The 68,530-nt window shown below is 43.7% G+C and overlaps 2 protein-coding genes across 2 annotated transcripts; both read right to left on the bottom strand.

Moving 5' to 3' along the window:
• Positions 1–23,298: 23,298 nt before the first annotated feature.
• On the bottom strand, positions 23,299–52,859 carry trim71 (tripartite motif containing 71, E3 ubiquitin protein ligase). The gene is made up of 7 exons (XM_069721511.1): positions 51,163–52,859; positions 37,559–37,726; positions 33,266–33,400; positions 28,903–29,145; positions 28,283–28,780; positions 27,436–27,576; positions 23,299–27,195 (listed from the first exon to the last, which is right to left on the bottom strand). The coding sequence occupies exons 1-7, from the start codon at positions 51,922–51,924 to the stop codon at positions 26,623–26,625; spliced, it is 2,520 nt and encodes an 839-aa protein (XP_069577612.1). The 5' UTR covers positions 51,925–52,859; the 3' UTR covers positions 23,299–26,622.
• Positions 52,860–57,787: 4,928 nt separating this feature from the next.
• topaz1 (testis and ovary specific TOPAZ 1) lies at positions 57,788–66,422 on the bottom strand. The gene is made up of 19 exons (XM_069721487.1): positions 65,839–66,422; positions 65,700–65,749; positions 65,318–65,403; positions 64,858–64,904; positions 64,700–64,764; positions 64,475–64,533; positions 63,814–63,900; positions 63,375–63,432; positions 62,947–63,098; positions 62,695–62,787; positions 62,502–62,617; positions 62,364–62,415; positions 62,106–62,277; positions 61,891–61,991; positions 61,599–61,764; positions 60,309–60,461; positions 59,611–59,814; positions 58,600–58,786; positions 57,788–58,522 (listed from the first exon to the last, which is right to left on the bottom strand). Exons 1-19 carry the CDS (start codon positions 66,420–66,422, stop codon positions 58,324–58,326), a joined length of 2,631 nt encoding a protein of 876 aa, XP_069577588.1. The 3' UTR covers positions 57,788–58,323.
• Between the last annotated feature and the right edge of the window lie 2,108 nt (positions 66,423–68,530).

Below are 68,530 nucleotides of genomic sequence, written 5' to 3'. Positions count from 1 at the left end.
GTGGTCCACAAAAATGGATTTACAATTACCAGACACACGAGCAAACAATTTTTTTTTTTTAAAGAAAAAGTAGGAGATATGATTGAAAGCTTGTAAAGAGCTACGAGATAAATGTTGCATCGGAGAAAAGACACATCATCCTGCTGAGTACTGTTTGACTGACAGATTATCAAGAGGGAGGCGCACAAACAGGAAACTAGACAGTACCAAGGATGGGAACAAAAAGGGATGGTTAGTAAATTAGGTAATATTACACGAGATGGTGTACTTTGACGTGATTATTGGCACGAAATTGATGCAGTCAGGACCAAGGCGCTTGCACATCGCTGAAGAGATGAGAATCTAGCCAGTTTTTTGCTTTCTAGAGATCTCAAACTGAATAAATACAGCACATACAAACACTAAACTGCTTAGCTCGCTCAATCTCGTTGTAAGTAAGATATCCGCTGAGAAATGATTATCAACGGAGTTATGCATTTTTACGATTTTAGCACCGTGTGAAGTGTTAAAACATTATTGGTGAAGCGAGCCTCCACTAGGAGTTTTAGTATCTGTGGTGTAACGGTACGGGTGGTCGGAGCGATAAATAAGGACCAAAAGAGACCCGATTTCAACAAATGGGTCACAATTAGTAGGCCTATAACAAGTAAATACAACATTTTATTGCACATTATATGAAATTCAATTCCAATCAAATATTCTCATTGAGAAGGCGGCGTGATATTTCTGGTGATGAGCAGGGTGTGATGCTTTATGCTGATTTGAGCACGTTGTAAATGTACCGTTGACCAATCAGATCGCTGGGTCGGAACTACCAGTTGTGTAATAAACTAGAAAGTAGAATAAACCGAGAATCGAATTCAGTGATGATCCAGTCAGAGGACATGGATCTGTCTAGCACGCTGACCAGATGGGGACCTCTATTGTGTTTCTTTCTGCTTTCTGTTGCTGTTTTTGAAGCTCTCAATGTAAAAGGAACATTGCTACATTTTTTTGCCAACTAGTCACAATGAGGCAGTTAGCCATGTGAGACATACCCTTTAATAATTTCTCTCAGCATCAGCTAATTACAGTGAACAGAAACTTTTTTTTCTAGGTCAGTCATTTTCTACTAATATTGTGTTGAATTTGTAGGAGGTTTCCTGGAAGGTACAGAGTACTCTGGTAGTAAGTATAGCATTTATAGAGACATGGTTCTCAAAGATAAGATTTATTTGGATACGTTTCTACACCTAATTGAACTGTTATCAGACTATTGAATAGGCGGTTATCATTACAAATCTGTCCCTATTAAACCTACTAGTAGGTTCAGGAGGCTATTTTTTTCAACAACTGGAAAGGATTCAGTATGAAGGGAGGGTGCAGATACAAACATTAACACAGTGAATTTGGGTCTGGAAACACCAGCCTGTATTCAGACAAGCAAACTGCATCTAGACAACATTTGCTTAGGGAGGAGGTCTGGGTGGTTTATTCTCAGGACTTTCACCAATAAGACCGCTTTTGATGCCCCATGTGAAAACAAAAGTCCATTTTGTTACGTAGCCTAAATAAGTTAACTTGCGTGACATATTCAACTTTCATAACACGTAAATTCATGTGTTATGTGACGTACGTAACTGTTAGAAAAATTACTCAGAGGCTGGATTCAAAATCAAACACATCGGACATTTATTCTTGCAAGAAGGAGCAAATACATGTACACTCAAAGAAAGGTGTCCAGTATTGCTCGAAGTCTCTTCTCCTTTAGTTCAGCTTTTATACAGTGTGACAAACAGTTGACAGTCATCCCCACTTCCTCTGTATATCTGATTTTGTAGATAGTACTGAGTGAGGTCGTAGGTCACAAGATAAAGGTACAGAGACGTTGTAACTGAGACTATAGAACCATGTTGTGCAACAGATAGACCAATATTTGACAAGTATGATGAGTTCATTATTTTTTCCATCAGTAACATTCTCATTTTAACCCAAACCATGATTTTTCTGACACCTAACAACGTAGTGTGCGTGCTTAAAGCTAACTGAACTGTGAACGTATGGCAACATTAACCACGTGTTTTTTACCGTTATCATGACAGCAAATGTCCAGTATGCCTGTCGCTTATACCATCCAATTGTCATACAGTATATGACCTATTCAATAGTCTGATGAAAGTCATACCAGGTACTTCAAAAGGAATATCCTTAAATTAACTTTATTTAGCTTTGTAACTACTTATTTTTGTTGAGTATTGGAAACTTTTTCGTAATAAATTGTTATACCGATGACTATGAATGGTGGGACACTTCTTCTTCCCAGGTTTAACACCATCACACTGTAGGACTGGCAGTGAAACACTAAATGATCCTAACCAGAGCTGACATGAAGGAATTAGTCACACAGCCACACTAAAATACAGACAGTAGTTTATGTGGGCACACATACAACCAGTCTCTCACACACGCATATTGACAGGTACATCCAGCTCCCAGCTTATTGCATATGGATGCTCACAGCCTCAGGCCCAACTGAAATACAGTATGCGTGGTAGGCTTGTGTGCTTCTATGAATCATAATGAATATTAGATATTTGGCATGCCATGTCTGGATAAACAGATGGTACCTCTTCTGCCTGTCTCCTGTACACCTGGACCCTCTTCACATATTAGCATTCAAGAATGTCAGGTCTCTCTCTCTCTCACTTTTCTCCGTCTATGGTATGTAGTCACTTTACAGGGAATGTCTGATTAGTTGGTCTCGACAACATGAGATCAGCTGCTCAATTGGTTATCGATTTCCGCCACATTTTCTTTAGCGTCAGTCTGAAATTAGAGCCGAACTTCCTTCAGCACATTGTCTCTTTGCAAACACCAGTTGAAGCCATTATTGTGTCCCTCCGAGCAACAAATGCTCTTTTTTTTGCACTTGAATTAGGTTTTTTTGGGTCATTAGTCCAAGTTGTGGTTTGATGATCAAAAAGACTACAATTTACAACAACAACAAAAAGAAGTGACAAAGCATTAAACAGTTAGCTCAGTAAGATGAGTGGATCTGACCAGGACCTTTCCTCTTTCTCGCCATAGAGAATCCTTTTGTAAAAAATAAGGTAAAAGCTTCATTTTATACATGTAAAATTATCTTCTTCACCTTTAAACAAAGTAAAGTAGAGCAAAGAAGAAAGAAATCCATAAAGCTTCTGTTTGTGTATTCATGCACAGTGGACACAGGGTGGCTGTTAACAGGCATATTCTAGTGCAGAGTCACCATTATCCATTCAGCAGGCAACCCATTAGTCAGCCATGTGGTATACAGGATGGCTGAGTAAAAAAAATAAATAAATAAAGAAGAAGAAGAGAAAAGCAACCTGAATCTACAGAGAATCCCACAGGCAGCGCTAAAGCTTGACAGATGATCTCAGAGGAGCCAAGACGCCCATCTCCCAGATGGCTCCATCGACAAGCAGTGAGGGGGGTGTACACTTCTAAATTCCTTGAAGAACTGACGAAGCTTCTGTTGCAGTGAGAAAAAAACCTATTTTCCACTTTTTACCACTAAAAGTGGTGATGTTCTGTGAGAGAGTACCAAAGAGCTGAATCTGACTGGAAGAGTGAACACGAAGATGCTCCTATAACCTCACTTTTTGTCATCAATTGAGTGATTTGATTATGTCATATGACCGCATATGCTTTCACGACTTGCCGATGTTAGGCTTTGTGAAGTTTCCAACTGAAATGATCAGTTGACAAACTGATTAATAGATGGACAGAAAATAAACCAGGTTTGCTAACTGATTATTGTCAGCTATTTATTTTACACAAATGTTGACCGTTTTCAGATTACAGCTCCTCAAACAAGAGGATGCTTTGATGCTTTCCTTATATATATTGTGTATATTCCTAAAACAGTTTTAGACTGTGGAACAGGCAACTGAAACACCTGACTCAGAAAGAAGGTTTAGGCTCTTTACTTAGAGTCTGTAGCATCAGAACAATGAGGCAGTGAGACAAGGACAGAGTCCCTGAACAGGCCGTGGTCAAAAGCAGGCAGACGGTAACAGGTACCAAATGGGCGAGACAAGAGGCTTAGAGTAAAAAAATACAGAACAAGGTCAAAAGCGGGAGAACTCACTGGAAAACACTGGGAACACCGGGAAGAGACCGATGGAACGAATACCACGATGGACAAGAATGAACTGATAGAAACATGCAGACTAAAGGGAGGACAATTTAACACAGGTGGTTGAAATGCACTTATTGTAAGTTGCTTTGGATAAAAGCGTCAGCTAAATGAAATGTAATGTAATGTAAAGATGGAAACAATCAAGGTGGAGACAGGTAAGTGAAGGCAGGAAGTCAAGACACCTGAAAGGAGAGGAGGGTAAGTTACCTAAATAAAACAAAAAGTAAAAAGAAACAGGAAAAACTTCCAACAAAATATCATCCAATAAATGTTTAAATATCTCAACCTGGGACAAACAGTGAACTGGACAGCCATCCTTAAAGCCACGCTCCTACCAAGGCTAAAAATCATAGATTCATAATCCACTTGTAATTCTTGATATTTTTTAAAGTTTCTTTACTGGTATTGAAATGAAGGAATCAGTTCATTCACCCAAAAATATTTTTTCTTCTTAACAAATCGTTTGTGAACAAAGAAACAAAAAAAACTAAATAAACACCTGTCAGTGACACCTTCTTTGTGAATATCCTCTAAATCAGAAAGGTTTTGTAGTTCCCCGAAATGTCGTATCTAAAAAATGAGAAGCCACCCACAGCATGCTCTCTCCTTGGACCCTTTCACCTTACTGTTATTACAGTAAAATGACTTACGCAGACAGTGGGTTGTATTGCTCAACTTCATGGTTATTAGATATAATTGTATCCTCAAAAATTTCTGAAATAAATTTTGCTCGAATCCCAATGGTTTCAGGGAACAGCTGGATCTTCCAGCATTAAGTGGATCATTAATTTTTCTGGGGCCAATAAAAACCTGCAAGTCGTCCCCAGATGTCCATGTAGTTTAATACTGGGCCCTATTTCTTAAGATTAAATGTATGTATCAACACTGACATGAATGTCCAATTCTGTTTTCATAGAGGACTACAAGTAAATACCTTCAATTCACGATCAAGTCCGCCAAATATGGAGACAATACAGTCAAGTTGTTATTTAATTGTAAGAAAATATATCAAACGTTTTGTGTTATTTGTGGGGAAATGCCAATCTTCATTAGAGTGGAAGCTTGTGCTTGAATGTTAAACCAGTGCTAATTATCAATCCATGTAAGACAAGGTGGAGGAAATTGACAAAGGAGCACTCAAAACCAAACGCAATCTGCACTGACGTCTGTCTGAGGCGCTGTTAATTAGAAAACGGGGACGATAACATCTCTGGCACGGCGTCCGTCCCTCCATGACAACCTGTTTTTTCTCCTCCTTTACTGTTTTTTAGAGGCAGCCTCTGCTATGCAGTTATTATTACTGCTGAGATGTGTTTTCTTTAAGTTTGTCCTATCTGTGACTTTACCAAAAGTATAACAAGAGGATCAACAACATCGTCCATCATATTGGTGTGTCTGGTATAAACTATTGAATCTAAAGGGCGGTGATGAATAAAACATGTTAAAGAGTTGGTTTGTTGACCACAGGAGGAGCTGTTAGTATGCTGTTTTTGCTCATATCTCACATTGTACAGACACAAACATCATTTTGCCATCTGCAGTGTGTAGTGATGCACAGCAACAGTTGGTGAAAGCAATGCACCAATACAGGTAGCAGTGCTGTAAACAATTTGATGTCTTTCTGTTATTAAAGCTGTACTGCTCCATAATTTTATATTTACATGTATGTAAAAAATTTGCAAACCCGCAAAAAATGACTCACTTAGTTCTATGGAGCTTTTTTTAGTTTCTTTCAGGTCCTTGTTTTGTTTTTTGGGCTCAGAGACTCTCCGCTCAGAAACACTGGCAACAGTTTTTAGCATGAAACCAGGTGTAGTGCTGCCGGAGCGTACCGTAACGACGCGCTGCCACTTAGATCAAATGTTCACAGTTCTGTTGATTGATTTACATTTTTTAAGATCCAATCTTCTCTTCAGCATTTGTCATGCAAGAGAGCCAATAAAAACAAATGGAATGATGAAAATTGTCATATTGACATTTGTATTGAATAATTCAGTCAACTCGAAGCCTAGTTTTGATCCGCTACCGTTTGCCCTGTTAAAGTTACTGCATTACGTGTCAGTACAAACTGAATACTTCCTGTGTCTGTTTCAAATTAAAATCCCTGTGTGGAATATTTATGTTTTAGTAAAGTTTGTCAAAAAAAACAAAATGTTGGTTTACTCTCCAAACTTTATGGGGTGCCTTTAAATTGAATGACAAAGATCATGCAAGAGTGGATCATACCTGTCTGTCATTTATTTTGATACCGAAACAATGTTAGTAGATTTCAAGGTATCAGGCGGGGTGTTGACAATAATGATTGTTAAAAAAAATTCAGCAGTTTTGACTGCGTAGGCCCTAAAACAAAGGCTAATACCAGTTTGGGATTATTAAATGTTTGTAATGAAAATATAGAAAATATACAACTACCACAAACTCTATGCTGTAAAACTCCCAAAGTCATTTACCAGTCAGAGGTACATCACTTGCTTTGCCACAAATAAACACAAGCTCAATGTTTACTTTCCATTAAGAATAAGTTAAGCGTCAACATCTTAAATTTTTAACTTTTGCCCCAGAGCATTTCAATCTAATGTTACCGTAGTGCCACTGATTATTCGTGTTGTGTTGGAGAATGCAAATAACGCACATAACCACCCATAACAGAATCTTTAAAAATGCACTAGAGCTCCCCCAGCCGCGTCACATCACTTTTCCGCGATGCTGACAGCGAGGACAACCGTACAGCTTGTAATCTCTCAATCCCCGTCCTGGTCGGGCTTGATGGACTCATCCGCCATCGCCACACGTCAAAACACAGCAGCCTTGAGACGAATCTCGACGGCATATGGCAGCGTGTCGTGAAAACTTATCACTCTGCTTCAGTTGCATTGTGGGCTCACGCAGTTATTTTACATCAAATAACATCAAATGTATTTCCAGCTCTGAAGAAGGTTGAATAATCATCATAATAATGAAGTTTATTCTGAGCTGGAAACCTCTCCCCGTCACTCTTGTCTTTACTTATGTATGCCTGCGGACTTTAATGGTGACGTACCATTATGAAGTCTGTCTGGTCTTCATCGGGCTTCTTATTCACAACTTTTGTTACAGAGGGAGGAAGAGAGAGAGAGGAAAGGGGAATAAAAGGAAATGAAATGGACTTGAGAGTGAAAACGACAGAGGTGGGGACGTGGGAGGACGGTTGAGATGAGAGGGACATTAAAAGCAAGACTTCATTTGTACTTCGAATGCTTTTCTGTCATTCTCCTCAACTATTATATACAGCAAGAGAGTATAGTGTTTATCTCTATTAAACTGCGGGCACATTTAATACAGAAAAATTGGAGCTCATGGTTAAATGCAATGGAGCGTAATGTCTAAATATGCAGAAAGCTAGTGGTGTGTAATTATATCTGCAGCTTGAGCTGATAATCACGGAGAAATGATCACAGCGACGGCTGGTTTGAAGATGTGGAGGAAAAGTTTTGAACACGAAGCGCTGCAGAAATATTCCTTCAATATTATGTCAACTATAATAAATGGTATAGATATAAAGATAGAGATATAAGCCGTTTTGTTTTCTGTTTGTCCTAAATCAGAGTTTTCCTTGAGAAATAAAATATAATGTAACGGGTGAAGCTGCACTGGACACCATTTCAATGTTGATGGATGTCCGTCTGTTCGTTCCGCCAGCGGCTGCTTGTCTGGGAGCTTTAAAGATGATCAGTCGTGGACGGATCAGAGGAACAACACAGTATTGTTAACCTCATGCATTTTTAATGCACATCACTTCAATATTTGATGGGCCGAGAGGCTTCGCAGATATTGTGGCGTCAACAAAAGATGTTGGCTTTGCAAATCTGAGGAAAATCTCTGGTCTTAAGCGGCCATATCTCAATTTCGGTGAAGTTTAGTTACATTTTTGTGGGTTTTGCTTGTTTTTTTCCTCTGCAAGAAGAAAAGATGGAGACTGAACGTTTAAAAGAGACAAATCAAGGCTCATGTTTCCTTTTGTATGTTCTTTGTTCTTGTTGTTTCTTGTAGTGCTGCCTTGATGTTTGACGCCACCTGTGGGCAACGCATCAAGCTTGAACTTTTTATTACTTTATAAAATTGCGACCAACGTCTGAGCAAACGGAGTCTTTTTACCCATCGAGCAGATAAAGACACCATCAACATGAATCAGCGGTGAGTCACTCTCCTATCAGCTTTGTTTTGGATTTCACTGAATATCAGGCATTTTAACCAGCTCGTCACAATTTGCTGTTCATGAAAGAATATTTGATTATCACCTGCTGCATATCAACGACCTGTTCTCATCCCAAGGCGTCACATACTGTCAGTTAGTCGCAGCTCGCTGCCGTCTCAGGGGAACTCACAAGATGGATGTCAGCGTTTGGGTCAAATGTGAAAATTTGTTTAATGTTACACACCAAAACCTTATGGTTAAAAAAAACAGATCATAGTTTGGGGTGAAATCAAGCAGCAACCAACAGTGACATCACTCAATGGTTTAGAAACTGCCGTTATGAAGCCTCGAGTTCGGCATTTCGCCTGTCGCCATGTTGTTATTTAGGAACTAACAGTGACCATATTTGGACGAGCTGTGGAGGAGCGAGCGGTGGACCTGACTCCATCTGATTGGAATCCCGAGGACACTACACCTGACTGCACCACAGATCTGTCAATCAAACACAAATTCAGCTGCTTGAGGCTTAGTATAAAATTAATTATGTAATTATTTTCAGATGGACCACCAGAAAACTAAGAAGGATTGACTTATGTCACCATAATAACTTGGGGAAAAAATACATTGACTTGGTATTTCATGCGAGTTGAATGGGAGTCTATGAAGCTAGAGGCTTTTTGGAGCCAAGCCCTAGTGGCCATCTGTGGTATTGCAACTCATGTCACTTCCGCATTGGCATCACTTGTCAGACCATGAGGCTACGTTCACTTTTCTACATCGTGTATGGTTGAAATAAGTAATTTTATATATGTAATCTTCCAAGTTATTTGACAAAAGAGCCGTATTTAATGAACTGGGAATGAGAGCGTCTGGAAACAAGCCTGGAACAGGACGAGGTGATAATCTTTTCTGATTTTGTTATTATGAACAAGCACTATTAAATGATAAATTATTAACTTGAATATTTACAAAACAATTTATAATCTAATTTACAATCTATTAAAGGATACACATCATCTAATACCTATTAATCCCACACCCTCTCTGACGTCCAGTGAGTGACTGGTGATGTGCCACTTTATCGATCAGTGATCTGTTATGCCAACAGCACTGTGTTTGCTGTACTCAATTGATATTGACAGAGTCATTAACCCAGCGGGAGCAACAACACCAGTCCAGCTCTTTATCTCACCATCAGATGACTTTTAAATGTTGAGCACATATCATTTAGCTCAACTTGCTGTTTGTCTGCGTCGTGAATGAAACTTTTCCGGCGTGTCCCCTGTGGATCATTAACACTGCTGTTCCATGCTGTCACTGCAGGGTTCTCATTTAATACGATGCGTTTATAAGTTTTAACTAATGGCTATATCATAATAAAACATTTACTAACGCTTTATGAATATTAATAATAATTTATTTTGGGCTGCCAGATTCTGAAAAATATTTTATTTTTGCTCCTCTAAACTATTTGATCTCAGACTAATCTGTTTATTAGTAACTTATTCATGGTTGTTTTTTTTTTTATTATTATTAATTATTGATTACTATTGCTATTATTTTTAACTGTTGACACATGGATTGTTGTTGGGTTCTCACTTTAAAATGCCATTGTATCTGTCTGCTGATCTAAATAGGTCCTGACTGGTTATTACAACAACAATCTGTCAAACCTGTGAAACATTAATAAATTGTTAATGAACAGATTCTGTTACAGATGTTCCCCAGCTATTTTTTTCTCACCAGGTCAGAGGTTGAAAGGGCCATTGCAGGGTCACGTATCAGTTAAATACCATAATTCAATCTTTTAAAAATGTGGTTTGAATTAAAAATCCTCATTCATAAACAAAGGCAGCTTTTCACGATTTAATTATATTTGCCCGCAGTCATTTAAATTCTGTTGCTCAAGTTTGAGCTTGAATGGATGCAGTTATCAAAACACTGATGACTGATGTGTGAGCTCTCATGACTTCAGAAGTAATTTATCTATAATGGGCCTGTTTCAACTACCCAGTGTATTCCTCTAAAGACTTCAGAATAAAAAAATAAAAAACTTGGCATTTGCGGCTCGACATGAAACGAACTTTGATGCACTTCATTGCTGAGGTTTTTTTTTTCCTGTCGTCAGAGAGGAAGAAATCTTTTCATTCAAACAGAAAGCTCGATGAATGAGTGGGAGATAAAGAGAAAGTTAGAAAAGAACACAATCAGAGACGCAGAGAAAATGTAGGTGTTGGTACAGTACAGATGTTTGATGTCGCTTCACGCCATGACGAATGTATGTGTGCGTGTGTTCACTGACCTTTTCACACTGTGGCAACAGGGAAATCTGTTTTCTGTCGCAAATCTGTCGCGCTAACGGAGGCTCATCTCCCTGTTTTCTCCATTTGCGACACACTTCTGGGAAACAAGAACAAAAGAGACAAAAAAGGCGCCTTGAATAAATAAATAAGTTTATGAAATTGACGGCTGCAAATGTTTATGCATGACTGACTTCGAGGAGGTTGATGTAACAAACAAGAGGAGTTAAGAAATGACAAATTGGCTGTGTGAGCCATAAAACAGCAGACACATGGTGAAATTAAAGAAACCTCAGAGAGACGGAGAGCTTTTCTTGAAGCAAGACAAATACCATAAACCAAATCAATAGACGGATATTTAAACTTTAAACAAAGATATTTTTCAGCGAGCCGGTCTTTTACTGTTGAGTTTTTCTCATCTGTTCCTTCAAACTTTTCATATAAAATAGTCAATGCATGAAATGTCAGTCATCTTATTGTACTGTAAACTGCGGTATAGCATCAGTTCTTATGCTGCCTTCAAATGGGGTCGTGTTTACTGTTTACTGTATTCTCCATGTAAAAGCTGCACTCTGGTGAATCTCACCACCTCAGAAAGTTCACGAGTTGTGACGTGTTTGCGGATGTTTTCAGAAACGGAAGCCATGAAAGTTCATTTTTGGTTGGTGAGATATTGTAATTTTAGCCGTACTTTGTGATTTAATATTATATGTAAGGAAAGCGGTGATGTCCCCGACGGCCTCCTTTTGTCCCTCTGTCATGATGCCTTTGTATTTCCTGCAATATGTTCCCCGCCTGCTAAATTGTTAGCTTCTGTGGCCCCTGGACGCCGACAGCAACGAGCCTTTTGGCGTCCATTTTGCCGTTGTCTCACGACTTGAACGCCCAGCGTGGCGCGCACGTGACGGCTCGCTTTGTAACCACGAGCTCCATTTGAACGCAGCTTTACATCCATTTCAACAAGCAAGCTGATGCTAACAAAGTTAGTTAACTCAGGTTACCGAGAAGATTTGAGCATGTTTAACATAATTAGGAAAGATAGCTGCATTAAATCACGCACAAAAGGACTTCCTGCTGCCAGACACGTCACTGAAATAATGAAATAATAGTGAAAGAAGCCATGTGTCTGTGAACTTCTAATTGGCATAAGCTGCTAACTTCTAATGTTCAAAGGGTCTAATTTAAATGAGGGGTTTGTGTGTGTGAAAGTGATTCCAGTTGTTCTAACACAACGATCGCAAAAGGAAAAGTAAGTCTGATCCCATTGAAATGAATAAATAATAATATAACAAGAACAAAACGCTGTAAAGGAGATTGGCAGCAAGAAGGTCAATGCCGTGGGAAAAACAAAAATATTAATAGATTAAAGAAGATGGCAAGATATGAGGTGGGAAAAAAAAACCCCGGCTTATATTAAAACGTTGGCAAATAAAAGAGGAGGGATGGTGGATGAGCGCCTCTAACAAACACCGATCAGCAGGTGCAAATCTTTCTGTGATGAGCAGGTGACTTTTCATTCAGTGTCTTGCGACTGCTCGGGGACATTATGTACCTGTGAATTCTGCGGGACACATTCAGGACCTGTGACAGCTCACCTGAATAACAGGACTGGGCAGGATGTCCAAGCAGCGATACGCTGCAATGACCCAGAGGCAGGAAAATGTAGTCGTAAGAAGTGTTTTTAATTGCTGGTATTTCATGGCTCCTCCTTGTTGTTGGCTGTCAATCATCATTCAGTTCATTCAATAACTCAGAAATGTCATCGCTGGACAGATGACATGACTGAATCATTTTTCCTCTGGCATCAAAAATGTTTCCACAGGTGTAAAATACGTTCTCTGTATTCTTTAATTTCTCTGCGTCTCCTTCTCACCACAATAAGAGCAGTCGTCTCTCCAGATTTGCGCACCTGATTAACGCGTTCCTTTCAGTCGTACTAAAATACACAACAATCACTTCTCCTGTTTCTACTGTCAGGTTTAGTAAATATCATTGTGGGTGCTAAATTGATCTATTTGCATGTTCCCTCCCAGTATTTTGCATGTTCAGGTAGACACGCCCAATATTACATGTGCATGCCGGCAAACACGCCAAATGGACGACGTGTTAAATTGCACATTTGAAAGAGGCAATCTTCACTGGACGTCGTTAGTAGATCAGCTTGGACATTTCTTTGTGGGTGATGTGAAGTTTGCACGTGATTTTACACACACAGACCTTTAGTAAATCAGGCCCGAAGAGTTTGAACAGTGATGCGACAGCAGAGGTGATTTAGGTAGAAAGTTAAAATGCTCAATGTTTACTTACAAGGGTTTTCAGTTATGCAACCTAACCATGGACTCCATTTAGCTACTTTTTTTAATATATATGCTAAAAGTTTGTGAATAAAATATCCCAGAGCAGCAAAAACCCTGAAGACTTTACGCTCACCCATACTTTGAGGTTATTTCTCTCAAACACACGCATGAAAAGGGGTCAGATTTCAGGATGGGAGTGGGCTACATCTGTGCAGGAGATGCGGTGATCCTCGGTCAGTCTCATTTTGCTGGGAGGATGCATGGGACGGATGGACGGGTAATTTGTGCCGGCGAACGCAGCGCCCAGAGCAGAGCAGAGGTCAATGAGCTCCTACATGTCTCCATCTCGCATCTGTCGCTTTGTATGGTTATCAGTCCACTGCCTGCTCTGATGGCTGGGTCAGGAGAGTGTGTGTGTGTGTGTGTGTGTGTGTGTGTGTGTGTGTGTGTGTGTGTGTGTGTGTGTGTGTGTGTGTGTGTGTGTGTGTGTGTGTGTGTGTGTGTGTGTGTGTGTGTGTGTGTGTGTCTGATGAGCGTCTGCGAGGCACGATGACGAGGTAGAGTGGTGGTCACCCTGGACAAAACCTGAGGTTACAAGAGGGCAGTGATCATTGGTCGACACCCCCCCCCCCATCCTCCGCCCCACCACCACCACCACACACACACACACACACACACACACACACACACACACACACACACACACACACACACACACATTATTCACATTCAATCACATTCTGCCTGACGACGCTGCTTTAGTGGGGTTGCTATGACTCCCTGACAGACAGGGAGGAAGATGAAGATGTCATGATCCAATTCATCTGTGGAAGAAATTAATCAGAGGATATCATACAGTACAATGGCTATAAGTAACCACATGTCGTGCAGCTGCTACGTCAACACTGTCATCCACAGTCATCTGCCCCATCTTCTCCAGAGGCCTTCATCAAAATAAATAAATACATAAATCGAAGGCACAGGCGCTGTCTGATGGAGGAAAATCAGCCAAAGTATGACTCAACGTGTCACCTCAATCTGCCTGAGGGCATCAGCTTTTGAGTTTGGCTTTCGTTTGCCGCCGATATGAGTGAATTTGACGAGTAGGAACCAAATAAAACTACACAACAGAGTACATCTGAACGGGACGGTGGCTGTACAGTAGATGAGGTAATTTGTTGGCCCGACAGCAATCAGTAAAGAAACACCATTCACTGCAAAACATAAGGATGATTTTAACAACTTATTTTTAGCTCCCTGCTGAGCTAAATCTGTCTGTATGTGTCTGTCCACAGCTCTGATTCGTAGTGCGACAAACGGCATGAAAGAGGCAACGGAAAATATTACACTACACATATTGCAGGACGAGATGGAGCCGCGCTGTGAGACAGGGAGAGCTCCAGCTGACAAACTGTGCGTGAGTGAAACGACAAAAGGCATCCAGTATCACATCCTGTGACAAGACGTTGTTTTCCATGTCTTCACTTTGTGCGTCTTGTTCTCTTTCTGAGCGAATCGCCTCATTATCTCACGAGCAGGACTGTTTTCTGGTGTGTCTCCGTGATGGGGCCGAGCCTAAACATTGCTCGGGCGTGAGTTGGAGTCAATCTGATTGAGGAGTCTTTGAAGAGTGTGAAATACGAGACGAAATCAATGTGTCTTCCTCTCTCTCCTTCTGGTTCCCTCCTTCTGCTGCTGCAACACATCTGCTGTCTGCCTGCTGACACGTCCTAAACTCTGAGCAGTGACTCTCCTCAGGACCAGGGGTGAATTGGATATGACGGCACCTCGGGGTTGGACGGGGTTGGACGGGGGGGGGGGTTTCTTCCGGAGTCTCGAACTACGTCACGCCCTCACCGTCACCTCACCGTAGCCTCAGCGTCAAGACGACGTCAGCTGCCAGCTCTGCTCTGTACCAGTGGGTTCAGTCAAATCCGCCCACGCCTCGGTGCTGGAGGTCAAGAGTTGGTGAGGTCCTACAAAAATTATGATCTACTGGAGCGCAGCGCTTTCACAAAGAACTATTAAAAAGCAGGTGATGAAGGAAAAAGGTGTTTTGTTGTTCCAAAAGACTTTTTTTTTTTTTTGGTAAGAGATGATTCTAATAATCACACCAACAAATTAACAGATAGTAATTTTAGAAATACTCCATAACACACACATAATAACATGTTATTTCATCCTTATTTTCTATTTTACTTGAGTTATTTCATATGAACCGTTATGTAATTATTTAATGAGATTGTTTTATTTCAAAATGTTCCTTTTTTTATTTTCTCCACCAAGGATGTTGTGTTTTTAGTGCAGTTTGCTCGTTCCAGAAAAACTACCCGGTCGATTTACTGAAAAAATGGTGGAAGGGTAAAACATGGCCCAAAGAGGAACTTATAAAATGTTGAAGTGGATCCAAATCACGGGGACGATCCACAAATTCTTCTTCTATTTCATAAATATTTTGTGATGGGATGTTTGGCCTATTATATGTCATACATGTTAATCCTGTGTGTCACGTGTGATGTTGCTGTAAGAACACTGTTTCACTTCCTGTTGCCAACACACTGCTGGGCTGCTCTTCACTAACTTATTTCAGCTCTTAAATCTTACAATAGGCCACAAAGTCGAGCACCAGTTTTGCAAAATTTCTCGCTAGTTTTACACTTAGCGTGCTATTTTAGCAGTTAGCAATTGCTTCTCTATATTTGTGATATTTTTTTTTTTGTTGAATCAATTTATGTGATGAAGTATAGATATTTTGGGGTTTTTAACCTCCCATGCAAACCTGCCAAAACCTCACTACACCAAGCATTAATTTCTAGACCCGATACTGCAGTACAGTAATGTAAAAATACTTGAGTGAAAGTGCTGCATGAAAAATCCTATTTAGGTAAAAGCACACAGGTATTAGCAGCAAATTAAAATATTGAAGTAAAAGCACTGGTTCGGTCCCACTGACTGATATATTATTATGACATCATTAGATTAATAATAGTGAATAATCAGTGTGTTAGCAGCATGTTACTGTTGTAACTGCTGCAGGTGGATCTAGTTGGAAATACTTTATATCCAGTTTTATAAACAGTGCATCCGGAAAGTATTCACAGCGCTTCACTAATTACACATTTTGTTATGTTACAGCCTTATTCCAAAATGGATTAAATTCATTTTTCTCCTCCAAATTCTACACACAATATCCCATAATGACAAAGTGAAAATAGTTTGTTCAAAATTTTTGCAAATCTATTAAAAATAAAGAACAAAAATATAACACGTACATAAGTATTCACAGCCTTTGCTCAATACTTTGTTGAAGCACCTTTGGCAGAAATTACAGCCTCAAGTCTTTTTGAGTATGATGCTACAAGCTTGGCACACCTGTTCTTGGGCAGTTTCTCCCGTTCTTCTTTGCAGGACCTCTCAAGCTCCATCAGGTTGGATGGGGAGCGTCGGTGCACAGACATTTTCAGATCCCTCCAGAGATGTTCAATCGGTTTCAAGTCTGGGCTCTGGCTGGGCCTCTCAAAGACATTCACAGAGTTGTCCCGAAGCCATTCCTTTGTTATCTTGGCTGTGTGCTTCGGGTCGTTGTCCTGTTGGAAGATGAACCTTCGCCCCAGTCTGAGGTCCAGAGCGCTCTGGAGCAGGTTTTCATCAAGGATGTCTCTGTACATTGCTGCATTCATCTTTCCCTCCATCCTGACTAGTCTCCCAGTTCCTGCTGCTGAAAACCATCCCCACAGCATGATGCTGCCACCACCATGCTTCACCGTAGAGATGGTATTGGCCAGGTGATGAGCGGTGCCTGGTTTCCTCCAAACATGACGCTTGCCATTCAGGCTGAAGAGTTCAATCTTTGTTTCATCAGACCAGAGAATTTAGTTTCTCATGGTCTGACAGTCCTTCAGGTGCCTTTTGGTAAACTCCAGGTGGGCTGTCATGAGCCTTTTACTGAGGAGTGGCTTCCGTCTGGCCACTCTACCATACAGGCCTGTTTGGTGGAGTGCTGCAGAGATGGTTGTCCTTCTGGAAGGTTCTCCTCTCTTCACAGAGCAATGTTGGAGCTCTGTCAGAGTGACCATCGGGTTCTTGGTCACCTCCCTGACTAAGGCCCTTCTCCCCCGATCACTCAGTTTGGCCGGGCGGCCGACTCTAGGAAGAGTCCTGGTGGTTCAAACTTCTTCCATTTACAGATGATGGAGGCCACTGTGCTCATTGGGACCTTCAATGCTGCAGAAATTCTTCTGTACCCTTCCCCAGATCTGTGCCTCGATACAATCCTGTCTCTGAGGTCTACAGACAATTCTTTGGACTTCATGGCTTGGTTTGTGCTCTGACATGCACTGTCAACTGTGGGACCTTATATAGACGGTGTATGTCTTTCCAAATTATGTCCAATCAACTGAATTTACCACATGAGGACTCCAATCAAGTTGTAGAAACATCTCAAGGATGATCAGTGGAAACAGGATGCACCTGAGCTCAATTTTGAGTGTAATGGCAAAGGCTGTGAATACTTATGTACATGTGATTTTTGCATTTTTTTTTATTTTGAATAGATTTGCAAAAATTTCAAAAAAAATGTATTTCACGTTGTCATTATGGGATATTGTGTGTAGAATTTTGAGGGGGGAAATGAATTTAATCCATTTTGGAATAAGGCTGTCACAAAACAAAATGTGGAAAAAGTGAAGCGCTGTGAATACTTTCCGCATGCACTGTAAATGTAGTTGAGTAGAAAGCACCTCAAATGGAAATACTCAAATAAAGTACAAGTACCTCAAATGTACTTAAGTTCAGTACTTGCGTAAATGTACCTATTTTACAGCTCTGTGAAAATGGACATTATGAAACAAAATATGACATTAAATGAAAATTTGAGTGAAAACATTTAGTGAAATTAATATTTGAGAGCAAACTCAAAACCCGCCTTTTTAGTCTGGCTTTCAATTGAATCGAATTTATTTTATGTATTTATTAAATTATCTATTTATACATTTTCCCTGTTATTCATGAAAACGTCTTTAAAAGTCTAATTGATTGATTGATTAATTTCATGACAAGAATTTTTGATTTATTTCAATATCTTAAATTATTTCATAATCTATTGCATCAGCCTTTTGAAAAGAGCACTTTGAATAGTCCTGAAATTATACTTCCTATTATTTGAGCCACTTTAATTACTTCCACATGTATTGGTCCAGTTCACTATTTATATCATGTCTTCTTAAAAGTACATCATATTGCACATTTTGGTGGTTTATATCTTCTCCGTCTTTATTCTGTTGTCCCCTCACAGCGCACATAAGTCAAATAAAAACTATGAGAATGAGATCCAGCTCTTCGCTGACTGAAGGTGACTGACGGTCTCTGCTGATTCTGGCAGAACAGTCGAGTTAGAGCCGCAACCAAAGTGAAACAGTCTGCATCCCGGTGCTCCGCGGAGCCGCCTCAGTCTGTTGCAGCTAATTGGCTCCTCTGAGAGACACGCACGCAAACACACGCACACACACACACACACACACACACACAGGCATTCACGCAAAAACACACACCAACCCGAGGACCTCCCAGCCATCTGTCGGGGGCTCACACATACAGGTGCTCCTGGTCCCACCAGCCTGCTGCCGCGTTTGATCACACACGTTGTGTCGTGTCATTGTAATTTTGTAAACCTGCAGTTCACGATTCATCGTTATCCAAACAGCCACTTCTTCTACTTCCTCCAACCTTCCCCTCCACCGCAACATCTCTCCAGGAGGCGGGCATCTCCATCGCATTTATACTTCACAGTACACCTCGCACATCAACCCGTCCTCCACTTAATCTGGTTCAAGTCACCACCCCACGTGAATAATGTACATCAAACCAAAAAACCTACTACAACATCATCATCAGCCCTCAGTGTTGCTGTCAGGGTGAAAATGTAGCGCTGCTGACATCAAGCGGCAGAAGGAGGGAACTGCAGCTCACTGAGTTACACCTGGTTAAGGTGGGACAATAGGGAAGGGAGGGAGGGAGGGAGAAAGGAAGGGAGGAAGGGAGGAAAGGAGGGAGGGCGAAAGGAAGGAAGGAGCTGCTACACATCTGAAATAAAAGAAACAAACAAAGAAAGAAAGATGATGTGAGGTATCACTGAGCAGCTACAACTTAACATCTTTCTATAGTTGTCTTCTTGAAACCAACAACAGTCAAATCCAGCATCAAACCGCACTTTTCTCACGAACAGCCAGAATAGAGCATCTGTGCACCTCTCACTGTTTTACAGTTGACCAAGCAGGCTAAGCAAACATATCCACCCATTCTGTCACTCCTCCACCTACATGCACACTCTTACTATTCTTCTGGGTTAAAGACTGAAGATACAGATACCAAGTACCAAGCTGACATAAAGTTGAGAAAGAAGCTGAATAGTTTCGGGCTCAGAGCTGACCTTTGACCTCTGTGATGGCCACCCAAGAGAAAACCCAAAATACCTTTCTTCCTTTTATTTCCACCAGGGGGCGCTAGACAGCAGCTCATGATGCACGTGTTCAATTTGTAGAGGTCACCTTGTTCAGTCCTACAGCAATGAAGGTTCAAATTAGAAGGCAGTTCTTGCTCTAAAATAAATAGTCAGATTTATGAAACCTTAAACAAATTTTTTTTTCTCAAACAATATTTCTAAAATAGATTTTTATTCACACTGAGATAAGAATGATTTATCTGAATGTTATTGAAATTCTTGGATGGGTTTTAATTGCAGTGTGTCTACTCTGGAAACGTTTCCATCCTTTGTGTGCTGTTTAAGTGATGAAGCCCAGAAAAGTTGGAAATATTATCCGAGTAAAACCTAAACCCGAGTATTTGCACGCAGTGTTTAATTCATCTTTTCTGCAGCATTCAGGAGAACAATTTGGTCCCGAACTGCTCCAGTAAGCTCTGCGCCAGTGTTGTGAATCAGCAGAGGATATTTACAGTAGCATTCGCGGCAAAGCCAAGTGTTACCGATGAAAAGGAAAGAGGTATTCACTTCCTTCCCCCAGTGAAAGCAGTGAATGTCCAACCCAGCTACGAGGAGCGTTTCTCAACCTCCTGCAGGTTTGGCTGTTCAGAGTCAATTCAGAGAACTCAAACTGTGCCAGAAAAAAACTAAAAGTGAGGCGCTAATTGGTTATTACAGAATATGTCAAGAATTGAGTTGAAATGTTTGCCTGTTTGTGTTTCTACATTTTTATAATATGAATATGAAAATGTGTCCTCCCTTAATGGTGCCCTGACTCTGTCATATTGTTTCCTCTACACCGGGAACAATTACAAGACTATTGTCTGATGTTACTGTTGTACAACAAACTGTAGAATAAATAGAGAGAGAGGACTTGTACATCTTTAAGTGAAGGTTCCTGCCCACGTTATTTGCGTGGCTGCATATATACAGTGTGTGAACAGCAGTGTTCAAAACCACAAAGTCATCGTGAAGTCAGCAGCGCTAATAATAAAGTGGTGTTTGTGAACGATTAGAGCAAAGAAAGAGTCGCAGGATTTGAAGTCAAAGAAATACAACTTTATTTAAGTGTAAACAAAAAAACAACCCCAAAAAAAACAGCACTGGAAATGTTTAAAGTCCGCAGAGTACAGAGCGAGCAGCAGGTGGCCAATATATTAGAGTCTCCTGTGTCTTATTTAGACTGAAGACCTGACATCTGCACTTCCATCCAGCACAATGTGAGAGTGTGTTAAAGAGGGTGGGAAGGTGTGCTGACAAACACACACACACACACACACACACACACACACACACACACACACACACACACACACACACACACACACACACACACACACACACACACACACACACACACAGACAGACACACACAGACACACACAAAGACAGACACACATAAAGACACACACACACAGACAGACAGACAGACACACACACACACACACACACACACACACACACACACACAGACAAACAGACAGACAGACACACAGATACAGACAGACACACACACACAGAGACAGACACACACAGACAGAGACATACATAAAGACACAGACCGACAGACACACACACACACACACACACAAAGAAACACACACACACACACACAGACAGACACACACACACACACACACAAAGACACACACAGACAGACACACACACACACACACAAAGACACACACACACACACACACACACACACACACACAGACAGACACACACACATACAGACAGACACACACACACAGACAGAGACATACATAAAGACACAGACAGACACACACACACACACACACACACACACACACAAAGACAGACACACAGACACACACAAAGACAGACACACACACACACACACACACACACACACACACACACACACACACACACACACACACACACACATACAGACAGACACACATACACAGAGACAGACACACACAGACAGAGACATACATAAAGACACAGACAGACAGACACACACACAACACACACACACACACACACACACACACACAGACACACACACAGACAGACAGACAGACACACACACACACATACAGAGACAGACACACACACACAGACACACACACACACTCTCACACAGGAGGTTTGACTGATAAACCACACACACACACATGGATGAAGAAGCACCATCAGCACCACCTAAACTCAGCCGGCTCGCCCGCCTCTCGGACTGTGAGGATACATTCAGTGGGTTTCTTCTCAGACTACACAGATGCAGCGCACAAACACAACGGCCGCTTCGCACACACACACAGCCGGCCGCCGGGAGAGCAGGACGCAACAGAAGAAACCCAACGGAGCTCGGGACAAGACGGCCGCCTCCCGTCCCGTCCCGGCTGATGTCGAAGCTGCTTTACAAACAAAACACGACGCCGAAGGCTCCGCCGCGGCCAACTCTCAAAGCGTTGCCGCTGCGCAGCGTTCAGCGTCGGCGGCTCCGAGGTTTCCTGCGGCCTCCGCTCCGTCTTGTGACGCCACCAGCAGCTGGCGGCGGCGAACGAGCATCAACAAGATCCCACTCAACCCTTTTCTTCACAAAATACATTCTAAAAGGGCCGACGGGCTTCAAGTGGTGTGAAGTATTTGTACTGTCTGTCAAAAGGAAAAACTAAACTTAGCACAAAAAAAAACAACTAAAAGGAAAAAAAAAAAAAGAGGAGGAATCAGGGAAACTAATCAAAAGCATGATTTTTTTTTCCTTTTTTTTTTCAGATTGAGAAATAATTTGTTTCATAATATATGTAAATGGGACACACGAAAGAATCAGACTAGTACTGAGAGGTCATAACGGGGAGGGAGAAGTCACTACATCATCACTATGGGACACGTTTCAATGAGACACCTGCAGCGGCGGCTGCAGAGAACTACCTGAGTTTTTTTTCCTTTCTAAATTTTCCAACCTTCTTTTAGTGTATACAATCATTTAAAAGGAGGTCTATGACCTTGCACGTCATCTTGTGCAGCTTTGCTTTTTTTCTCGCTCTCTCTCTCTCTCTTGTAAAGTTGTAAAATGGTGGACAAATGAAACCATTTAAAAAAACAACAACAACAACAACACAGGGCCCCGATTTTAAAAAATAAACTAAAAATGAAATAATATAAATTGACAAATCCCGCTGAGCAGGAGTGCAGTCAACCGATCACCACCACACTTCCTGGATGCGAGGAGATGATTTCTAGTTTGTGCTTTAGAAACCTAGCTGCCGAGTTCCCAATAGTAGGGCTGACACAAAATGGCCGCCTTGTGGTTTCATCATCGTTTGAAAAGGAAAATCTACGCTCAGCAGGAAGCTTACACAACTTCCTGCAGTTTACAGGACAGTATGTTAATAATCCTACGCTTATCATGGATATCAGAGGGAGCTAAAGAAAATGAAACACTAATCGCTGAGGGCCGCCTGCCTTTCACAGAAGACGCCGCCTCGGTTGTTTCTCAGGAAAAATAAAAAATAAAACGTAGCTGGCTGAACAGGTTTTGCGCTCCGCGGAGCCTCGAGAGAACAGGAAATACAATCGCAAAGGTCAAAGGTTAATTCCATCCAACGCAAATCCTAACACACACACACACACGTACACGTCTTTGGGAATACATTTTGGTAAAACCATCCCAATAATCAGCTACCCACCCCATCTGAGTTTTTCAACACCTATCTGGGAGACATCATTATAATACAAGGACTTTTCAAAGCATGCAAAAAAAATGAAAAGACAAATAAATGTTTAAAATACATTTCTTCCTCTTTAAGAGTGAAGACCTAAGGATCTTAAAGATAGAATTCTGCAATCTTAATTCAAACATTAAAAAAAAAAAAAATTTAAAAAGAAGAAGAAGAAGAAGGGGGGGGGGGAACAACCTGATGCAACATGAATGAACATTTCGTAGAGTAATACTGAAAAGCAAAAACAATGTTGTTGGTTGAAACTCTGCGTTGAGGTCGAAGCAGCAGGTGAGCGGACTGAAACCGGCCCACAGCTCCACTTCCATAACCAACCGGCCTGCTGCCGCACATTAAGAAGCGCGATCCTCTGACGTGTTTGTTTACACCGGTCAGAAAGGTAAGAGTTCAGACTGGTGTCGACCGTCCTCAGCAACCAGCGTCAAGCATCCTGAAATCCACTCTACAAAGACGAGGAAGTTTGTGCTGAAATTAGAGGGAACTCGTGTGAATTCAAAGGCGGACATGTGAAGTTCTTAACTCTTTATAAAGAGGCTGTTTTCCTCTTCCCCTCACCCCCGGGCGCACAGTAACAAAGTGGAATCTGCATGTACATCATCATCATCATCATCATCATGATGATGAGGTAAAGATAAATGGGGCCCAGCCCTCTTCAGTGCATCCAAATCAGAGGGGGAGGCCTTATCCTCGGGGCGCTCTGATTTCAACACGATACAATGGTCCAGTGACAGTTGTCAGTCTGCAGCAGCGCGGTCCGAATGCCAACCCCGTTTGGCACGAGACTCTCACAGATCATTTTGGCACGATGCTTTCCTCTGAAATATTTGGTTTCTTGGTTGATAAACAAAACAAACAACAAAAAAAACAAAAAAAAAGAAGGCATAATTTACCAGGCAAGTTACAGTCGGCCCAACAAACCAAGAGCCGTTTCAAGTCGAAGCAGTACTGTGATCTTTGGTCCAAGAGCAACGGGACATGAACTGTACTGTGACACGAGAAGAGTCAAAGAATGAGGTATATTTGTGAGGTATAAATATCCGATGAGGTAAACAAAAACAAAAACAAAAAAAGAGTAAAAATGAGGTATTCAGAATGAAGTTGAGGTATTTGAATGTTTAGATGTGCAGTAGCTGAGTGACATACTTGAGGTATTACGGAGATGAGGTAAGAAAGGAGGTTTGACAGAAAGAAAAAATAAAAAAAAATTAAATAAAATAAAAAGACAACCAAAATGAGCACTGAGGTTACTGGATATCTGAGATGTGAGGATGTAAAATTCCGTTCATGTGCAGACGACACTCGCCTCAGAAGTGAGAGCCAGTCGGTGAGGGTTTTCATCGGTCTCAAGGTTCTTCGCCGGGCTGAGGAAGTGGCTCGCAGAACCTTAATTGTCTAGTGCTTCCAGTGGGACACAGGTTGAACCAGATTGATTCAAAACCCCGCAGCGCTTTCACCACAAACAATTAGTATCTATCGCTTTCTACGGAAGTTAGTCGGGGATACAAGCGAGGCTAATCTGAGAAGCTACTTGGAGTCGACGGGCCGTCTGATATCGGTAAACGGTGGAGCGTCGTTCGATGAGCTGAGGCGATAAATGGCAATGGGGGGAGGGGGGTTTCTCTTTGGTGCAGGTATCCTCTGTTCTCTACACAAACGTCTCTACGAAAAGCATCGAAAATTCACTCGCACGGCCAAAAGTCCTTTAGCGGGCAGTGAAAGCACTCATGCACAACAAATGGGGACCCAACATCACTTATATTCCTAAAAGCCTAACACAGACAGCGCTATGACTTTTATGAACTTTAGACTTCACAATGATTATTCAGGAAAATGTCTTAAAAGGGATTTTTATCATCTTGAATTGCCAAATCTACAGTTGGCCGTTGTGCAGAAATTCTAACTTTGGTTGAATCTAGAAGTTGCTCTCGTAGACCTCCGTCTTTAGAGGGAATCGGTCTACTCGCGCTCAATCTGGAGGCGTCTCAACTCTGAGCATCAATAAATAGGGCGGGGCTTCTTGATGGCGCCCACTTATCATGAATCCTCGGGCCTCAGGAGCCAAAAGGGGAGTGGCTTTTAACCACAAGCTACGTCCAAAGGATTGTAATGTTAAGCCTTTAAACTGATGTCATTAAATGTCCCCTGCACGGCCAAATCAGGCGTCTATTGAGGCTTTTGTCACACAGCATGCCTCGTCAAAAAGGCGCGATTCGATTTGATGATTAAATCTCTACGTTAAAGATTACTAATAGATCCAGATATCCAGATCTTGGAAGATTTGACTCCAAAATCCTTTGGTGAGTCCTCTTGTTTGGAGAGGACACTGCTCTCCTTGCATATTGATCTGGAACTGACTGTATAGTAATGGCAGAAATTCTTTATCCAGTCTTATGAGACGCGATAGGTGGGTGATGGGGGTCGAGCACATAATTTGGATAGTTTCATTACTGGGCTCATCATTTCAGGGATCATTGCGGAACTGATATCCTGAACTTTTATATTTGTACTTCTCGATAATTTCCTCAAATCCGCATTACCCTAGAAAAGCTTGAGGAATAGGCTGAAAAGTAGTGAATCTGAGACCAGTCCTACTACGGTGACCTGAGCTAATTTTGATTCTATCAAGTTTGGCATCGCTTCACAGTCTTCTTTAGGCTATCATGACACGTCAAAGTCCACGGAGCCACAGAGACGAGGGTCGATGCGCTGGCGAAAAAAAAAACTAAAACAAAAAAAACAACAACTAACCAGCTTAAAAACATGAAAGGACACAACTGTACCCAAGTTTCCTCTCTGAGCGAAGCCTTCTAATGAGAATAAACCATGAGGCCTCTACAGCGGTCTGAGTTTTGTCAGCAACATTCAGGAGGTTCACTTTAACTCATATTTCAAAATGCACAGAAAGAATCCCATTAATTCTGTGCAAATATCAACTGAAGCGTCTATTCTTTTTTTCTTGTCTCTCTTAAATAACAAAGGATAGAGGTAGACTTTTCTTCTTTGTAAAACTTCACGGACTAAAACCTCTGCTCAGTGACTATGAGTACATTCATAAAGAGCTAAATGAGGTAGGTATGGAGCAGAGGGCACAAGATTTCAAGAGGTGAGAAATTCCCTGAGATGTAAGGAGAGCTGACAGAGAGGATGCAGAGCAGCTGAGACACAGGAAGGGAAATGTGGCTCTTTTTCTACTGATTATCAATTTGTAGAGGTCCCCTTTGTTGTGTATACCACAGATATCTGATTTGGAGAGTAGCGATGAAAGTGGGAAAAAAAAAAAAAAAAAAAAAATCTATAGTTTTAATTTCCCTTCATTTCAGCGTGCTCCTAATCGTCTCTGAGCTCTCCTCCTTTCTGCTGATTCATTCTCTCTCCTCCATTTCCTCCACTGGAAAAACTGCATCGAAGGCAAACGGAGGGAGAGAATGCAAAAATTAGACACTTTTTTTTTTCTTTTTTTTTTTTTTTTTTTTTTCATTCATTCTTGTTTTTTGTTTTTTTTTAGAACTTGAGGATGCGATTATTTCCAAAGTCAACGACCACAATGACTCCGTCGGGCATCACAGCCACACCGGAGGGCCGATCCATCTGTCCGAAGGCGCTCCCCTGTGTGCCAAATTTGCATAAGAAGTTTCCGTTGGGCTCGAACACTTGGACCCGGTGGTTGCGGGAGTCCGCCACGACGATGCGGTTCTCCTGGTCCACGGCGACGCCCTGCGGACGCAGGAACTGCCCGTTCCCCGTGCCCTCCGAGCCCAGGAAGCGAGCCGACTGGCAGTCCGGCTGGATGACCAGGAGCCGGTGGTTGTTGAAGTCGGTCACCACCAGGTGGTCTTCGTGGTTAAAGGCCACTCCTCTGGGAGAGTCAAAGTGTTTCCACAGGGACCCTTCGAAGCCGTACTTGTTGACGAAAGAACCATCGGGGTTGAAGAGCTGCACGCGGTGGTTCCTGGTGTCGGAGACCAGGATCTTACCCTCAGAGTTGACTGCCACATCCCAGGGATAGTTGAACTGTCCATTCTTGGTACCCTTTTCCCCAAACTTCAGCATGAACTGGCCCTCAAAAGTAAACACCTGTCAGACGAAGCAAACGTCTTAGAGCCCGACATGTTTACATGTGAAGCAGAAGGAGAGTAAAGCATTGAGGAGCGATGTGTTTACAAATGTGTAGCACTTTTCAGAAGCCAACGTTTGTCAGGTCCTCTAGCTTACATGGATTTTTCTAGGCAACTTTCTTGTGGCTTTTTTTTTTGGACTTTCTAATGGACATAATGGGAGTTTTAGCTGCCGTGTTGATGAGGTGGGTTTTCATACCTGCACACGGTGATTGTCCTTATCAGCCACAACGAGTCGTCTCTGACTGTCACATGCTATCCCAGCTGGACGATCGAACTGACCGGGCCGGGAACCCAGAGATCCAAACTTATGGTGGAAGGCACCGCTGGGCTTGAATATCTGAAGGAAAACATTTTTTTTTTTTTATCGTCTCTCCTTGACAACCTGGCTGCTAAATGCACGAGTCAAACTCAGCTGTATTTTTGTTTCGTGTTTTACACAATGCTCCAAACTGTTTATCTCGCTAGCTTCACACACGGAGATATAAACTGAGCTAACTGAGGATTACACGTTAAGTACCACTGAAGCACACGAGTTCCTGATATTGTAAACCTACTATTTATTGATTGTTCTTTTAAATTAAGACCTACTTTTAGTTTTTCCATTTTTTTTATTTGATCACAAAAAACCCCTCTTAAACTGATGAGGCATCAGTGTCTATGATAAGTAGGAAGACTTTAGTGCCGCATTAAGGTTTCGTCAACGTCATAAAGTTGCTGACTGATTAACTGACGGTTGTATAATAGGTGAACAATTAAAGGTCCTCTTAATGCAACTTAAGCAAAGTTTTCTTCAGTGGTCTTTGGTCTGTCTGAGGTGAGGCATCCTGAAGTTGAGGGCAGAACAAGAGACGGTGTTGTTCAATCTTGATTTCTGAAAATAAGGTCGCTTTCTTTGCACCTAATGGTTTATATTAATTATCCATGAAGTTGAACTAACTTCTGCCCCGTTAGAGAGAAGTATGGTTTGTATTGACTGACTCGGCGGCTGTACTATCTGCCACGGAGGGACTGCACAGAGACAAAGACTGAAGTTGGTGCTCTACCTGTACGCGGTTGTTGCTGCGATCAGCCACCACCACGTATCCCTCCTTGTCGACGCTGATGCCCCAGGGACGACACAGCTGACCGTCGCCCTCCCCCTCACACGCGAAGGACGACACCTGGGAGCCGAGCGAGCCGTAGCTCCGCCCCGACTTCACCATCACTTTGAAAGGGCTGCCCTGGATGTGCAGGTTACACACCAGCACGGACACCAGGTGCTCCCCCTCGCATTTGGGCAGGTAGGTGACGGTGTACGAGCCGTTCTGGTGGTCTGTGACCTCCGCTGCAGACATGTTACTATCTGTGACCGACATGAGTATTGCAGACACCGTGTCGCCCCCGGAGAGACGTGGCTCGCCGTCGTGATTGTATCCCATCACAGTGAAGGAGGCGGGCTTCCCACGAACAGCAGTTTTCAGACCATCTCCTTGGGCTTTGGTGACCGGGGCGAAGGCGCCGCTGCTGATCAGGCCCATAGACTGGATGCCGATGCACAGAGCCTGTGGGAACATACGATGGAACAAGTTCAGCTGCCTTGTCTTAAAGGCCATTTGTAAACTTAACACAGCAGTTAATGTCAACAAGCCAACTAGTTTACGATCTTCTCGGTTCCGGTGCCGACCTGGTCTGGAGGCGTGAACATGAAGCGGTCGTCCTCCTGCGGCTGCAGCAGGCCCCGCAGGGCCTTGAGTTCATGGATCTGGGTGAGCATTCGCTCCCTGGCCAGCAGCACGTCCAGGTGGTGGCCCTCATCCAGCACCTGGCTCACAGCAGCGATGGTGCTGTCCAGCTTGGTCAGACTCTGGTGCAGCTTCTCCACCTGGAGGTACAGAGACTTGGCTTTCATCTGACGGATCTTCTCCACCTGCAAGGAGACACAGAATATGACCTGAGTTGGAGGACAACCACAGTTTACTATCACTCGAGGGGATTTTGTTCAGCGGCTGGCAGAATCACCACGTGACGGTGAACTCTTTATTGATCTAGAATTAAAAATTAGGATATTCCAACGGCAAAGGCAAAGATGGAACCGAAAACACACACAGTTTTAGTACATTCTTTGTTTTGTGTCCACAATACTATAAAAAGCTTTACCATAAAATAAAGCTGAAAATGACTGAGCTTGAATCAACAGCAAGTTGTAATGGCTGCCCCAGTTTAGACTACAGTTAATATATTTGTGGTGTATGGTTGCCTGCATTTGCAACCTCCCTTCCCACTTTATTCAAAGTACAAATTGAGCTCACAATAACTCAGACATCAAGTCTCCTCCAGCCTGTTACCACAAACTGGACACAGCAAGTCTGCCCTGTAGATGGCAGCACTGTGCGGCCCACACCAAGTCTGGACGAGGGGAAAGAGTTGTCTTTGACATGCAGATAGTTGTAATGCCTTCACGCCAATTACGACTGTGTTTCAGTGTGTCACTAGTGATTAGTCTAGAAGAGGGTAAATGAAGAGAAGTTGAGTTGCAGTAACGGAAACACGAAACATCCACTAATATTATAAAATAGATTTAAAGGTGACACAAAGCCGATACCTTAGAGAGGAGTAGATTCACTCCTTTTATTACTTAAATCATACTTTCTTTGTGTAATAAACATTAGTAAGTGTTTCTGGAGAGTTTATTTTACAACTGGAAGACACTGATGAGTTTTGCTCTTGCTCCAGATTATTTGTGTCTTTCTTTGGGCAGAAATCAGATTATGACTTCAGTTAAAATAATCTTACATATTTACAAGTTTAACTGTAATGTAATGTTCATAAAATGTATTTATGCATATTTGATTTGTTTAAGCAACTTGGGTTGTTGTTTACGTTTCTTCTTATATTGTAAGTGACTTTGTTTCTCTCTTATTGCTTAAACAATACAAAAGAGACGAAGAAAGAAACAAAGCTCACGATTCAAAAAGTCACCAGGGTTGAGGCTAAATGACTGAAAAAAAAGACCAACTTCAGTGCCACGAAGTTGAATTATTCATCTAATAGTAAAAAAAAAAAAAAAAGATCAGTTAACCATAACACATTTGTGCTGTGAGAAGATCAGATCAAGTTTCTGTATAGTCAGTGAGTGTAGGGCGTTAAAGGAGGCGGTAGAACCTGAGAAGCAGAGATTGGGCTCTCACTAACAAAAAGACTAAAACACAATAGACAGACTGACTCTGTCGTCAAAGGGAGTTTTGATAGTAGGGTGGGACTCTGAAAGAAACAAAGACTCCTAAACAGAGGGATCTTTTGTTATTCCTTGGCACAAGTGAAACAGTGATTTGCATCTGTGAGACTAGAGTTACACTTTATAGTCAGTGAGGACAAAGACTGGAGTTAGGCTTGGACGGACAACTCGTTTTAGTTCCTCAGCTGAAGAACACAGTGAAAGGGAAAAGGGCTGAGTTGGCTTGTATTTCAGAGTTACAGAGCAAAAAACACTACTTCAAAGTTCTTACTGCTTATGAAAGCACAACTCCTGGCCTACATATTCACAAATTAGCATTTACAACAGACTCTCGCTAAGAAAAGTGTCACGATTTACCCGTTAGTCATGTTATAGAGCTTTTGCTGTCATCTCCGAGCCATGAATCCCTCTCTAGTACCCGATACAATGCTGAGTCACTGCGGGCACCTTCCTGGATTCAGTTTCTGCTTTCCTGACACTCTTGTCGCCACAGATGGCGGTCACCTGTGGCTAACAGTACAGGAAACGCTAGCCGAGTCATTTTCATTGTGGTATGACTCAGAAGTTGTTCAGCTCAGCATGCAAGCTTTCCTCAACTCAACAGCAGAGGAGCCGAAGCAAAGTGCAGAAGGCGGCAGGTCAAAAATGTGCAGTGTAATAGTGCAGCTCAACAATGTTATTGGGCTTAAATAACCAAACCTATATACCGGAGAACAGGCCTCATGAATTATACCGGTTTCTACAGATGCCTTAAAGGGCCTTAGATGTGGCCTTACACCTTTGCCTTCATTCAACACATGCAGATCCAACGTGGGAATAGCCTCCGCCTCTATCTCCACCCAGCGCTCCACCACTTCCTTGCTATGATATGGAAAGCTCCACCCTTCAGTTGATGGCTTGGTTCCTCAGGTACGTGATGGATGAAACCCTGGCTGTCTGAGTCTGTGTTTGTGAGACTGAAACTTTCCAAAACAGAAATGTTTGGCCATGATGCTGACTGCTTATTTCAAACACATAATAAATACCATACGGACAAGTTAACATGATTTAAAAACTGGAAGGGGATTTTAAATTAATACATCTTTCAATTGCAGGTCAGGGAAATAGAGACAAATGCAGCGAGCAATTCCCCCGAGCCCAACATGACATCTTGCTTCGAATGTAAAACGGAGAAAAACAGCAAATATCTGTTTGAGAGGATGGAAGTAATATATTTAGTAATATAATAACAACTACTTCTATTCTAACAAATAACAGAGCAGCCCTTCATCACCAAACAGACTGCCTCCTACCAGCTCTATGAAAACCATGACAATCTTATCAGTCACGTTAATAATCCTTAACGTTACTGCTCAAAGTAGTTATCAGACATGTAAACAGAACTTGGACCCAAAGAGAGCACTGCAACACATCCTCACTTCTAATCACATAGTTACATATAAGAGACAAAGCTTCTGCATTCATGAAACATGAGTGGCAGTCCGGCAGTCACAAAACATAGAAAACTGGTAGAAAATCGGTGTGTGTGTGTGTGTGTGTGTGTGTGTGTGTGTGTGTGTGTGTGTGTGTGTGTGTGTGTGTGTGTGTGTGTGTGTGTGTGTGTGTGTGTGTGTTATGGCCGACTGTAATGACTTTATCAGGATAGACATGAAGGGTTTTACCTTGTCGCAGTGTAAACAGGATTAAAGAGGGAACATGGTAAGTGGAAACCTTCTTTGGGAACCTTTGACCTGCACCTGTGCACGCACACGCACACGCACACACTCACACTCACACTCACACTACTTTTTACAGTGTCATTGAACCTGCAGTGAAGAGGCGAGTAGAAATAAGAGGGCTAAATTACCAGTCAGGCCAGAATATCAAATATGCCTCATATCAGGTTTGGGTTATATCTGCTGTACATGCACTATGTACACTTTCTTTTGTTCAGAAAAGCCTCTCCCTCTCTGGGTTAGGGTTGCAGTAAGTTCCTGAAGTGCAGCCTTTGGACCAAACTGCCAAGTTAACAGTATAAACAAGTCACTAATCCTGAGAGGTGCACCATTTGCTAAAAGCACACATTCGTATTGTCTCCATCTTAAACTGGTCCAATCAAAACTTTTCAATACCGGTGCTGGTTTTCTCAACAATTCTTTTTTTTGTTGTAATTTTATTAAATGCATTTTAACAAAAAGAAAATTACATTACATCGTATGGTACAAATCTTTAGTTTAGATGTAACGCCAGTTGTCTTCTTCAGCTTCAATTTACAGATGTTCCCTAAACGCCTCACATGCTATTGGTAGACACTAGTTAGCTGGCTGCACACAGACAAGCTCCCACTCCCCAGTTACTGCAGTGCACATCTCAGACAGGTGTGTAGCCACAAATCAGTTTAAAAAAGTTAAATAAGGCGTTCCACTTCACGATTTACTATCCTAGTTGAAACCGAGTGATTTTACGCTTGACTAAACGAGACAGAAGTTACGCGTTGGTATGGATGTAGCCTGGATTTTTAAATTTGGTACCAGATGTCAAAGCATTTATCAAAACTATTTGGTTGGTGCCATCCAAGTATCAAAGTTTGATACGCAGCCATAACGCCCAGCCTTCACAAAGTTTCATTATGTGAAGATCTGTTCTGTCTCAGGCAGTAATACATTTAGCAAATACATTGTAATATTCATGACTTGTGTCTAGAGGGTATATCATTAGCAGTAGCGTGTAAGTCCTGATCGTTGTTGACTAATTTTGTCTAACTGAGTGAAACGCTCACAGAAAACTAAAACTGTCCGGTGAGACTAACACAAAATAAAAGGTCGTAACTCACCTTCCACAGAAGCTCACTCTCCCTCTCCTCCAGCGTTGTTTTGTGTCTCTGGACAAGGGCCTTCACCTCAGTCTGCACCACCTTAGCCTTGATCTCCACCTGCTCTGCCATGGCCTGGACCTTCTCCATGCTTAGCTGGGGACACGAAACACAGGGATGTGGTCTTAGTGATGTGGCACAACACCCAGTGGACTTTGGGACAATCAGAAAAAGTAAGAGAGACAAAGCTGAAATTCAACAAATACCAATTGCAACAGTAAAACGGAAAGAGCCGTGCTACAAATGTACACAATTAACTTTCACCGTGCACAAAGGACGGGGATTTCTAAAGGCTCAAACACACCATTAACTGCTGTTTTATTACTCAGATGGGACAAAGAGGACCCCCAGAAATAGGATGCAAGGGACCAGGAAACATTAAAAGTAACGGCACTATATTTGTAACATCTTCCTGAACAGTCAATTCAGAAACACCTGCTCAGTTGTCACGTGGTGGCTCATTTGGAGGAGAAAAGGAAACATGTGGCAGGAATAGGAAGTCACTGGTCACACTGCACAAAACGACTCAACTTCCTGCTGGACTGGGTCACACCTCTTATTCCAGATGTGGATTCAAAGATTTATAATCATGTGAGAACACAACATTTGAAGCTGTTTTTTTTCCATTCAAAGTGTCGTATCCCACCATACTATGAGTGACCATGGAAATCAGGGCTGAATAACGTATTAGATAATCAGCCTTAACAGAAAGTGTGCAATCATTTTTTTTTATTTCATTACCGAGATAAATACAGGCACTGAAATGCAAATGTATTAAATTAATTTTTGGGGGATTAACAACACAGAATTTGGGCTAAATACATATTTTTCCTTTTTGCCTCACCCCACTCCACTCCACTCCACCCCACCCCACTCCACCCACTCCACTCCACCCACCCCACCCCCGAGTTGTATCTGGCTTTTCTTCTGGTGTTTTCTGGGAGGTCACAGGGTGAACCGGACCTCACAGGGACGAAGGGGAGGTGGGATAAAGCTCCCTTTGTGATATCGGCCGCAAGGATCAAAGGTCGTCTAAACCTCTACAGGTCGTGATCTGCAACCCCCGTCTTAAGACGCATAGCGCCCACCCGCCCACCCCCTCCCGCCCCCGGCAGGAACAAAGAATGGCAGCAGGGTCCTTTTCTAATTCGCCTGGGCATTTGAGTTGCCCAGCTAAGGGGTCAACCAAATGAGGCCCCCAGGGAGGAACAGCAGGAAGGGAATCCTGAAGGAATCGGGGGAGGACCCTTATCAGTAAAGTAAAGAGGGAGCCGAAATTTAAATCCAGCACCTTTCTCTAGTTTGATCTTTTTTCCCATATTGTTAATTTTCACATTTATTTATTATATTTCCTTCCTTCTAATTTTTCCAGTTACACCTTTTCATACTTCCACGCTTAAATTTCTGTCTCTAGCTTTGAGGTCTCATGATCTGTCTCTCCCTCCCAGTCTCTGGGTCTCCATCATCTTCCGCATTTCTCTCCACATTCCCAGAGGATCACAGCTTGGAGCACAAAGCGAGTCAAACTAACCAATCAAACCGGAGACCTGGCCAACCAGGAGGTCACAAATCCAGGGTCAGGGGTCAGGGAAAATAATGGGAGTAGAGTGGGCGGAAATTTCCTACCTCGGGGGGACAGGAGTGTGTGTGTGTGTGTGTGTGTGTGTGTGTGTGTGTGTGTGTGTGTGTGTGTGTGTGTGTGTGTGTGTGTGTGTGTGTGTGTGTGTGTGTGTGTGTGTGTGTGTGTGTTTACATATTATCTGGCGTCAGCATTTACTCCCGTGGTGACCTGGACAAAATTGGACAAACACACGGCAAACAGCACAAGGTAGCACCAGATGGCAGGCGGCGTATCTTATGACTCAGCTGCATGTCATGAGTATCCGGGTCACTTTTCACTAAATAAAACATATGATTTTGATTTCAAACTTGGCTACACGTGACCTGGAGTTTGTTCAGATCTCAGTTGTGAAATCTTAGAATTTCAGGAACAGCCGAGGTACAAAGTGTGACCCAGTCAGACAAAGGTCAAGATGAGAAATGGATAGGTGAGGCACAAGCTCTTTTGTGGAGATAGTACATGCCAGCATGTCATATGACCTCAGTGGAGCAGCTAGTGTTTCATGTTTTAGCCGAGTATTTACCAAGGTCACAATACTGCCCCACCTTCCAGGCAAATTAGATAACACTGGTGTGTCTGACCAGCCGCCTGTTAGCTGCAGTTCTTAGATTTAAAACTTACAGACCCTTTTTAAAGGCTGCAGCTAAAAAGTAAAGTAATCCGTTTTATTTGTTGATATTTTTCTATCGTTCGGTACATAAAATGTCAGAAAATAGTAAGAAAAGCCCATTGCAATTTCCCAGAGCCCAAGACTACCGAATGATTTGGTGTTTTTCTAGAAATCCTTTGGAACCAAGTGGCAGCCAACAGTGACAGGTTTTGGCCGACGCCATCTTGCTGGTTCAGAGCGGTTTGGAGCCGGTAGTGACCATATTTGGGCGAGCTGGTGGGGAGTCAGCGGGGGATCTGACTCAATCTGATTGGACACCCGGCGATACTACGTCCCGCCCACCAATAGTCGTATCCTGCCTGCACCACAGGCCTGTCAATCAAACAGACATGCCCCCTCCCCCACCCCCAAACATTTTTGAAACTCATTTTCTAATCAATGAGGGGACTATGTTCAGAAGGACCGCCAGAAAACTAATAAGAAGGAGCGACTTTAGCTAACAACACCGAGCAAACTCGTGGAGAAATTTCATTGACTGAGAATGTTATGAGACTAGTTGAACGGGAGTCTGTGGAGTTGGAGGCTTTTTGCGGCACCCGATGGCGTCATAAATTAAGGCCTTTCTGCATCTGCCTCACTTTTCAGACCCGGAAGCTCCGTCCACTTTTACATTCGGTCACTGGTTGGAACCGACTGGAACTAACACACCACTGGTTTATAATCACGTTTGAACTGATTTGAACACAACCAGTGTAACCTTGTCCTTCGTTTACTACTTGATTTTGCTTATGCAAAAACAACAACCTTTGCCTGGTTTGACTGGGCACATTTCACACAGTGGAGCTTGTGAACGTCTCCCACTGGAGCACACGTTTATACACTTTAAACTGATCCTTATTCATCAGTATTTAATTAACCCCAAAGCACATCTCCGTTCATATTTTGACTGATATATGACCTGAAAGAGATCTAACGAAGAGAAAAGCAGGAAACGGGACTCAGCTGTTTGGCATTGATAAATGACTACATTCATAAAATTAATTGCTTATCACATTTGGGGGCAACTACTGTTCTGTCAATTGACAAATCACTTAATGGATTAATTGTTTCAGCGATAATTCTCTTTAGACCAGTGACATCAGATGCAACTCTTTTGGCGAAAAGTGTTGGGGCGGTTACAAGTGTTAGTGAAACCAGTAATCCTTTTTTTTGTCAATGTGTCACCGAATAGACCTGCAATTCAAAGGGATCCTAGGAAGCTGCCACCCAATCTATAATTATGCAAATGAGGGGAGGATGTGTGTGTGTGTGTGTGGGGGGGGGGGGTGAGAGTAAGAGGTGTGAGTGTGTGAGGGGGGGGGGGGCTGAGTGAATGAGTGCGTGAATAGGGGGAGGGTAAAGTGTTCCACTTCTTTCAAAGAGGAACGGAGTTTTCCTTTCTCTGAAATCCTTTAAATACCTCATTCACCATCCACCCTCCCCCATCCTCCTCTCCACTCCTCCTCCCCTTTGACCTCCAGCCCTGCCCCCGCCCTCGCTCATCCCAGGCGACCAACCCCCTTTTTAGGGCCAGCTGGACACCTCTAACCCCGGGCTTCCCTGCAGCCGAGGACTGGTCACTCTCAAACATATTTAAAGTGATTGCCTCTAATAGCTGGTCGCTCTGCGCTCTGGGCCGATGGAGACACACAGCTGCTCTCCTCAGGTCCGACTCAGCCGTCCTAGGAGATGGATGAGGGTGGATTTGCATGCTGTAATCTTCATGAGGACTTTTATTTTTTGCCACAAGTAGTTGAATATTACATGGCAGTTCTTGGCTTTGTTCAATTGTTCAGATTATCTTCTAATCTGATACGTTGCGCAACAGTTTGTATTATGTCCAAATACAATACTGAATGCAAAGTGTGTTTTCTGTTAGTCACATCAATACTGTCTCGGTCCGAAGAACAAGCCAAAGTAATAAAATTAACAAATGAATAAAGAATATTTTCCTTTCTGGCTCGCGTTTAAGTTTCCGTCTCACCTGCACAGCCTGTCGTCCCTGCTGCGCGTCGGCCAGCAGTTGGATGGTGACGGCCCGGCAGTCCTGCACAGCGTCTTGCAGGTAGACAAAAGTGTGGCCCATGTGACGGCCAATGCTGCACTCCCTGCAGATAGGCACCAAGCAGGTTTCACAGAAGAACAGAAACACCTGAGAAAACAAGAGACATGTACGGGCTGATTAGTTTGGTGCAAACTGAAATGCAGCGAGCTGTTATGGGCATACAAAACAAAAATCAGGCTGCGGACCAGAGATCCAACTGGACTTCATATACAACTCATCAACACTCAGCTCACATATTAACAGATGGATTAATAATTGAGATGTTTGATCAACAACTGACTGATAATTATGATTTCTCTATCTGTCAGACCGAAAGTGGTGCTTGAGCGATGCTATAGTCCTTTTCTGTGTGAATAATTAAAGGACATAACGCCCTTTTGTTTTAGGGTGCTTTCACACCTTCCATGTTTTGCCAAGACCTTCGAACTTTTCAGTTTGGTCTGAGCCAAAATAGCAGGTTGGAAAGTTGCCTCGGACCTGGTCTGGACCAAAAGAGGTGTCTCAGTCAGGATCAAACTGAACCATGATTTGATTTGTTTGCAGTCTGGAAACACTTTTTTGATGGTTCAGACCTTCAGATCAATCACAGGAAGTTGAGGCAGGCTATTGTCACCCATTAAACAGCAGAAGAAGAAAACAAACAGGAGGAGAAGTAAAAAATGAGCCGCTGAAGTAATGCCATGAAATAATATCATTGGGGCAACAATGAATCTGCTCATTCAACGGAGAAAGCTACTGGCCGAATTGACAACACGCAGAAATCAGACAAACCAATCACTGTTAAGTATAGGGAGACAAAGTCCACGCAGGTGAAGACGACAGGACATCGGTATATCATATCATCAAATCTGTTAGTGTGTTTGTAAAACTACAATGTGAAAATAAAACGTGCTGGATCAATATAATGTAACAAAAACATGACCGTTGTTTCAGACCCGGTCTGGACTTTCAGGTGTGAAACCCCCTTAAGATTCCTGACTAACCATACGGAAACCATACAGTCTTGGATAACTGTTGCTTATTTATAGCAGTGTTTTATAAATGTGCACTGTCCCTATAAAATATTTGTAATGTATATGTTTACTGTCTATAAACAAAAACTCCAAGCCATTTCTAAACTATACCAAACTGTGTCAAAAACAGCAGTAAATAAGGACCTGTATGTCTCACCCACTTTGCTCGACCCCGTTACCATTATCAATATTGACATGTAGTAATGTCGCAAAACTGGTAACAACTCAGTCGTAGTTCCTGTGACGAAGTGGAGGGACTCAGCTCTTCCAAAGCTGACGGGTTTTATTGCTGCAAGTCAACAAAGGCTGACAATGAAATGATACAGCAACATGAATACATCAATCACTCTGTTCTCTTTCACACACACACACACACACACACACACACCTACACAAACCCACCCCCACCCCCACCCACACCTACACACAAACACACACCCACCCTCACCCACACACCTACACCTACACACACCAACCCCCACACCCACAAACACCCTCCCTCCCCACCCAACCCCCACCCCACACACTCACAAACACACTCACACAGCTAATTAAGGAGAGAAGGCCATGAATGATAAACAAGTCATTCATATGCATGTGTTACCAGGGAGGCTCACAGGGAGCATTTCTCACACAGTGGCAGAAAAGGTAAAAAGAGCCTAAAGGCCACCGAAACAAGATCAATACTCATTCTGGAGAATCCTTTAACATCTGGGGATGAGGCTCGTGAAGGGATCTTACTCCCATTTCATAAACCTCTTTTTACTGTAACTATGCTGACAAAAGATTTGTTTTTAATTTTTTACCTGAAATGTTAATACTTGTTTAATAATGCTAATTCTACCCCAGTATACTGTTTATTTAGAATGAAATATACATTATACCGTCAAAGCAGCACTCAAGGGACAACAACATCCCCCTTTCCCTCGGGATAAGAAGGGAAAATGTCATTTAACCTTTGCTGCAAAAAAACTGAGCTTTGCTTTAAATCCCGTGTCTGAATGCTGATTGGTTGTAATAGAAGGTTAATTAAAAATGCACTGGGCATCATATCCCAGAGACCTTAAATCAATGGTCTCCAATAGCAGGAGGCCTGAGTGGACTGGGAGGAGCCTGCAATCAATCCATCAATATTGGCTGTTCCCCTGGGGAGCAGCATAATCAAATAAGTCACACACACACACACACACACACACACACACACACACACACACACACACACACACACACACACACACACACACACACACACACACACACACACACACACACACACACACACACACACACACACACCTTTTATCTGCCTTCCTTTGAGCCTACGACCGAACCTCTTTTTCTTCTTGTCCTCTCTTACTGTCTCTCCTTCTACTAAATTCTGTCCCTGTCCTAAAGTGTCTGCGCCGCTGTCACTCCAATACCTTGCCTCTTCCTCCTGCTCTCTGTCCCATCCCTCCCCCATTGACATCTCCTAAATTCCAGGGGGACAGCACGCACAAAAGTGAGGAATGCAGCTGGGATGGAGTGGAGGAGGAAGGTGACAGATGAGGAGGAGGAGGAGGAGGAAGGTGGCGGAGGAGGAGGATGACGGACACATGGTTGAGCGTCATGCAGATTGATGGTGCAAGAACAGAATGGATTCTGGTGAATGACTCATAATAGAAGAAGTGAGCTCAGATCATGAACTGAAGCTGCTCCAGAGGAGAAACCATAACGAGCGATTTATTCAACTTAATAACTTTGATGGTGACAAGAAAAAGACCCTGACATAAAAACCATAAAATCCAAAGGACAGTCGCTGTTTGTGAATCATACATTGTGATCTATCATTCCTGGTGTTGGTCTACTTTAGTTTTTTGGGCCTATAAGTCCGTAAACATATCAAATAAAATCTTAGTTCATTTTAACATCCAAATCACGCCTGACATTATATATGGACCACTCAGAAATCAATAATATCTCATGGTTGTGTTATCTCTTCTTTAGAGTCTCCGTTTGTGTATGAGGAAACAAGTAAAACAGGATGGGCAGAAGCCTGGAAAACACTGGGAGTCCTGTTTCTGGGAAGCAGATCTTTTGACAAATTGTTGCAAGACACTTCAGATATCTTTATACTATCTACTGCTCATGTCATCACCAGCTCAACGGTCCTCGAGGTGAAACACACTCACTCATACACACAAGGTTGTAGATTACATAACACACCGGCCTCTTGGAACAACAGTCAATATTATTGACTCACACAGGATACAGTACTTCCCAGAGGTCTTCATGGAGGTGTCCTGTTCCTTCTGTCTTTCTGTCTCTCTCCAACTCATTTTGCAAAAGCTTTTTACTCGACCAATGAGACAAAAAAACAAAAATTAAAAATATGCATCACAGATAAATTCTTAGCAATAAACTAGGAATACAGCTGCTCTGCTACCCGTGTGCTGCTAGAGCAGAGGAGGCATTTCTCAGGCATACCATGCGCTGGACTCACAGGACACGCTGGACACCCTTTACACATGCAAGGACACACCACACGCTCGCACCTGATGCAGAAATGTGACTTAAAACGATGTGAAATAGGTGTGGTGTCATGCAAACAGAGTTGTAAATTCCACAGACAACAGCCTCAAGGAAGAGGAAGAGGAGGAGGAGGCCTTCAGGCAGAGGTGACTCGCCTACAGAATGTATTTTGCACACATTAACATGTAGCATGCTCTAAATCTACAGGCAGAGACGCATGCTGAACACAAAACACACACAAAGTGGAAAGCGAGCTTGATGTGTGCTGGTTGTTGTTGTTGTTGTTGTTTTTGCTGCTGGTGGAGAGAGAGAGAGAGAGAGAGAGAGAGAGAGAGAGAGAGAGAGAGAGAGAGAGAGAGGGGCTGGATTCAACACAACCTCAGTAGCCATAAAGCTCTGAGCAGCAGGGCTCGGCTACGCCGGAGGAAGTGAGTTATTGTATTTCATTAGTGCACCGGATGTTTCTCGTCCGCCCTCTCTTCCTATTACACTCCTCCATTATGAATGCACACGTGGACACACCCACATAATCAATATCAGACAAACAACCTGGAGAAATCAACAACAACTTTGACCATCTCTGTATTATATCACTGTAAACTGGCTGTATTTGGGTTCTCTTGTGTCCTTTGAAGACATCACCTTGAACACTGAAATTACGCCCCTCGGACATTTTATAGACAGACACAACCAATATTCTAAAGATAATCAATAAATTAATCAACTATGGTTAGTTGTTAGCGGCGGCCATATAACTCTAATATAAGCCGACACTGTTGGAGCCCCAACAAGCACTGGTAGTATTTACAATAATTACTAATATACCAATTATTACTAATCTGTCTCTGCTTAACAGTAAAATAGTTCATAAATGGTGTGCAGTGTCATCAAGTCCAGTTATTTCATCAATATTAATAGATAAACAAGCCTTCAAAGAGAAATGAGCAAATATTGTAGTGATTTCTAATAGAAACATGTCGATAAACACTCCTAGTTAGTTTCATCTATAACTGACAGCATCACAGCGCTCTCACAGCCCGACAAGCAAAATACAAAAACCCTGCTGAAGGTAACGTGAACACAACATGTCTGTGAGCCGCCGAGCTTTGTGTTCAGGCTGCAGCGGGATCAGCCCCTTTTCCTGCCTCCCTCCCCTCGGAGGTACTGGGAACTGGGGGAGAGGGCACCGGCACCAGCACCAGCTAACCAGTAAAATCGCTCCCTACAACATTCGCTGCCCAGCGAAGCAGAGGGTGTGGATGAGGAGGAGGAGGAGGAGGAGGAAGGGTGGACCGTGGCCATGTAATGTCACACTGTGGTGCCAGAAAAACCAGTGTTGCTCTGGGAACTGTGAAAGCACGTTCTCCTTTAAAAACAAAACACCAAAAAACCAACCCGAAACCACTTCTGACTTGACAGCGACACACTCGGACATCTGCAATGGTTATGTTCAAACTCCGTTTCTCAGCCGTTTCCATTTAGCACGTCAGCATTATGCTCGAAACATTTTATTTTGAAATCCCACAAGATACATCAAAGTTTTCTGTGTGAATCTTCCTCAAACTGAGAACGTATTTCCATATTTCCAACCGAAGCTCCGGATTCTTCCGACTTCATGCTTGCAGCAGATAATACGTGTATTTGTCTTCATGAGGAATTGCAGTACACTTCGATGGTGTTTGAGAATGAATTTCACACTAAGTACAATTTTATATGCACGGGGACCTGAAACTAACTGAATATGCTGCCTCAGGAAGATCATACCTTTAGAGACGTGTTCTGAAATACAAATGTGAGCTTAAGTTTAGAGAAAAAAAATCCAACTGTGTACCTCTTGGATTTTATTTTTTCCACCGACAGGGTGCAGGATCTGATCTGTTAATAATCTTAAGAAAATGACTTTAACCCCAAAAAACAATGTGGGACTGTGGGGAACACTGTCTGTAAGCAAATCAATTTAAAACATCTTTTGAATGGAAATTGTGTTTAAAAAGTAATATACAATTAAAAGTACTTCATTAAAGAATTTGCTCAAATTATATTATTATAATTGTATTATATAAATATATGGACCTTTTCTGAGCTATGTTTTGTTGTTAGTAGGTAAAGGGATTAACTGTGTGGACTGCTTTTGCTAATCTCTGTCGCTGCCTCGGGCCCGTGTGCTCTTTTAGCCTGTCAACAGACAGAAACGAGAAAGGTCAGAAACGAATAGACGCAAACAAAGACGCACTGAACGGACATTCCTAGAGACTTCAGGCGACAGTGTTTGGCAACAGATGAAAAACAGGTAGGTCCTATTAGAAAATGGACCAACTCGGTATGAATTCAACAAGCAACAGTAAATTTAGTTCTCGTCCGCTTCTCATGATAATCTTTGTTTTCTGGTTGTTTTAAAGCCTGAATGTACTTTTACAACATCTTAATTTAAATTCAATTTCACCTGCAAGATGTCCCGGGCCACTGGACAGGTCACTCACTCATAAACACACCTGCATATAGTATTTAATGCTGCTAGAAGAAGTGGGTTTGAGATTGGTCTCTTTTCATACTGTGGAAAACGAATTAGAGAGAATGAGATGATTTTAGATGATGACTATGGACTCAAAATGAAGTTTCAGTAATGAATGGATTTCACACAGTCATAATATGCCTAAAATATGGGCTTTTTACAGTAGAATTAGTTTCTAATAAATACTTAAACACAATAAATAGGGCTGCAATTTTTAAAACAGCAAAACGTGATTTTCTTGTTTGAGGCAATTGTCTTATGAGACAGACTTAAACCTTCCTTTAAGGCATCGCCAAGACATCTGCATCACAAACCATGTTGAAATTTGGAGGATCCTTCAGATTACAAATAAAAGCCATGTCAGGTAAGACTGCCGAGCATTTGATGACGAACGCATAACTCCAACACGCCTCATTTCAACGCTTCGGGCAGAAGCAGGTGTCCGGCGGCTTTAAGTTAAGCACTCGCTCACAAACAGCTTTCCTACTCTATGAAAATATTACAGTGAGATGACATCGTGGAGTGAAAGAAACACGCTGCACTTGCTGCAGGAGAGTATTTCCTGGCCAGCAAAAATAACTCGGGCGAATGGAGATCGTTAAACCAACTTTCCTTTGTGAATCATCGGTCAGTGAGGAAATTGGCTTCAGTGTGCGTCACAGTTAAACTACATAACGAGGGAAAGGAGGGAAGATCAGCAAAATTACTCCACTTGATGAGATGCTAAACAGACAGCAGCAGCCTTAAACCAGTCTGGTATGTCCAGGCTGGATAATCGGTGGAATACCTGATCCCAGCATTCCCGGCAATCCCAAGATAACCATCTGCCAGACGAAGATCCTTTTACGGAAATAGCAGGCAGCTACTCTCATGTTTTCCAAACACTCTGCACAACGTGTTCACAAAGTTTTCCCCTTCCCTATATCACTCTTTCTTTTCTTCGTTCCTTTTATTTGCTCTGCCCTCTTGTGGCAACGCCACGTTGGCTTGCTGCCACACGGACACGCCTGCCGATGTTTTGAAACTCTGCCAGATACTACATGGTGTGGGGGTTGGGGGTTTGGGGGGTCGGGGGAGGGTGGGGCGGTGGCTGTAAGCCAGCGACCTGATTGGACGACGCCACAACGGAGAAGAAAAACAAACCACAGTCAGCTGGCCTCTTTACCCAGCGAGCATGTGTGTGCTTAATACAAGAGCGGGGGAAGAGAAAAAAGAAAAAAAAAAAAAAAAGGAAAGGAGTGAAAGGGAGTGAAAGGGTGGGAGAGATGAAGACCAGGGAGCAAGAGGGACGCTCAATGAGCCTCAATCCGTAACAAGACTTCTCTCTTCCCTCGGGCCGACACGCTCTCACATAAAGCTCTCATTGTTGTGTTTGAAGCGCACGAACAAACATTTTATTCATTGTCTGCGATCAAAAGGAAAACAGCCAGCAATATAATACTCAGCTTACAAAGTTACCTAGTAGGAATGTGAGCTTGCAGATATTTGATGACACTTTTTCTCTGGATGACGCTGCATTTCTGGGCCCTTCCAGATTTGATAAGACTGTAGTAAAAGACTGGTCTGTACCGTGCATAATTTCGCACTGCTCAGCGCAACCGTGAAGCCTTGAATGGCCGAGACCAAGTCACATTACAGTCACATGACAAACGTCCAGCAAAGTTTGGACTGAACTGGAACAGAGAAGACAACACAGAGAGGCTACTGGAGGTTGTAAAATGTAAATAGTTCAATATGTATGGCATGTGGAGTGAAATTTGGAGGATCCTTCAGATTATATATAGGTATCACTTGTAGGCACTTGGGGAAATTTTAAGTTAATTGATTTAATCTACTTTAAATTTTCATAAATTATCAAAGAAATTCAATTTATGTTTTTTATTTTTTTTTCTTGCAACAGTTTCTCACAGCTGCTCATGAACTGTCATAGTGTTGGTCTGATAATATTAAAGTGAACACATCGTGACTGGAAGCTGTGCAGTGTCCCCCAAAATAGGGCAGAGAGCTTTAAAGTCAAACGTGTTAACAGCACAATCCCATTGAGTGAGGTCAAATAATGGCCAATTAAAAGCCCATTTGGACCCAACCACTGAGGAGGAAGTGGCAGCTTCCAACTTTTGAATGGGTTTTAAATCCTGTTGTCAAAGAGAATGTGATAAATGCCTTCCTTTCTATCCATTAAATTTATATGGCCCAAAGTCCTCAAATGGACATCAAAGCTGGGACACACACACACACACATGTACACTTCCCCTTTTAGCCTACATGAAACACATTCACAACACAGGAAACTGGGAAGGCACTCTAATTACTGGGCACATGTTGCACATTAAAACCCTGGAAGTCCAACTTCATATAATCTACCTCTGCTGGCTGCTTGGAAACACACACACACACACACACACACACACACACACACACACACACACACACACACACACACACACACACACACACACACACACACACACACACACACACACACACACACACACACACACACACACACACAAATCCTCTTCGGGGGATAACTACCTACAGATGGGAGATGCTCTTGGAAAAGAAAACGCTGCAGCCACACACTCACATGGAGACTTCCAGGAGTGATGAAACGTAATCACTTGCTCCTCAACAGCAACAGCTGCTAAATCATGCTGAGGAGACTTTCTGCATCTATAATGTCCATTGTCTCCGACACAGACCAGAGAGAGCGCTGATGAGAAAGGCAGGAGTCAACAAAGGAAATACCCAGTGTGTGTGTGTGTGTGTGTGTGTGTGTGTGTGTGTGTGTGTGTGTGTGTGTGTGTGTGTGTGTGTGTGTGTGTGTGTGTGTGTGTGTGAGAGAGAGAGAGAGAGAGAGAGAGAGAGAGAGAGAAAAGAGAACCCAGGAGGTATAAACTCAAATTACAGGAATTCCTCTGGCCTTGTATCAGCGTCAGCGTTGGGTTTGGTTTCCTTACACACATTCTCAGCTAGTGGGGGAGAGAGAGAGAGGTGGGGGGGAGAGGGGGCGTAAAGCTGGGGGAGCACAGAGACAAGCAAACGTGTTTTAAGTGATAGTCTTTCTCTCTACATAATAGAGCCGTAAAGTTTTACAACTTCAAGGAGAATTGTGAAAATGTGTGACAAACTACAATAACATTCCTCGCCCGGCTCCCAGATACGAGCGAACATCTCGCCGTCTCCCTCGCGTGACTGACGGACACGAACGCGTCCCCGAGGACATACAAGAGCGCTGGTAGGCAGTCAAACGGATTAGTTCAACTTCACCTCATCCTTACAGCACGACGCGTTTTAGGCCCTCATTGCTCGGCAACCAATTCCCGTGCCCGACTCGGGCTGCTCCAGTAACCCCACCCCATCCCACCCCGCCCCGCCCCACCCCGCCCCGCCACTATATAACGCCTATCCGCGAGTGTGTTGCCGAGAAGCCACGCACGTGTACAGCCACGGTGGCAACAATTTAATCTAAAGCCCAGAGTGACATTTTGCAGGATTATCATATCATTATCTGCCTCTTGATGGGGCGCCGTATGTTTTGGTGTGTCGGGAGGGTGACATCACAGCGAGCAGGGGGCGCTCCTTTGATGTAATCCAATTTTCCATGTCCACTTCGCACACAGCGGGGTGCACCCTCTGACGGCCCGCACTCCAGATGAGTAACAACTGACGTCTGCGCTGCTTAAGGAGGCAAACATATGCACTCGTGTGTACACATACCCTACATGTTCTTATCAGCATGCAGCCGGCTCCCTTTGCTGCTTCGGGACTTTTATCTTCCACCTCGAACTCTTCATTTCTCCGGCAGGTTCAGTTGGGAATCAGCGAGGTTCTCCAATTTCTTTGGCCTTCAATTGAATTAACAATACATTGAATCCAATATAGCCGATGTACATGCGTGCAGAGCGTCGGGAGAAAACTCGAGCCAAAGCAAATACACGTGATATTCATTCCACAGTCTCCATGAAGAAAAAACAACAACCGACCCGCTCTGTTCCAGTTGATGAAGTTAAACATGAAGTGAGGGTTTGTGCATGTCTCTCTCTTTCCTGTAAAACTATCACCATCGCTCCTTTTTCCTACAAGATTTCCTGAGTTTAAATGTGAGTTGGAAAAAAAAAAAAAAAACGAATCGTGCACTAAATATACATATAGACAGACTTCCTATTTAAAGTTGACAGCTGCCAATATCACCAGCAAAAATAACAACTGTCGTTTCTATCAGCTGTGGCCCATTAACACGAGGACTTTACACTGGCTACAGATGTTCATATTGTATTTCTAAGATATTTATTTCTGTCTACTCTGCCTTTACATCTTTGACTGTTTATCCATCCTGGTAAAATAATTCCTTCTCTGTTGCTCTTCCTCAAACCATATTTTGGTCTTTTTTTCTCAACCAAACCTCAGCTACTAAAGACAAAGAGTCACATCACACACTGTAGAGACATTAAAGAAATGCCTGCAAATGTGGCTATTCAACTTATATAACTGCTGTATCAACTACATTGGCAGAGGAAACAGTAGAGTCCAAATGATGAACAACTAATGGATGAGACACATTTCATGAAAATATTTTAAATCCAACTGTAATTTCTTGGCAGGCTTACTTGACACTGCAGATTGGTCAAACCACAGCTCCTGGAAAACCTCTGCCCCCCCCCCAACACACTTCTCTCTCAGTGGGACGAGGACCCCCGACACACCGAGCTAACCTCCGACAACTAACCCAGATAAAAGCAGACGCAGCGCCTCGTGTCGGCTGTAAAGGATTCCCCTTGAGCACACGGAAAAGGCTGCAGCTGATGGCCAGCTGACTGCCAGACTCGCACGAACATCGCGGGGTTGCGTGACAGGAAATAACAAGTCAGCAATCCAAATTCCTGAGGCGGGACAACATTAACGGAGAGTAGGACTAAACAAGCCCGAAAAGTGGTTTCCACGACTGCAAATCTGATAAAAAAAAAAAACAAAACAAAAACAGCCCGCATACAGATAACCAAGTGCAGCAAAGGGTTTTTGTTCTCTCCGGTAACCAGCTCGCATAAAATCAGATGACAGAAATATCTGGTTGGATAACGGTATTCAAAATAATAACAAAGTCCTTTTAGTCCTATTCAAAGGACTGTTTGGGACTATGTCTATATATACACATACAGTATATACAAGTCACCACTTCCTCCCATAGCCAAAATATTGCTGCGGTGATGTCATTTGCAGCTAGAGTGTGACTGGGGGTTGGAGAGATGGTATCCAGGTCTCGCCTCTGGGCAACATACATTACATTACATTACATTTAGCTGACGCTTTTATCCAAAGCGACTTACAATAAACATACACATTCAGTGTCTTGCCGCCGCAGTCTTGACTGTCTTTGACACTCGTATTCGACTTATTAAACCATTAGTAACCGCAAGCTGTCTTGCTGCCAAACCACCTCGACGACTTTTTCCCGTTAGGTTGGTATTGAAGGGTGAGCACCTCGATACCAGGTCTCCACCCCACCGTCTCCGCTTCCAAACGCTGTTATCAGCGCAACGTGGCGGCACCCATTTCTGAGATATTTGGGTGTCACTTTCAGGGAGCTGTCATGTTGTCTTTCTCATCTATGTTTGACACAATTAAAACAAAAGCAGCACCAACGCAAACTTGAGAAACGACCCGGTGGGCTCTAAAAAAAAAAAAAAAAAAAGACTAAGAAAAGGCAACGTCAATAAACAGGATTAAAACGCACACAAAAAAAACTTGACAGGGAGGATTTCCACTTGACATGTCATTACCAAATTAGAAAATCCTAAAATGAGCAAACAGGCCAAACTGGTCTTTCCAACAGAGTGACTGGGCTTATGAGGAATCTTAATATACGATGAACAATGGCTCTGCTTTCTCGGTGCTCGTAGGTAAAGAAAGACTCGGCTTCTCCTGTGTCATTCCCTCCCCCCGGGCTGAAACACGGTGAGTGAGTGAGTGAGTGAGTGAGTGGGAAATGAAGCCCTTACTGGAAAACTGAACCCACCTATTTACTGGCAGTGAACAAGGGGGAGAGCGTTTGTGGGTTGGGGGGGGTCACAAAAAAACAAATTGGATATCTTAACCGGGCTCTGGGACACGTTGCTTAATTAATATTTTGTAAACTGCAGACGCAATTGCTTATTGATGTTTTGCTGCAATTTGATGAACATTTAGCACATTTCAACACCAAGTAACGGTGAACTCCACTTATACCAATAAACAAACATCTGTCTGATGGAATAAAAGCACGACAGGCAAAACAATAACACCAAAAAAACAATCACATTTTTCATCAAGTTGGAGCCTCTCGGGTTCCTGGTGTCGTACCTCCGAGCACATACTGAGCCTTTAAGTCACGGTGGGCAGTGCCAGTAGGTTTTGCGAGGTCCTGTTAACAATGAACGGCATCCCGCTGCTTTCTGCAGCGTTTAACTGCTGGGACAGGCTGTAAGGCTGCATATGCTACTGTAACTTAAAAAGATTAATGTGTGACCCATGTCTGTCATTGGTTATGTGGAAAAGTTAACACCGCTTTAACTTTTGCAACAGATTTATTGCACCGAATAACTAACTGACTAGAACGCACAACATTTGTTGAGCACACACGCCCGACCTTTTTGGATGAACTACATGTAAAAAAACAAAACAAAAAAAAAACAAAGAAAAATGATTGTTGTTGTTTTTTGAGGTGCTCTTGTGTTGTAAAAGTGTATCCTCCAGCAGCGGGGAGAACTTAATTCAGCTCACCAGAAACCAGAAGTGGTGCCGGGAAAAAAAAAGGACATTCCAAGACCTCCTAGAGAAGCTATTTGTTATTCTTCCTGAACCATCTGACTAAACCCAAGAAAAAGCTGGTTTCCTGTTTTACAGGCCTTTGTAGTTTACTTTTCCCAGATCACGTGGCACAAAAAAAAAAATCTCTAGAATTCCAACTTGTCTTTCCCATTATCAGAATAAAAGTAGATCTCCACAATATGTCCGAGCGTAGGACTTCCAACAGCCATAGAAACATGTGTGCAGTTACTACAGGGGCCTCTCTGCCCTCGAATGGATGGTGTGGTACAGATTAACCAGACTGCACGAGTCTATGCCTATAAGTGTGTGTGCATGCAGGGTGTGCGTGTCTGTGTGTGTGTGTGTGTGTGTGTGTGTGTGTGTGTGAGAGAAAATCCAGCTCAACACACGTTCCTCTCCAGGGAACTAGGTGAAGAGCCACTCAGCTCCCTTTGAACCTAAGGCCATATGGCCCCCAGTATGTTTCTATACAATGCACATAATGCTATTACACTATAGGAGCGTGGGGGAATGTGTGTTTCAGACCGAAGCAGCAGGTTTAGCTGGTAGGCTCCGAAAATAATAGTATTTGTGAGCGCACGCAAGCGTTTCTCATTCATTTCAACAATTTGTGGGTTATTCGAGTGATCATTTGTTTTCCATGGTGAGGTGGTTTGAGTTTACTTCCGTGATCTACTCACCTCGCTGTCATGGTGCTGGCAGAGGCTCATGCGGTCCTGGAACAGGGACAGCAAGGCGAAGTTGTTCTGCAGGGACTGGGCGAGGGACACGGACACCCCCGGCTGGCCCGCGTTGCTGTTAGTGTTGACCCGGCTGAGGTGGAGGTTCTCGCCCGGGCGCTCGATGAAGTGGTCCTTGGTGAGCCGCACCCGCTGGTGTGCCCGCACACAGTTGTCACAGAGGTACTCCTGGCAGTCGAGGCAGTGGGACGTGGCCGGGTTCTCCTCGTCACAGGAGCTGCACTGAGGCTCTCTCAGGTGGTGCTTGTGCAACAGGCTTCCGCGGGGGTGACGGAAGCTGGAGGAGCCTCCACCCAAACGTCCCCTGTGGTTGTGGTGGTGGTGGTGGTGGTGGTGGTGGTGGCCATTCTTGTTCTGGATCTGCTCCTCTGAGCTCCCCACCACATCCAGCAGGTTGCTGAAGAGGAAGTTAGAGGAAGGCAGGGAGTCCACCCCGGCCTCAGAGATGGACACCTTCTGGTCGCAGGTGGGGCACCGCAGCTTCAGCGGGTCCCCGGGACTGCGGTGCCCCTCTAGGCACTGCCTGCAGAAGGCGTGCAGGCAGGGCAGGACGTGGAGCCTCTTGGTGGTCTGGCTGGAGGAGGATGAGGTATGCGAGGAAGAGGATGAGGTAGAGGAGCTGGAGGAAATTGGAGCAGAGGAGCCGCACAACTCCTTGCAGAGCGGGCAAGTCTGCAGGTCCGAGTCTGGAAACGAAGCCATCTGCAGCCTTACTCAGTTTACAACACGCACAGCGACAAGTTTGAGGTATTCATTTGGGGACACATGGGCCCGCTGTGTTCCTATAGCCTGTAATGTAGTGTTTGAGGTAGATTCATGAGGTGTTAGAAGTCAGTTCAACAGTGCTTCGATTTTTTTTTTTTTTCTTCTCTGTATTATATAGTCCTGGTCGGATGCGAAACAAGGAGGTAGACAGTTTTTCAAAACAGTTTCTCAAAGATAGTTTCTGCGATAACAAAAATAGCAATATTCGTTAAGATCAGCTCAGTAAGGCGTTTTGGGGAAACCATGCGCGTCCTTCTTCCAGATGAAACCATCAAGATGACAATGGACGTTGTTGGTGCTGACGGTGTTTCGTTGAAACTCATAAAATAAAGCCGAAACCGGAGCGACACTGGGTCGGCGTCGAAGTACTCGGGGCTCCGTCTCTCCTCCCCCACCGACTCGGCAACATGACCACAGGGCTTAGTGCTTCAAAGCAGCTCTCAAGACGAGCCCCGCACAATTTATATACTTTTCCTTAATTTTATTTTATGCTCTCCGGGTCGGATCCGTGTGGTTCTTGTGGTTCTTCCTCTGGTCCACCATGAGGTTCTGTTCGGGCGGCGTCGGGCGCAGCCAACGGTCGTTTGGTAGTCGCAGCGCGAGCCTCGGACCGAGAGACCGTAAATTATTCATCAAAGCAGCGCGCTCATCGTGTGCTTTGAGTCACGGAGGGATCAGACGCAACCACCGGGAGGCCAGATGAAGACAAACCAGCAGACAGGGACGTCTGTCCTCAGCCCGTGCGCGTGAGGCCGCTTCCAGCGCTCCTTCCCCGTTCAGCCTGTCGGTCGGTCGGTCTCCTCTCTGGGAGGCTGTCTCCGTGGAGGAATGCTCAGGGCTGGAGGAGGGACACAAAAAAAAGAAAGAAAGAAAGAAAGAAAAAAAAAAAAAGGTGTCCTACAAGCGGGAAAAACTCGGTCCGACGTGTCTTCCTCGGCGGTTTGTTGTTGCCGTTGTTTACGCGAATTTTGAATCACACGAACATATTGTGCGCGTTCTCTCGGGCGCGTGTCGCTCGGGCTGCATCTCCTCGAGCTGCTCGGATCCGACTGAGAAAAAAATGGACCCACTTCCGCTCTCGAGGAGGAGAGAGGGGTGTGCGCCGGGCGCTCGTGCCCGACGGTCAGGGGAGTGTGGTCACGTGCGCGCGCGCGCGCGATACAATCTACAGTCCAAACAAGCCTCGCTGTTTTAACGTTTGCATGGGAAAAGCTCAAGGAAATGAAATGGGATTAAAAAAAATAAAAAACTCGTTTATTTTATTGCATTTTCGGTTCCTCGGGGATACAGAGGCCATTAAATGAATTATGATTGATGGTCAGACAGGTTTACTGAACCCCAGCCAACCAGGAGATGGACTGGTGGAGTTCAGACGAGCTAATGGCTACTGAAATTACAGGCGAGCTTCAGGAACGTTTGGGCCTCGGAATATTTACTTCATTGTTGTGGTCTGAAAGCTTTAGACAAACTTACACCAAGATCAAGTTTAATTGTATTTAAGGTGATTAAAAAAAAAAAGGTGCTGATCCACGACTTTTTGTTTTATCTGTGCTGAGGGATAACACTGGAAAAAGTAAAAACTTCATATCTTGTCTATAAAACTGACGGGAACAAAGTTTATAGCGTTGGGTACTTCGCAGACACCTCCATCTCTTAACTCTACACACAGCTCATGCATAAATAAATACAAAAATGTTTGAAATACATAATAACTTCTCTGTTGTACATGCAGCACGGTGAAATAAACAGGTTTGTAAAGTGTTCATGGACTATGTTCGAGTCCCCCCCCCCCCCCCCCCCCCCCCCCCCCCCCCCCCCCCCCCCCCCCCCCCCCCCCCCCCCCCCCCCCCCCCCCCCCCCCCCCCCCCCCCCCCCCCCCCCCCCCCCCCCCCCCCCCCCCCCCCCCCCCCCCCCCCCCCCCCCCCCCCCCCCCCCCCCCCCCCCCCCCCCCCCCCCCCCCCCCCCCCCCCCCCCCCCCCCCCCCCCCCCCCCCCCCCCCCCCCCCCCCCCCCCCCCCCCCCCCCCCCCCCCGGATATGAAAGGGTGCATCTGCTGTGGTTCTTTTTTCTCTTTCCACCCTCCTTCTAAAAGGAGCTTCAACACAATGTTAAACGACTCAATTCAACAGCCCTGACCTCTGCTAAACAAAAACACTTGGATCAACATTGATTGGTAATGAAGAAGGGATTCATTCTTGCAACACGTTGTCCTGCTATTTATCCAACCCTCACATCTTTAAAGCACATAGCATTTAATTAGTCTGCACATGTCAAGCATCATGTTGTTTGCAGGAAAAGGTCTGATGAAATGGAAGAACTAATCATACATTCATATTAGTATATGTGGAAGAGCTGCCGCCACATGAACAGGATGTATGTAGGACCGACTATTTGAGGTTTTGTTCATTTTCTGTGTCAATGCAGCTACTAATAGAGTGGTGTATGCACTATTTTATGCACAAATTTATGTATGCACTCATTAATGCACTTGTTGCAATAGTTTATTAATTAGTTTATGCATTGTGTATGCGCTGGTTTTATGTACTGCTCTGAGCACTGAGCTTATCTACTGTGTTTATATTCTGAGTGCATGCACAAGGCTTTTTTTTCTTTTCTTTTTTTTTTAAATAATTTAGGTGTATTTAGGCACAAAGGATGAATATCTTTGTTACAAATCTAAATCCATCTGAATACTCCAATTCAATTTAACACTAAAGTGTCTTTATTTATTGTCATTCTGAGAGCTGTCAATAAATAAAGACCCCTGAGTATAGTTTTGTGGCCTGTGTCATTTAAATTGGACTAGGCTACACAAAAACACTATAAAATGCTGCCCGCCTTCCGCAATGAAAGACTAAACCCTTTTTATGGGATGTAGCGTCATCAGTTGGAGGAAGTGGCTGATATCAAGAAATCCTCCCTGTGGCTACAAGAGACCATCCTGCAGGACAGCATAGAGGCCCTGAGCACCAGATCCATGAAGGCACGTGTCGATGCCACGGCAGACTGGACCCCACGTGCAGGCTGTGCAAAGATGCCCTGAGCCCGTCCAGCACACAGCAGGGTGTAAAATGTAAGCTGGACGCTGTCCACGGACAGACCGAATCAACACCTGGGATGGTGTTCAGGGACATCATTCTGCGCTGAGTACAGCAAAACCATGTTAAGCAACATTAAGTAATACTTATGAATAAACTACTGGGCGCTCTCGACTAGAGCTGCGACTAAATGTTTTCATTTCCAATTTAATCTGACAGTTAGTTTCTCCATTAATTAATAATGTAATTAAGAAAAAAGTTAAACGAAGCACACCATGATCTCTAAAGGGCCGACAGCGGCATTTCTAATTTGTTTATTTTGCCCGACCAACAGTCCAAAACCCCAAAATATCCAATTAACACTCATATGACCAAACAGAACAGGAATCTCACAGCTGATGAGCAGAAACGTTGAATTAAAAGAAGTAAAAAAGATAAATAACCGTAAAGGTGAATGACAAAAGTTTGTCACAGTCGCGACCATTCAAATGTAGAGATGTTTTTTGAGGTCAGTAATGCAGCTCATTATGTTTGCTGCAAGGAGAACAAAAGCAAAGGACCATTACAAATGCATAAAGCTGAATGTGCAGCAGACAAATGACAGGAGTCAAAACTGTGGGGTTATAGGTTATAATCTAAGTGCGAGCCTCTGAGACACTTTACTAGCTTAATGTGGCACAGGTCACCAATGTTCCTCCATTTATCTTTGGGTTAAAGGGAAGAACAACAGTGAGTCAGCTGAAAGGGGGAGATGGTCTCTGATTTACAGCCACCTCGCAAAGTGATCAAAGTCAGCGAGGCCAGATAAAAGGATGAATGGCTCGAAAAACACGGCAAAGGTTATGATGATACGTCAAAGCGGGAGAACAGTCCTCCTGACAGTCCATAAAGAATAATGGTCCATGCAGGAAGGCGCTTCATGAAGCTACATGCAGACAACACAGCTGATGATTCCTTATGAAGCTAACTGCAGGATCAGTGTGTTCATTTGAGTCTGAAGAGGAAATTGTTGTTTCATATGACAAAAGCAGCCTCAGTCCTGATGTGACGTGGCTGCAATGTGGAGGGTAGTCAAGGTTACTTGTTAGAGACTTACAGAGGGGGTGACCATGGTTAGAGCCATATGCTCTGAGTGGAAATAGATCACACAAGCAGTCCAGTGCTGGTGGGATTGTCTCCGTCCTTGTATGACACGCACGCACGCACGCACGCGCGTTCAGAAACTGAACTGCAGCCACTGGGGGATTTTCTCTCCAAAGATGCTGAAGGCTGTGAGTTGAAAAAGGATTTCACCATGCTGTAATATCAAAAACGAAGGAGTCAGATGAGAAGACACCAAATAATCCTGTGTTGTACTTTTCTTGCCTTTGGAAACACACAGCAGGCGAGACATCTTCTGCTCCAGCTGCTAAAGGTGAGAAAGACACAGACAGATGCTGCAGGACGTTTATTCCTCTCTCACAAACTTTTCTCTTTCAGTAATGTACCTAGAATGTGTATTCACCGCAGCACGACTCATCTCACCGCAGGCCGGTACTGCCCCCTGGTGGTGAAGTAGGTCAACTTTAGGCTGGGTTTTAATGATTGTAGTCATTCACATGCACTGAAACACACTGGCAAAAGGGACAAGCAGCTGTATGTCACCCTCCTCTTTCATTCAAATATCTGCCCTAATTAAGAAACTACCTCAGAGCCAATAAGATATTTGGACTGTTTTAATGTGAAAGGGACTGTTTGTGTTTCAGCACATTTTCTCATGGCTTCTTCTTACAACGATGAACAGCCTAAAAAAATTTACACACCAGGGGACCGCATGCTACTGAACTGATTAAAGATTATGTGGGTCAATGGCAGCCCTCCACCAACGGTGTCACCTGAATCCGGGCTGCTCTGAGTGTTGGTCAAAAAGCCTTTTGTGTCAGCAGAACATCAAAACTAGAAGTTTTGGTATTTTATTTTGTATCATCAAGCAACTTCATTAGTTCATCTGTTACCGTAACAATGTGTGTAACAAATAATGAAAGAGGCACATCATGAGCTCGTGTTCAATCAGGGTCACGCTTTTCACCGAGACACGGTGCCAAATGCTTCACCCCTTGATTAACGTGCTCGTAATCAAAGCCTTTCAAACCTGTTCCAGACATGAAGAACTGATTTCTTCTTGAGAGAAATCAGGAAACTCCGCTTGCTCCTTCATTGACATTTCTTCTTCGTAACACCAGCCTGTCAGATAGTTCATCCACAACAAACTGTGAACTGATTGGCACAGCACCTTCTGTCCTGTTTTAAGATGGTTGTAGTCTGATGCCGTTTGCACACGAGCACTTTATGTACTTCTGTGTCGGTCTGCGCAGCACTGTGGTCCCGGAGGAATGTCGTCTCATTGTGTGCCGCGGTTGAAGTGGAAAAGGAACTCTTGACTTCACCAGTAGGCAGGTGCTATGAGTACAGAGGGCTGCAGTAAGAAGAGGGAAACATACTTTAAAATGGCCACTGGAAGTGAAACTATTTGGAGTCACCGAGCCGTCACTTGTCTGAATATGTTGTAACGTGGGCAGACATGAGGTGTCCTGTAACTGTGTTCAGTAATGTTGAAGATCAGGGTAGGTGTGGTGGTGCGTAGTCTCAACATAAACAAAGAAAGTGGCATTTATGGTGCGAGGCCACAGTCACAGCTCTTTTATTCTGGAAAGTATGATCTTTTACTTCCTGTGAAGAAACACAACAAATCCAAACTTTTACATTTTTGGACCAGAACAACTTTTTATTTTTATCTTTATAAAACCCTTCATAGAAAGAAAATGTAAATCACAGCTCCTGAACTAGCAACAATGGAGGTTTTGACAATCAATATAGTACAATAACATAATACTGTCAAAGACTAAACACCATTATAAATATATTGATATTTACACTTAAATGTTATTTACAATGAAGTAAACACAATCTTGTAACAACAAGCCTAAAAAAATGATGCTGGACTCCGTCCACAAAAAGACTTCTGATTTTCAAATTCACACATCACACCGAGTCACAAGTCAGCTAAAAGAACAAAACAAAAAAAAGAAGCCAACTCATAAACCTCTGAACTTATCATAAAACAAGTCTGAACGAAAAACAAAGTGCAAACATCTGGCGTCAGTCTTTGGTTGTGATTTTCTGCCTCAACAGGAGAACTTCAAGGTGAAGATGAAACGTGACCACGAGTGCATCAACGTAGAGCCAACTGAAAGGTTTTCCTGATTCCATTGATTGTTTTCAACCGCGGTTGAACATAAGTAGTTCCAGGGACGTTCGGTTCAGTGCAGCCACACCTCACTGGCCCACAAGTGATTGTGGCGAAGCCAGCGCCGAGCAGAGGAAACGTTAAGCGTGAACACTTGCTCTTGTGAGGAGTTAACTGCGGTGTAGTGGACAGCTAGTTTGGGATGAGGAATACAAGCTGCTGAGAGGAGGCGGCTGCCAGCAGAGAGGTACTCGCTCTCAGAGCTCTGAGTCCTGGGAGAGGAACAACCAAGACCATCATGACCCCGCACAATACAACCAGGGTTCTCACACGCAGACACACGGCTTACCTTTTGAGAGTGATGCTGAGAGAGGGAGTGGCGGTCTCTGGAGGGTGGAGAAGGGCCGTCGCGTTGACGGCGATGAACATCTCGAAGGCGAGCGCCAGCTCCACCTCCCCCAGTCGACAGGGGACGACCAGGGCCATGAAACCAGGAGGGGCCGATACTCCGGGGTAGTACCCCTCCCTCAGAGAGTCTGGTGATTACACAAAGTGGTTCAACCCTTCAATTAAGAATCTTTTCAGATTAAATAATTACAGCTTTCTGGAAACTCGAGTTGACCTTCAACCCAGTAACCAGAGCTATACTCTGATGTGCAGTCGCTTTCTGGCTCTTCTAAAAGTGTATTTACGATCCGCAATTAAAGAAATTCAGAGACTGCTCCTGCTGTGCACGAATGGTCGACATCAGCACCTGACTTGCACGAGTTTCTGTGAACACTGGTACGAACGCATCTGCAAATTCACTATGCACATCAGATTTTGTTCTAAAAGTTTGTGGAACAGACAGAAGTCATAGAGTCAAACTCAGGGAGTCGGGGTGGTGATGGTGGTGGTGGTGGTGGGGGGGGGGGGGGGGCAACGATTGTGTTGCCGGGGGCGAGAAAATTCAGTGTTTTGAACGCCGTGTGCGCGTTATCATGTTGGAATTCTCAAGTGTGCCACAGTTCAGGTCGAGTGTTTTTCCTCAGAGACCTCAAAACATCATAATTCAACTCTGCTGACAGTCCGACCCCGAGGGATGAAATCACGGAGCACACGTGTGAAGGTCAAAGAAAACTAAAACCGGTTGCGCTCCTGAACCTCCGTTGCTCTCGGACGGTGACCTTCTGTCCCTCTCGAAATGAGACTGTTTCTGGCTCATTGCTTCGTCGTCACAGGCTTTCTGAATCATTTCAAGGGTTTCCGAGGTGACGGCTCCCCCCTGCTTTGTGCACATCACAGCGCTGATCTCCGTTCACGCGCAACAAGAGCAGTCTCTGACGACTGGCTCAGTGAATGAACCGGAGTGATTACTCACATGTGAAGACCTCCCGGGCCCGGAGCCACAGGTTCTGCTTGCCCAGTTTGAGTAAAAGCATCTGCAGCACTGTGTGGTCGACGGCCAGATTTTTGGAGAGCATGAAGTCCACCGTTTCTGAAGCTACAACAAGCATCTGTCTGTCCATGCACACTTGCAGGTGAGAGGCAAACAGAGGACTGTACCTGGCGATATCTATCAAGTCTGAGGGGGAGAAAAAAAAAAAAAAAAAAAAAAAGTACATGAAACAGATCTCACTGAAGCTTGAGCACAGAAACATTTATAGTTACAACCTCAACTGCTTTCAAAGGCAGCCGTACACTTTTAAGTCATCAGTACATACTTGACTGCATAAAACTCTGCTTTTAGCAAAGGAAAACAATCGATTTGTCCTTCACAGCTGACAGCAGCTCATTATTTACCAAATTTGCTAACAAACATTAGAATTGATTTGGCTTAAATTTGAGCCAATAACCAGCTTGTGCGACAGAACTGTGAGATCTGTATTTGACCTCGATCGATCCCCAACTGAAGCGAGCGAGCTACAGATACGGTACTTGATGTCCTAAAATGTGCAGCAGCTGATGAGAAAGGAACCAAATGAAGTTGTTGCGATTCTGTCCAACAAACATTCAACGAAACCTCTGAAGGGGATTCTGATCATTACATGGGAAACAGATTTGTTCTTTGTCGCTCACCGTTTGGTTCTTTAATTCCTGGGAGGTTACAGAGCACCTCCAGCGTGTCTCGGTGAGAGGTTTTCTCGGTCAGACGTATCAACACACGAGTCCTACTCTCCAGGTCAGCAGGCTCACACGGCCACAAGCAACAACTCAGGAACCATTGGTTTTCTAAATCAACAGACGCATACACCCAAGTAAACACACAGTGTGCGCTGGCCCCGTTTTTAAAATGATCTACTGAGGTTACGGCCAGAGAACACGGCAGGTTTTAAAGTTGATTGTCTGTATTTTATCCAGTTACTGAAATTAACAGGCTAACAATAAGCAAAATGCTAACATTAGCTAAACAGCAGATATCTGCAATAGTATCTAAATCATATGATCAGTTTAAAATGAAACCAAATATATTTTTCATTGTAGCTCATTTCTCAACACTGACATGCACTGATGGACGACTGACTTGTTGTCAGGACTCACAAAACACAGGCAAACATTCATTAAATAAGCATGTTGGGAAGTGTTTGTCACCTTTAGGTGTCCTGCTTGTGTTTTGTCTCTGCGAACATTTTTCTAAGCTGCAGTGTGTTGAGCTCTGAGAGTCACTGAAATGATCTCTACGACTATGACAAAACAAAACGACAGTAAAGGGGTTGTAGTAGTGCAGCGTTGCCGTGTGTAGGCTGCTCTTTGCAAGTCATTGGATGGTATTCAGTCGAGTGAGATCCTGATCAGTTGTAACATTTGGAAGATAAAGCTACGTCAGCATCAGAGTCCAAATTTTGTTCAATGAGAGGTTTAATTTGCAGCACAGCTTTACTGCCAATAAAAGCAACAATAAGCCCTCTGACAGGATATCATCTAGAAATTAAAACTTTACCACATCACTCCTTTTTTTTCTTATTGTTACGATAGAAAATGTCGAGTATCGTTTGTTTTATGTACAGTATTAAATAATGCATCAACTTTTACTGGTTTACATTGACAGTTATTTTAGGTTTGTGGGCGTCATTGAATGTGGAGACATTGCACGTGTGCTTTCTGTAAGCAGGATGTATCCCAGTCCAACATCAACCATGTAAATATTGAAGTTCTAGGCGGTTTATTGCATTTCTTCTTTCCCCTATTGAACTAAGTTAACCTCTGCAACTTGGCTGACAGACATTTTTATGCGAGCCCAAATCGTACACGTCTCACCACAGAGTTGTAAAACTGGGACAAAACCTGGCACATAAAACCCCTCAGAATAAACACGGGTTCCATTTTGATGCCTGAAGGGGTCTGAACAGTCAGAGTCGGAGCCGGTACCTCGCAGTGTGTTAAGAGCTCCCTCCACGCTGCCACTCAGGAGGAAGAGCTCTGTAGCCACGGTGACCAGGCAGCAGCGAGACGCTCCGTTCTCGTTCCCAAACAAACCCTTCAGTGTCGAGAAGCTGACTTTTGAACCGGTCATGATCTCCACAACCCGACGGCCCTGCATTTACAGTCACACACACAGAATACAAGTCGACACCCACATGCCAACATTAGTGCTTCTTACTTCTTATGGCGGTGGTCAGGTGTAAGTGGGAGACCTGAATGTGAGACACAGTGTGGGTACCTTGGCCCATTGGTGCGTTTTGTGGTATCTTAACATCAGAGAGACTCCGATCCTGCCGACAAAACTCGTGACCAGACTGTCCTTGTCTTCGTTCTGACACACTACAAAATAGAAAAGCAAATTGTGTGTTCCTACGGGAAATTAGAAGTACCGTAACATAAACGTGTTTATGAACCTAATGCAGATTATATTACATCTCCAGTAAAAGGTTTTACCGGTCTCGGCGAAGGAATCAAAGGGCAGCGAGCGCTTGTCTTTGCTCTCGGACAGGAGTGCGATGGCGATCCGACCGCTGACGGACTCCAGTTGGTTCGGGTGTTGGCTGGACTGGCAAATGGATCTAAAAACCTCCCCCATCCGCTTCCAGTCCTCTTGTTTGGTACAAAGCTGGCAGACAGAAAATAAATGACACACATGAACACAAAACCACTTTGTCCTCCTGGATAAGCTGGCAAAAGAAGAGAAGGACTAACCTCTATCTCCACGATGGCGTGGGCTAAATTTAGGTGCTCCGGCAAGATTGCACTGGTGGACAACACATAACATTTAGAAAATCCAGAGTCATACAGAAGAGGGGTGTGACGGACGGCGTTTGAAGACGCTCCACTTACTTGTGGTTGCCAGACACAGAAACGAGTGAGTTTGGATGAGTCGTCTGCTGGAGCACGGGAGCGTTTTTTACACAGTCGAGGCAATCTAAACTCAGCTCCAGACCGGCGCTGGCCATCTGTAAACACACATTAACAACACGTGCTTATACATACACATACAAACAGTGAGTAAAGTGTGAAGGAACGGAGATACCTTGTAGGTGAGCTGCATGAGTTCAGGTACGAAGCCCATGAGACCCTTTTCTCTCACAAGGTTAAAGAGGGCCAGCAGGAACTCGTGGCTGGGCTACAGAGAGAGGAGAGGACGGGAAGAAGGTCGACATCTAGCTGAAGTTGACCACTGCAGTGCTTCCCTACCCACAGCACACGCTGCGCCCTCTGCTGGACTAGAAGACATACTGCAGCGTGACATTATTGTTAATACGTGGATGACAACCACACTGACCACTTTGTTGTGGGCCAGGCTGACACTGAGGACCGAGAAGACGTCAGACACCATGCCAGCTTTGAGCTGAGCCCAGAGGAGGCACAGAAGCACCGGCATGGAGAAATACACTCCTGGCGGGTTGCTCTGGTAGTATCCTGTGAACACAGCACCTGGAGAGAAGCAGATGGGCAGCAGAGTGATGCAAAAAAAAAGAAAATTATGCAGCAAAGGAACAAATGCTAAGAAAGATAATCAGTTTAGGGCTAAAAAGTTGAAATAATAATTCAGTTAAATAACCTAACTCATAGATGTCAGATAGGGAGGAGAAACACTAACATTCAATCTTTATGTGCAGGAAATGCACACCTAAACTTTGGAATGGTAAACACTGACTTTTTGACAGATGTAGATAAAATAATATATATCTGGATAAAAGCAAAATGTACCTGCTTTCTGGAGGCACATTAGATTTTTGGTGAACCTTGACACCGTTTCAACACAGAACTGGCAGAGACAAAAATGAAAGGCAACGATTCAAAGGTTTGCAAGTATGCAATTACATTTACACACCAGCAGAGGGCGATGTTGCAGCTGTGATCAACAACTGTCTGAAAGCTTTAGCATAAATCTATAACTCCTCAGTCCACTGCTTCAAGTAACAGTTCACATATTAGATAGATAGATACTTTTTGAATCCCTCAAAGGAACTTTTTTTTTTTTTTTTTTTTTAAGTATTCAATATCATAGGATTAAAACTTGAAATTTACAGTTTTACCCATTTTGTTTTGGCCTTGGTGAATAAATACAAACAAGGCCTCCAGTGTCTTAATACTTTTGAATGCTGCACGCAAGCTAAGAGTTAAATAAATGTCCCGCTGAGCACACCTTCTCGTCGCCCTCCACAGGTACATGTTGGAAGCGACACATCTTGAACCCACAGGACAGAGATTCACTGAAGTACTGTCGGCAGTACTGAGGGATGAGAGAAGATTTGCTGCATTATACAGATGCACCAATCACATAGTCAACATGTCTGTGATACATACAACCAAACAGTTCTCGTCATTATTCCTTCTTTGTGTTCATTATTTTCGTTTTACAGACCCCACATATTGTTTTGACTAAATAAAAGGATTACAATGTAATTGATCCACAGGGCTGACCTGCAGACTAACTTGTCCTGTCATAATTTCATATCAAAACGAACAGAAATTAGACCGGGTACATTAAACAGATTTAATCATAACGTGATCATTTATGGACTGTAAAATTAGATATTGCACTCAAACTTTTTAAATAATAATAGCTTAATGTGCCATTGTTTTTAAATCTCCAGAAGCCCTGGGTTCACGCCATGTATTTTCATCATTTTTTGTATTTACACGGGATTACTGCATCACACACAAGTAAGACATTTCTTTTGAAAACATTGTTTCTCTCCGGTCAGACACTTTGAAATAACTGGGAAGTCAATGACCTTGTGTATAACTGAAGCATCTGTTCTGTGGGAAAATGGTGGTCATTCTTTAAATAATGGGATACTTACAGAGTTGGATTTGTGGCGCCTAAACTCTGTCATGTTTGCAGAGTTTGCGCCCCACGATCCTGTGTCGGGAGCAGAGGAATAAAACGGTTCAAGTCTCATTCTACGAAAGAAACGCAGGACTGAACATTTACATTGGCACTTAAATGGTGAAATGAAGAGTTATCAGTGAAAACGGTGACAGCGGTTGACACGTCAGTGTGACACACGTTTTCATTTCCCCCTCACCATTTTCTGCGCCCCTGAGTGGGGGGATGTTATGAGGGGAGCTGCGTGTCTGGATGGACGGACTCCTGTTCACAACATAAACCGCATGATGAGCAAAACACTGAAAGACTGACTGGCTACGAGAAGTATTTCATCACGTGACACGTGAAAACAAGTACCGTTCCAGGCCACCGGTTACAGGATTGTTGTTGGCATTGGATCGACTCTGTTCAAAAACACAAAAACAAATTCAACATCAAACACTGCACTTCTTATAATATTATACCAGAACCTCTTCGACCGAGATTATACGATAAACACTCCGACTTTCCATCAGGACTTCAGATGTAACCTTTAATCTTGAGTGTTAGTGTTGCATTTCTGTGAAATCCTACATAGTAACTGTGCTTATATTTTGAAACGTGAAGGTTAACCCGTTTTAATATCCGTCTTGTGCTCAGTTCAGCTCTCATGCTCTCTTCCTCTGTCTTTTCACACTGGACTTTAATTTGTGAACACGCTGCGTCTCTAAAACTGCAGGGAAGTTATGCCGTTGTCTGCTGCCGTGCCGAAAAACTGTTCCTGAGAAGCGAGGTCCTTGTGACACAATGCTGAGGTACAGCAGACACATCACGTTACCATATTTTTGGTGTGCCTGTCTGTGTTTTGCCATTCGGTCGGGGTGGTGGGACACTGAGGTCTCCATGGCCTGCTGTCACTCTCTTCTGTAACACACACACACACACACACACACACACACACACACACACACACACACACACACACACACACACACACACAATAAATCGCAGGTTACTCTTTGAATTGAATATTTAAACCAATTGCAGGGTACATGGCTGCTCAAAGGAGATCACATTTTAATAGGAAGGAAGGAACTGAACAGCTGTGAAACTAAAGCGCTGATATTTACTCAGCAGACTTTACAGAAATGTACACAGAATTGTCATCATGTCCGTTTCCCTTCATGTGCGGCGCTCCGGCCTCTGTGCACCGGTCGTACCCGAGATATCAGGACTGTCGCGGTGAAACTCTCGAGGAACTGCTGCCAATCTGAAACACAAACAGCATTGTGTTGTATGTGATGGACTACGCAGTTCATGTCTGACTGTAAGGACATGTTTTTAAACATGAGAGCTTACCGTTCAGACTGCGCTGATGCTGCGTCCGTCTTTGACTGCAGTAGTTTCACCGCAGCAGCAGGTTTTCTTTTAGGGGCCTCGGGGACCCTGGTAGGACCCAACTTTAGCCGGCTTTGCTTCGGCAGGTTTTCGAACAGCTCTGGGTCATCCTGGATCACGTCAACAAGCAGGATGTCCTGCTCATAAGCTGTGAACTCATTCAAAATGCCGGGCTGAGATTCACCAGCTCCCTCTGCTTTGGTTTTAGCCCTTTTGCTGCCCGCTATTTTAGATGGGCTTGATGCCTCTTCTCCAACTGAATGCAGCTGTCCCTCATCACTGAAGGCTGCGTCGTAACCTTGGTCGCTGCTGGGAGAAGAGCAGGTGTCTGTCAGGACATGTGAGGTAAGCTTCGTCCGTATTTCAGCATCCAAGGGAACTTTTTTGAAAGTTCTGTTATCCTCGATATCGGTCTCATCTTGGCTTTCCTCTTCATGACCATCATCTACATTTTCATCATTGCTGGGAGAGGACTGAGGGTCCCTTGGTGTACCCTTGGAGTCGGACTCCCTTGGAGTTTTAAGACTTGACGAGACTCCCTTCATTTCTCCAATACTGTGTTCAAGAAAATCCTTGAAATTTCCATTATTGACATTAAATGTTTGTGGCAGCATTTTGTTGATTCTTCTTTTCCTTTCCTCATCTGAACGGCCCGAGCTTTGGCGCGAGAAGCTTTGGTGGCTTTGTGGTGAGGCGACAGGAGAGACCAATGGTGGAAGCCTGAACTCATTGAAGTCAATTTGGACACAATGTTCGTTAAGGCTGTTGCCCAAAAATGAACTTTCTACAGGATGAGCAGTTGCAAGCCGGTACTTAAAGGGGCTTGTGGAATAATATGTCTCCAGTTTTGGAGGGCTGCTGCATGAGAGAGGTTGTGCATCACTCCTATGTTTGTCTTGAGAAAGGAGGAGGGAGGAGTCAGAGGAATACAAGGAATCAGAGTTGTGTTGAGGAACGGAGGATGAGGAACTACATGATGTCAGTTGTGTTTCTTCACAGCAGAACAACATTTGTTCTGCAGCCTTCAACTCATCACCTCTGACGTTCTTGGGCAGATGAAGGAACGATGAAGGTGGGAGGGAGGACGAAGTGGCCGAGAGGCTGCTGGAGCCACCCTGCGTGAACGGAGACGACATGGGAGACAGAGTAGTGGCAGTTTCCCAGTCACTCAGGCCAAGTGCTGAGGGGGAAGGGGTAGACGTGGAGCCGTCGGTGTCCGGTCCATTAACCGGCACAGATGAGGCGGAGACCGAATCAGTGCCAGTCTCTCTGCCATGCTGACTTGGGCTGGAAAATGAAGCCGTGTCTGACTGAAGACTGGCGAGTGATTCTTCCCAGTGCGTTAAGTGTGCTGCAATCGCCGTGTCTTTCCTGCCTGAGCGTGAAGACATATTATTATGTCCTCTCTCATATAAAACGCGTTCTCCGTCCTCGTCTTGCGCCTCTGCGGGTGTATCTGGGAGCACGTCCTTGATTCGGTTGCTAGATGAACCGGGCTGATCTTGATTCACTGTTGCGGAGTCCCCGTTATCCCTTGCTGATGGATCAGTAGACCCTGATGAACCGGCAGAGGTCGCAGCGGGTGGTCCAAGAGTCGGGGTGCATTTTAAGAAGGGCCAGGACATGCATGTGCGTGCACATGAAAAATAGATTTTTCCGAGGTACACTCTCACTCTCTGGCAGGTAAACAACTGTGGTTCCTCCGTGTCCACCTCGTCCCTCTGACAGAACAGTTCTGATGACATTTGTGCGTCACCAGATTTTGTTGGACCGTTTCTTTGACCACAAGGTTTCCTGGTGGTACAGTTTTCTTTCACAGCGGGGCCCAAAGTGCTGCTGCACTCAACACTATTCCCGAGCTTTACTCTTTTATCCCTTCGCATCTCTGCTTCTGTCGGGTCAGATCCTTGCCCAGGGTCCTCCTCAGCATCTCTGTCCCTCATGCCAGCTGTAAAGCCATCTTTGTTTGTACGTTTACCCCGTGAGAAAGAGGCAGTACGGGTTGCCGAGCCTTCACTTGTCCGACTTTTGTGAAAATGACATGTGGCACGGCTGGATAACGTCTCTGAATCTGTGTCTTCTTCCAGATGTTCCTGGTGTTTGATAAAACTCTGAGGCTTCTCACACCGAACACTGGGACAACACTCATTATTTGTACGTCTGTGTTTGTTATGCCCAAAACAACCGGGCTCAAATCGAAATCCAGCTCTCATGTCCTTTTTGAAACAATGCACTACCTTGGTCTTGAGAGAATCCGGTAACACATAGCCACAGTTGTGACTGCACGCGTCACATTTTTCAGCTATGTCACAAAGCGTCACTTTGGGGTACCGCTTTATCCAAACAGCGATCTTCTCAGAGTTTTCGGTGACAGAACTTTCCTTCTTGAGCTTAAACTCAACTTTAGGTGGCTCGGGCCCCGGGCTAGTGCTTTTTGGCCCTTGCTTACCCCGTGTCTTCCGCTGAGGTGAAATGTCTTTACATTCCCCACAGAGACCACAGCGGGCCCCAACAGCTCTTCTCAAATACCCTTCTGAACCAGCGAGTCCAGTGTACTTTGGTTCTGTATTTACATAAACGTCTGCAAATGGAAACAAAAAGTTGTCAGATAGAGCAACACTCGCTGCTGGCATTAAGTAAACACAAAGAAGAC

The sequence above is a fragment of the Brachyistius frenatus genome, unplaced genomic scaffold (assembly GCF_029030835.1).
Source record: "Brachyistius frenatus isolate BFR_SWC_R1_liver_20210118 unplaced genomic scaffold, ASM2903083v1 Contig_266, whole genome shotgun sequence".
Classification (NCBI taxonomy): Eukaryota; Metazoa; Chordata; class Actinopteri; family Embiotocidae; genus Brachyistius; species Brachyistius frenatus.
The sequence above is the reverse complement of the archived record's forward strand: the minus strand, read 5'-3'. Positions and strand labels throughout refer to the sequence as shown.

Coding starts and splice junctions, on each gene's coding strand:
- topaz1 (XM_069721487.1), bottom strand. CDS start 66,422: ATGAAGGGAGTCTCGTCAAGTCTTAAAACTCCAAGGGAGTCCGACTCC. Junction 64,765..64,857: donor GTAACCGGTGGCCTGGAACG/GTACTTGTTTTC, acceptor TGTTGTGAACAG/GAGTCCGTCCATCCAGACAC. Junction 59,815..60,308: donor AGGAATTAAAGAACCAAACG/GTGAGCGACAAA, acceptor TCTCCCCCTCAG/ACTTGATAGATATCGCCAGG.
- trim71 (XM_069721511.1), bottom strand. CDS start 51,924: ATGGCTTCGTTTCCAGACTCGGACCTGCAGACTTGCCCGCTCTGCAAG. Junction 33,401..37,558: donor AGGGACGACAGGCTGTGCAG/GTGAGACGGAAA, acceptor TCGTGTCCCCAG/CTAAGCATGGAGAAGGTCCA. Junction 29,146..33,265: donor AGAGTGAGCTTCTGTGGAAG/GTGAGTTACGAC, acceptor GTCTCCTTGCAG/GTGGAGAAGATCCGTCAGAT.